Genomic DNA, 70790 nt, shown 5'->3' with positions numbered 1-70790 from the left:
ATCGAGTATAGCTGGATTTCAGATCTGAAGCCTTTTCTCGATTCAGCTTGGACAGGCGGAAGGGAGGGAGGTCTGGCAAGGAGGCAAAGGGCCTGACCCTGGATCACAGCCTGTCAAGGCCTGGCCCCGGGCACTGCTATGCTGTCATGCTTGTGAGGCCAACAAGGGAATAGATTACAGGGGCACGTATGCACTTAGGTCTCTGTTCTGCCATGCACCGTGTGATCTCAGACATTTTGAGTCAGGGGCTGGCATTGTGGCACAGTGGGTTAAGCTGCCATCTGCCAGCTCCAGTTTCTCCTGAGTGCCGGTTCATGACGCAGCTGTTCCACTTCCAATCCAGCTCCCTGTTATGTGCCTGGGAAAGCAGCAGCAGATGGCCCAAGTGCTTGAGCTTCTGCCACTCACGTGGGAGACCTGGATGCAATTCCAGGCTCCTGAGTTCAGCCTGGCCCAACCCTGACCGTGTTGGTCATTTAGGGAGTAAATCAGCAGATGGAAGATTTCTCTCTCTCCTCTCTGTAACTCTGCCTTTCAAATAAATACAATACATCTTTTAAACACACACACAAACACACACTGGGAAGTGAAACAGTGGATGGGATATCTGTCTCTCCCTCTGTAACTCTACCTCTCAAGCAAATAAAATCTTTAAACACACACACACAAACACACACACAGATATACATACACACATTTTGAGTCTTGCATGCCTCACCTCCGAAATTTTAGAGGTAAATATGGGAAAAGATTCTATGCAATGATTAAGACCCCGTTAGCGACTCCCACATCCCACACAGGAGTGCCAGGATTCAAGTTTTGGCTCCACTTCCAATTGTAGCTTTCCACTATTGCACACCCAGGGAGGCAGCAGGTGACAGCTCTACTAGCTGGGTCCCTACCACCCACTGTGGGAGACCTGGATGGATTCCAGCTCCTGGCTTCAGGGACCAGACTCACTACTGCAGGCCTCTGGGGACTGAACCAGAGGACAGACGACCTTTCTCTGTCTCTGCCTTTTTAATGAAATGCAGACAAATTTTAAAACACAGAATAAATGTAGCAAAGAAATAGGACAAATGTTAACCAATAAAATATATACAAAAATAAAAGTGACTTTGTATCTTAACTCTAAGGATTAGACAGAAAAACAGGGTTACATGTCAACTAAGGTGCCGTAGCCAGTGCCATTTAGTTTCCCATCCTACAGGAAGCCCTTGATCTTGAAGCAAAGGTTTGGTTTTCCCTTCAACAGGCACAGAGACAGCCACAAAGTCACCTGTCTCCTGGTACCCAACCTTGCATCCACAGTGCCAAAACTGCTTCCTTTTTTTTTTTCTTTCGGAGCAGTTTTAAGTCTCCTGGTACATCAACCCTTAAATGCAACTAGTGGGCTTTAGTGAAGCAGCCAGGCCTTGCTCAAAAGCATCTCAGTGAAAGGGGGGAAAAAAACGGAGACGGAGCATATAGACTGTTTTTCCTGCCTTTATTTATAAACACACGAGAGCACGTCTCCTCCTGATGCGGACATGAGTGTCCGCACCTTCCAAGGAGGAATCCATTAAAAACAGCAACAGGCGTGGGGAAAGTGGTGGGACCTTATCTCGCACCAGTCCGTGCACCCCGGACGCAGGGCACTGGCAGAGTTGGCTCAGGCGTGGCCTCTCACCACAGGGACGGCCAAGGAGCCGTCTGCTCCCAGGGCGGGAGGTGCCCTGTCAGTCTTCAGCATCGTCAAACTGTCCTGTTTCGAAGACCATCTTGGAGTAGTGGGGGATGAGCGGCGGCGGGTGGTGCCAGCTGGGGTCGTAGATCATGTCTCCCCGCGCGGCGCAGCACGCCCAGGGCTTCACCTCTTGACAAATGCTCCCCTGGACGTCGTCGGCATCTGCAGCAGACCACAGGGAAAGACGAGTGGGTCTGGGGGCAGACGCCTGCCCTTACTTTGTTTAAAACCGTATGGGGGCAGGCACTCAGCCTGTGTCTCACATCAGAGGCACTGGGTTCAATACCCAGCTCTGGCTCCACTCCACCTTCCTGCTAACGCACGTCCTACAAGGCAGCAGTGATGGCTCAAGTAAATGCGTTCCTGCCACCCACGTGGGAGACCTGGATTGAGCTCCCAGGATCCTGGCTTCAGCTCCGACCAAGGGGACCAATGGATCTAATGGATGGGAGCTACTCTCTACCTCAAATAAAGACACACACACACACACGGCCCTCCTTTGCCCAGCAACTGGGAACGTGTTCCTGCTGAACTTCCCAGACAGGGTTTCCCAGCAGTGGAGGGGTCGCAAGCAGACCCCAGGGCACTTCTGTCCACATCAGCTCACACCGGGCAACAATCTCTGGAAAAAGTGACAACTGTTCAAAGTGATGCTTCCTGGGTTCAATCCCACACTCCAAGATCAAGGAGATGCGCACACAGCAACTTCACCGCTGTGAGGGGTATCAGGCAGGGCTCGTAGCAGCTGACCCCACCTGCACACTGTCTGCCTCCATGGGTAGTCTGGTGGGAGGGCCCTGCCCCTGCCCCCCTCCCAAACTATCCCTGGGGACCCCAGAAACCCACCGTAGGGATTCCCTTGCTCCGCCTGCAACTCCAGGTCCCAGTCCTCGCTACAAAGCTCGGCACTGTGCTCCGTGGGCCAGCAGCGCCTGCCCTCCGGCACCTCCCAGGCAGTCGGCTCCCCGTCGGACTCCTCCTCGTCCCCAGCAAGGCCTTCCTCCTCAGAATGGCTGCCTTCGCCCTGGGCAGGAACCTCAGGAGCAACGCTCTGGGCTCCACTGGCTAAGAAACCGACAGAAGGCAGAAGAAGGTCGTGAAAGAACTAAAGAACTCCTCGAGCAGACAGGGCGGCACGGGTGCTCGGAAGCTCCCAGCGGCGGCCGCACTGAGCCAGCAGGAACCAAAGGCGCACAACTCTCTCACCCCATGGCCGGCTCCAGAAGGGCTGGCCGCTTCCGCCGTGAGACGTGGGGCACGTCGCCATTTATTTTCCATGCTTTGTCTTAAACAAGGCCACTGACGTCAGGCCTTGTGATGCACAAGGGAAGCCAGGCACGGAACACACTCTCAGGTAACTTACACGCCAAGTGGGCCCCTACACCCGGGGCAGACCTGGAAGAAGCTCCTGGCTCCTGGCTCCAACCTGGCCCGGCCCCAGCCATTTTGGCCATTTGGGGAGTAAACCAGCAGAAGGATGATCTCTGTGTGTCTCCCCTCCTTCTTCTTGTAACTGCCTTTCAAATAAATAAATCTTAAAAAAAAAAAAACAGTTCTACCAATTACTAAGTGTGTAAACCAAAGCCAAATATACTTACCTTGTTCCTGGTTAACATACACAAATAACCACATAACCTAGCAACTCCACTCCACAAGAACTGAAAACAGGGGTTCACACCAAACCACGGAAGCTGCCAGCAACACTATCTGCACAGCCTCCAAACTGTGGAAATGACACCAATGGCCATGGGAGGATGAACTCCACGTGATGGAGAGCCTCAGCTGTACAAAGCAAGACAGTGCTGATGCACACTGCAACACGGATGGACAGACCGAGAAAACCCCCTGCTGAGTGAAAGAAGCCAGATACAAGACACACACAGTTTGATTCCATGTATGGGCATCTCACATTTGCCCCTCCAGAACAGCAAAGCCACAGGGACAGAAAGCAGATTCGTGGTCTGCAGGGGCCGGGGCGGAGGGGTGACTACTTCAGGGTAGAGGGTTGCCTTCTGGAATGAGGAAAATGTTCTGGAACAAACTACATAGTGCTGACAGTTGGCCAACACTGTCAGTGTGCTAAATGCTACTGAGCTGTATGCTTTAAAATGGTTGGGGGGGGGGGAGGCGGCATTCGGCACAACAGTTAAGATGCCCCTAGGGATGCCTACAACCCATATTTAAGTGGCCTGGGTTCAAGTCCTGGCTCCACTTCTCATTCCAGCACCCTGGGAGGCGGCAGGTGATAGTTCAAGTACTTGGGATCCTGCCACTCACATGAGAGACCCAGAGTGAGTTCTGGGTTCCTGACTTTAGCCAGGCCCAGCCCTGAATGTGGCAAATATTTGAGGAGTAAACTAGCAGATGGAAGATCTCCCTTTGTCTCTCACTCTCTCTGCCTTTAAAATAAATTGTTTCCTAAAAATAATGGTTAAAAGGTAAATTTATGATATACATCTTTCACAATTTTTAAAGGTTTGTTTATTTATTTATTTGAAGGTCAGAGTCAGAGAGAGAGAGAGAGAACTTCCATCTGATGGTTCACTTCCCAGATGGCTGCAATGGCCAGAGCTGAGCTGATCCGAAGCCAGGAGCTTCTTCCGCGTCTCCTACACTAATGCAGGGGCCCAAGCACTTGGGCCATCTTCCACTGCTTTCCCAGGCCTTTAGCAGGGAGCCGGATCAGAAGTGGAGCAGCTGGGACTCGAAATGACGCCCATATGCGATGCTGGCACTGCAGGCGGCAGCTTTTCCCGCTCTGCCACGGCACCAGCCCTCCTAATTTTTTTTTTAATTCGGGGAAGGGACAGGCATTTGGCACAGCACTTAAGATGAAGCTGAGATGTCCACATCCCATATAGCAGTGCCAGGTTTGAGTCTCGGTTCCTCTACTTCTAATCCAGCTTCCTGCAAATACACGCCCTGGGAAGTGTACCTGGGTCAAGTACTTGGGTCCCTGCCACCCGTAAGATCCCCAAACTGAGTTTTCAGCTGCTGGCTTTGGCCTGGCTCAGCCCTGGGAGGCTTTTCAAGTGAATTAGAACATGAAAGATCTCTCTCTGCCCTGCTTCCCCCTTCCCCCACTGCTTTCAAATAAACAGAAGAAAAAGTTTTAAAAAAATTTTTGTATGGGGGCCAGCCCTGTGGCACAGGTTAAGCTGCCACCTGTAATACCAGCATCCCATATGGGTGCTGTTTCAAGTCCCTGCTGCTCCACATCTTATCCAGCTCCCTGCTGATGTCCCTGGGAAGACAGAGGAAGATGACCCTAGTGCTTGAGCCCCTGCCACCCCTGGGGGAGACCCCAGTGGAGTTACAGGCTCCTGGCTTCAGCCTGGGCCAGCCCCAGACAATGAGGCCATTTGGGGAGTAAACCAGAGGAAGATATCTCCCTCTTTCCCCACCCCCTCATTCTACTTTTCAAGTACATAAAATTTTAAAAAAACTTTTTTTTTGTATTAACTACGCTGTATCTGTTTCCTCATTTGTAAAATGGAGACAGGTTTGTTGTGAGATGTGGGGGGGGGGAAAGGAAACAATAGAAACAGACTACACCTGTCGACAGGAGCGCTCAAAGGTTTCCATTACTGGGACTGTTACACCTGCGACTGCGTGATCTAGACCAACACTTCCCATTCGAACTTCCTGCCGAGACGGAAATGTTCTAGCATCACTGCTGTCCAACAAGGCAGCACTACCCACACGTGGCTACTGAGCACGTGGAATGTGGCCTGAGAAGCTGAGTTTCCTGTGGTACTGCCTTAGAACTAACTTCAACTGCACCTGTGGCTAGCGGCTGCTGTAACAGACCCACACGATTCCTCGCTCTGTCCCCCAATCCTGAGAACAACCCTAGGGAGTAGGTCTTATTCGTCTCACTGTCAAGTCCATGATACTCCATTCCAGGGCTCTCAGAGTTGAAAATACAATTCTGCCTGCCTCCCAAGCCCCCACGTGTCACGGCTGCGAGCTGGCTCTCAGTTGAAGAGATGAGTTGGGATGTAAGCCAAGTCCAGGATTTCCCTTACGGTAGCCTGGGCAGGGCTTTCAACGGAAAGCATTGCTGAAACGCGACAGGGGAGGCACCTCGGCAGCAGAGGGCTGGTTAGAAGGAACAGGGAAACAAGACGTAGAGACCATCACGGCCGCTCCGACATCTACTTGCCTAGTCGATCCGTGGCCGTCTCAGCCTCTGTCTCTGGACCACTGGGGTCTGCTGTGGCGAAGGTGGCCTGCAGGAAGAACAACCGATTACCAGGAACTCAGGTGCCCCGGATCCTGGTACTAAGCCATTGCCTCTCAGGTCGAGTCCCAGTCCCACACTCTTGATGGGGATCCACATTTCTGTCTCCCCCTGTTAGATCCAGCTGGCCTTTCTAATTCTCCAGGCACCATCCCAACAACACGGCTGCACCCCTGGCTACAGCTGTGTGGACACCTGAGGTGGCCGTGTCATCACTGGGCCCTCTTGTCAGAGGTCTGGAGCCCAGGGTCCCTACTCTCCCAGCTCAGAGACCTCAGCACCAGCTGCAGCAGGTTGGATTTCAGCTCTGCAGAGCTGTCCTGGCTGTTTCCTGCCCACTGCTTCCTCCAGACATCTTTTTGACCTTTCTGGTTACTTAGTATTTAGTTCACAACTCTTTGCCTCTTCTCACTGGCACAGGATGGGAGTGGAACTCTCTGTCCTGAGTGGTGCTGGCTGAAATAAACAGCTCTAAACCAGCTGGAAATCACCCTCCCCTGCAGCCGGCCGGAAGCTTCTCTGCCTCCAGCACCCACAAGTCTCCCAAACGCTCTAATTGCCCCAGAAGCGCTCGCAGGAAGCCCCACCTTCAGCCCCAGCTCTGCCACTCAGGGTACTGTCTGGGCCACCTGGCTTCAGCCCCTGGGCTTTCTTCCCTGGAAACAGGGGAGAGTGGTTCCTACTACCTAACGTCTAAGAGCTCTCCCAGCGCACGGGCAGGAATGCGAGGCGTCTAGAATTTAGACTCACCTCCTCTGATCCTACATCTAAACTGCACCTGTTTCAATCCAATCATCACTCCTCGCCTAGCCATGCCTCCCTTAAGTGATTCCACTTCCAGTGGTCAGCAGCAATTGCTCAGGGCTGCCCACCAGCGGGATGAGGCTAAGCTAAGGAGGCCTTGACCTCCGAATTCCCCCACCCACAGGGTTAATCACCACTCTGGTCAACAGCTTCAACAGCCCTCCACCAGCAAACACAAAGGCACCCGCCCCCCACGACCTGTTCAGCATGCTTCTCCACGCCGCCGCCCCAGCTCTGAGCCACTTGCCCTGCGCTTCTTCCTGGCCAGCCTCCGCAGGCACCACCGGACTCCCACCTGCGAGAGCCAGCGCGCAGCCCTCCCTGCTCTCCCCGACTACAAGCGTTGCCGCCGCGTGCACGTCTCTGGTTAAGGCCCATCTCTGCTGTGTCCACCCAATTACTACGCCTGTCCCGCGTGCTAGGCGCTGGGCTCCCAGCCCTAAACGGAGGAGCTGTCGTCTAGGCAGACACTGTAGACAAGGACAGGCGAGCACTGCGACAGCGGTCTCGGAAACACGGGGGCTGCCTGGAGCGCACCTGAAAGCAAGTTTCTGCAAACCCTGCGTCAAACCTGGCCTTCGGGTCTCCGTAAACGGAGAGTGCATGGGACACCCACCCACCCCTCAGCGCTCGGGGGATAGTGAGCGTCCCCCCACCCTCAGTCAGTGAACAGGGCTCCTCCAGGCGAAGCCCTCCCCTTGCAGCCCTCACCTGGCCGGGGCCCAGGCCCCTAGTAGCGGGCCCCAGCTCTCCGTCCCCAACATCACCTCCCATTTAGTAAGTACGCAGAGGCGCCCTGTGGGCCAATAGCCTCAGTGGGACCGGCGCGCCCACCCACGCCCCTCGGAGCTCCCGGCCCGGCAGCCTCGAAGCCCCGCTGCTCCTCGGCCAGCCGTTTCCAGCTCCAGCGCGAGCCCAAACGGCGCTCAGGGCTTGTGGAGCGGCCCGTGGCGCTGTCCGCGCCCCGCACCGGGCACCGCCCCGCGAGCCCCCAACTTCCCGCACTGGCTGCAGGTGGTGGCGGCGCTCGGCCCGCGCGCGGCGCTCACCTCCAGGCTGCGGGGCGCCTCCCGCGTGCTCGGTAGCGGCGGGCCCCGAGGCGGTTCCGTGACGCCCCGTGCCCGGGCCCCGGCGGCCTGCGGGTCCATGCCGAGCTGCCCACGGCTGGGCGCCCTGGACGCGGCTCGGCCACGTGATGCGCCAGCCTGGCTGCCAGCCTGAGGATACGCCGCGCAGGGGCCAATCAGCCGGGGTGCTCCCGGCCGCGGGGGCGGGACACCGGGTCACGAGGACGCCGGGGGCGGGGCGCGTCGCCACCGCAGAGCCCCCTGCCTACCCGGTGAGAAACGGAGCCAGTCTGGAGTACTGGTTCTGGTGGCTCCCACGCGCAAACGCCCGGCCTGGAACGCGGGCTGGGCCGGCAGGGCCGAATCCCAGCTCCACTCTGCCACACCCGATGTGTTCAGCTGCAAAACCTCCATTCCCCATTAGAACACGAATACCGGAGCGGCCCTGACACCGTCTGAAGCCGAGCTGTCAAAACTCAGAATGCAGTTTGAGGCTCCAGCCACGTTTCACCCTCTTTCTGGGTCCACTGGAATTAGACCCTAACAACCTCAACGAACGAGACAACCTAGCAGCCAGCGACGCCCCACCTCGAGTTACAACAGTCTATTGGGAACCAGGGCAGCTGTTCAAACAGCTGCAATGTGTGGACACGGTTAAATATTCTGCACTAGTGGTGGAATCCGACCAGGGCTCCGACCTTCCCACGCTGAGATTTGGGTCTGCCACCAGTTATTCCCCATTTTGCCTCTAAGGACTAAGAGGGGTGCCTCCCATGCAGCAAGGGCCTTCATTGCCTTCCCTGCTGGCCACCGACCACGCGTGATAATCACGTTAACTTTTTCTTTTTTTCTTTTTTTTTTTGACAGATAGATAGAAAGGTCTTCTTTCCCTTGGTTCACTCCCAAAATGGCCGCTACGGCCGGAGCTGCTCCGATCTGAAGTCAGGAGCTAGGTGTTTCTTCCTGGTCTCCCACGTGGGTGCAGGGTCCAAGCACTTGGGCTATCCTCCACTGCCTTCCCGGGCCAAAGCAGAGAGCTGGACTGGAAGAGGAGCCACCAGGACTAGAACCCGGCGGCCACATGTGATGCCGGCGCTGCAAACGGAGGATTAAACCAGGGAGCCCTGGCCACTCACATGTTAACCTTTAAGGAGCAAAAAGCCAGAAGCTGGGACTCCTTGCTCACCAGGAAACCTTATGACCTCTTGGGACATTAGAGCGCCTCCCTAGAGGAATTTTGTTGTCTGTAAACCACTTTGTGGGGCCTGCGTTGTAGCACAGTGGGTTAACACCCTGGCCTGAAGCTCAGGCATCCCAGATGGGTGCCAGTTCGAGACCCGGCTGCTCCACTTCCTGTCCAGCTCTCTGCTATGGCCTGTGAAACAGAAGATGGCCCAAGTCCTTGGGCCCCTGCACCCACGTGGGAGACTAGGAAGAAGCTCCTGGCTCTTGATCAGCACAGCTCTGGCCGTTGGCGGCCATTTGGGGAGTGAACCAGCAGATGGAAGACCTCTCTCTCTCTCTCTCTGCCTCTCCTCTCTGTTTAACTCTTTCAAATAAATAAATCTTAAAAGCACACACACACTTTGCGGCATTTGGGGGAAGAAAGCCAACAGTGACATAATATTCAATGTTTGGGTGTCCCCGTCCCCCCTCCCCAACCCCACACAGGAAAGGAAATGTGAGGAAATGTGACTAATCTTTTTGATGGTTTTTTTTTTTTTTTGAAAGTCCAAGTCACCGAGAGAGGGAGGCAAAGAGAGAGATCTTCCATGCACTGGTTCACTTCCCAGATGGCCATAACCACAGGAGCTGGAAAGATCCGATGCCAGGAGCTTCTTCTGGGTCTCCCATGTGGGTGCAGGGGCCTAAGTATTTGGGCCATCCTTGGCTGCTTTCCCAGGCCCATTAGCAGGAAGCTGGATCGGAAACGGAGTAGCTGAGACTCTAACAGGCAGGCAGTAGCTTTATCCCCTATGCCACAGTGTTGGCCCGATTAATCTTTTTAGATTTATTTCTTTGAAAGATAGTGATAAGGGCCAGCACTGTGGCTAGCAGGTAAAGCCACCACCTGCAGTGCCAGCATCCCATATGGGTGCCAGTTCAGGTCCAAGCTGCTCCACTTCGATCCAGCTTTCCACTGTGGCCTTGGAAAGCAGATGGCCCAAGTCCTACACATGTGTGGAAGACCCAGAAGAAGCTCTTAGCTCCTGGCTTTGGTCTAGTTCAGCTACAGCCATCATGGCCATTTGGGGAGTGAACCAGCAGATGGAAGACCTCTCTTTCTCTCTCTGCCTCTACCTCTCTGTAACTCTACCTTTCAAATAAATAATAAATCTTTAGAAAGAAAGTGATGGGAGGAGAAAGGGGAAAGGGAGGGGTAGAGAGAAAAGGAGAAGGAAAGAGAACCAGATGCTGGTTCACTCCTCAGATGTCAACAGCAGCCTGGGTGGGAAACTGGAACTCCATCCAGGTCTCCCACTTGAGTGGCAGGGACTCGAGTACTGGAGTCATCATCTGCTGCTTCCCAGGCATAGTCAGGATTCAAACTAGCATTCCAGTATGGGATATGGCTGTCCCAGTGGGCATTTAACCCACTGGGCCACAGAGCTGGCCCTAGAAATGTGACTAATTAACGTGTGCTCTGTTCTGCTGACCCAAGAGTCAATTTCCCCAAATCTGATCGGCTCCAGGTCAGCACTGCCCCAGAAAGTCTTCTGCTACAGTGGAGAAGTTTTATAATCTGTGCTGTCCAGTATGGTAACCATGTGGCTCTTAAGCACTTGAAGTAGAGCCAGTGTGAATAAGAAACTAAATTATTTAATTTTAATAAGTTGAAGTTGTCACAGGACTACCATGTCTCACAGTATGACTATAAATGTGTTTCTATAACCTGTGGCAGTGAGAACTACATATAGGGATGTGATAACACCAGGGTGACCCAGGGACACAGCCTTCCTGGAAGGAACCTACCACCATTCTCTTCGCTCTCTACCCATGGGCAACACAAATAAGGATGTCACATAGGATTTGCAATGTTAAACTTCCCAGGACTTAAAAAGAAAATAAGTATTTCTTATTTTAAAACAAGTGACAGGGCTGGCACCGTGGCGTAGTGGGTAAAGCCACCACCTGCAGTGCCAGTATCCCATATGGACACCGGTTCAAGACTCAGCTGCTCCACTTCCAATCCAACTCTCTGTTATGGCCTGGGAAAGCAGTAGAAGATGGCCCAAGTCCTTGGGTCCCTGCGCCTGCATGGGAGACCTGGAAGAAGCTCCTGGCTCCTGGCTTCAGATTGGCACAGCTCCAGTCATTGTGGCCAACTGAGGAGTGAACCAGTGGATAGAAGACCTCTCTCTGTCTCTGTAATTCTTTCAAACAAACAAATATTTTTAAATGACATGCAAATAATACTTAGAATGCAAAAGTTAAAAATGTCCTTATACCTCTGGGTATCAAGAAACACCACACACACATACATAAAGCTAGAAGTAAAAATTATTTACAACAAATGAGATACAAAAGATTAACATTTTAATATATAAAAAATCTCATAAATTAGCAAGAAAAGTTTTAAAAAATCTAAAAATGTGTAAAGGTAAGAAGACACAAAAAAAACACTAATATCAAAGAATTGCATGTTAAATCAATGACATATCACTTTTCACCTATTAAAATGGGAAAAAGACAAAATGTTTTTCAATATCCAATAGACGCCAGGGTGTTGCCACTTTATTCATACGCTGCTTGAAAGAAGGAGCAAAGTGGCAATTCTTAACAATAGGCTCTAAAAGTTACATCCTCCAATCCAGTATTCCACTGGCAGCTGTCAATCTCGTAAGGAAATAACCAGGCATACAAAGACTGACAAAAATCGTCATCAAAAATGACAAGGGGATCAGCAAAGTTCAGTCCTGGCTCATTTTTCCAATACAGTGTTATGAACACATTGAATGTATTTAAAGCTATTTAATGACCTGGGGCTATAACACAGTATTAAGTGAAACAGAGAATGAGGTAAAACCTCACTGAATGCTTCTCTTGGTGATGTCAGATGTTAAGTTAAAAGGCAGTACCTCAAACAATCCCCTTCACCAAGCTGTCCTCCCATGCCTCCCTGCACAGGCCCTTCTCTGCCTCTCTGCCCTTGCCCTGGTTTTGTTGCTGTGCCTCCTCTGCTCCTCAGTTCAGAGATTTTAAACACTGTCTATCTCAACCTTCTTCAACAGCCACTTTCCCCAATACCCAGCACCTCCTTCTCTGCTGCTTCACCTAGCTCATAAGCACAGTCCTTTTCCAACCCCCACTCTCCACCCCCCAAATCCTCCCTTTCTTTACTGCACATGACGGGCATGCAAATATTTCTTGAACGAATAAATGAGTCAATGATGTGATTGTATATATCTGATTCTGATCAAATTCCTGAGTAATCTCTAGATGGGTTACAGGATGCTTTCATTTTCTTCATACTGTCCTTTTCCCTCCATATTTTCTAGAACAAACTCAAATCATGTATACTTTTAAAGTAAGATAAGAGTAAACAATAAACTAGCAAAACTGTACTTTCTCCTCCATTTTAACGGACTCCTAGATCTGAATTAGAGATATATACGCTGGACCTGAGATAATAAATTAAACTCAGTTGTAGGATTTCCATAAGGCAGAGAGAACATTGAGGGCCCATGGTGGGTCTGGGCTCAACAAATAGATATGAAATCAGTAGTTCTTTTTTCTGGAGTTAAACATTAACAAATTAATAAAAAATTGAAGTATGTCTCAAGATCAAGCAGACATCCTTTCTACCATTCTGAATAAGTTACGGACTGACTCATAATACAGTCTGCCCACAGAGCCTGCAATGCAACATCACAGCATTGGCTGTGTCCTTCCTTGTCACTGATGGCCAGCCTGGTGCATGGCGTGCTTAGCCACAAACACCTCTGCTGACTCTCCCTGCAGCATTTTCATGGCTCGCCAATAGATCTGTCCACAGTTCTCAGGTCTGCCAAGTGGGTGGTTCAGCTCCTCTTTGATGTAATCCATCCAAAGATCTTCAAAGAAACAAACAAAAAGAAAATGACTATAAATATACAGTCAGACAACTGAAAAGGTTTCCTTAACAAATATTTCCTTAAGTATATCAATACAAGATTTCTAAAGTTACTTTCTTGCCATTATTCCCTTTGAATCATGTGAAACAATACCCCTTCTGAAGCATCCCAACACTAAGGGCCAGCAATGAAAGGTTTGCCTCTTATTTTTTTTTTAGGAAGAAAATCCCTTCACAGTAACCACAATATCCTATGTTACTTAATGAACTCAAAAATCCTAAATTTTTGGAGAGAAGGTTTTGCTGAGTTTCTTTAAAGCTGAAATCAACACTCAAAGAGTTCACTGTAACCTTGTCACCGTGCTTATTAAAATTTGCTAAGGTTAGCAAAAATGGCACTTTTTAAAATTTATTTCATAAGGAAAGGTCTGCTGAAAAACTGGTAGGAGCTAATGTATCGTTCAACATGAATTTAATAACTATTCACGCCAGTGCTTAGTAGTTCATACATAAAGTCTCAGGTAGTACACAACACACACAGCCCCAGAAGTACATTGTACAAGTCCTACAAATGAGGGCAATCTGGTGACAACCAATGAAAATAAATGCCAGTTAGCATCCCACATTTACCTGGGCTGTAACACCTGCTCCTCTTTGTTCTGACCTACATTAACTCTTTCCTTACAAATACAGTTTATGAGAACCAGACCAAGCAAATCTTTCTCTGATCCAGAGTTCTTAATACAAGACCCATGGCTTATGACCTTGAAATTGTAAGCCAAACTACGTGTACATGTATTCATGCACAAAGCAAGAGTGGGGGCAGGGGGAAGTAAACAAAACATTGTTCTAACCACCATGCACATGCACTCAAAAGTTTACTTACCGGAATCTGTAGATCCAAACTCTCTCAAAGCCCTTTCATAAAACTCTCTTAAATTTGCCATCTTGCAGGATTCCTAAAACAAAAGCTCAAATTGTAATGTCACAAATTCATTTCAACCACATTGTTAAGCAGCTACCAAGTTAGGAATTTGACAGGGAAACGGGAAGGGGCTTAAGATGAACACAGCCTGGCTCTATTTACTCAGAATAAAGTCAAATACACCACCCAACAGAGTGATGTAAATGTCAAACATAAAAACACTTTGTTCTGATAACAGGGAGAAGTCTCATGAATTTTCAGTGGGAGAACATGAAGGGGAGGTTTCTGAAAGCCTCAAGGGACGAGTTGGGTTTAGATAAAGAAATAAATGATGAAGGTTCTGCTCCCTACGGTTAAAGATTTCTTCCTTCTGAGTACCCAGGCTCTGACATTTATTAGTTTACGTCCACCTTAAACTTCTTTATGACAAGGCAAAATATAAATAAGTACTAGTTACATGACCTCTAGCAAGCTTTGTAAACCCCCTGATCTGATCTTACACATTTCTTCACCTGAAAACAAGGATAATAATGTCTCTTAGCACAACTGCAAGTGTGCCTGCCTCATGTTTTTTTAAATGACAATTTCTGGTGGTTGTCCCATTCACAGGTTCTGTTTGAAAACATCAAAAATAGTTAGTGAGTACCTCCTCTCTCCCTCGTACCCACACAAGAGATAACCAGGGTGCTGAAGAGGCAAAGCAACAGCACCACACCCAGCGTGGCAGGCAAGGCTTCCTCTAAAAAGCAGCTTCTGGGTTTTCTATTCTCCAGATACGGATCTTCACCTCTTTGGTTACCACTCCTGAACCAGGTCTATGAAAAGCGTTGGACTAAGGGCCCCAAAATATATAGCTTTATGGGAGGCTTTTAAATCACACAACACAGCAGACTAATAACCACTACCCCACTTTCCCAGAAAAGAAATGTTTAGACACAACACTCACTTGCTCCTTTTCAAACTGGATCATTTTCCTGAAAAAATCGACTGAAAATGGACGGCTTTCCTGCAAACTGAAATAGAAAGGGAAAGGGCACGTCACTTTCCACGGTGCCAGAAAACACCAACCAGAACCTCAACAAATTGTAGTTTAATGAAGACCTGGCTGGGACTCGGTGAAAGCACTGGACTGATGGCCACCCTCTCCCCATGACTCAACCTCAATCTCCACAACTTCCACTCTCTGATGGCTGTCATCACCATTATGGAATAACTCTGTCCTACACGGTTTTCTTCTGTTCTCTGCTTTCACATTTTGAAATTTTTTTTTTTTGGGGGGGGGGGGGGTAAGATTTCTTTATTTATTTAAAAGGCCAAGAGACAGAGATCTTCCATCTGCTGATTTCATTCCCAAATAGACTCAATGGCCAGGGCTGAGCCAGGCCAAAACTAGCAGCAGGAGTTTCATCTGGGTCTCCCACCTGAGTGCAGGGGTCGTCCAAGTACTTGGGCCATCTGGCACTGCTTTTGCAGGCACATTAGAACAGGAAGTTGTATCAGAAGTGGAGCAGGGGCCAGCGTTGTGGTGCAGCAGGTTAAGGCCCCGGCCTGCAGCGCCAGCATGCCATATAGGTGCCAGTTCTGGCTGCTCCACTTCCCATCCAGCTCCCTGCTATGCCCTGGGAAAGCTGTAGAAGATAGCCCAAGTCCATGGCCTTGTTGTGGCCATCTGGGTTGGGAACCATTGGATGGAAGACCTCTCTCTGCCTCTGCCTCTCTGTAGCTCTGCCTTTCAAATAAACATAAATTAAAAAAAAAAAAAAAGACTATATTCTAAGGAATTAATTTCTAATATGAACATTTCCAGTAAAACATATAATTGCTGGGGCCGGCACTGTGGCACAGTGGATTAATGCCCTGGCCTGAAGCGCCAGCATCCCAGATGGATGCCGGTTCAATACCTGGCTGCTCCTCTTCCAATCCAGCTCTCTGCTATGGCCTGGGAAAGCAGTGGAAGATGGCCCAAGTCCCTGGGCCCCTGCACCCACGTGGGAGACCCAGAGGAAGCTCCTGGCTCCTAGCTTCGGATTGGCACAGCTCCAGCCATTGGGGCCAACTGGGAAGTGAACCACTGGATGGAAGACCTCTCTCTCTCTCTCTGCCTCTCCTCTCTCTGTTTAACTCTGCCTTTCAAATAAATAAATCTTTAATATATATATATATATATGTGTTTGTGTGTGTGTGTATATATATATACATAATTACCAACATTTGTGCAGAAATGTTCACAAAGCCAGAATGACTGTGGCCCAAATAAAGTATGACACATCCACAAGGCAACATATGATATGGCATAGCAGGTGTCTGGCCCGAGGTGAAGACGCCAGGTAACATATCCTGTCCCACAGTGTAGTGTGGAGGCTTGCTATCCAGCTCTAGCTCCAGACTTCAGCTTCCCTCTAACAAAGACCCAAGGAGACAACAGTGATGGTTCAAGTGACAGTTCCTGTAACCCACACCACCCACCTGGATAGAGTTCCTGAGTCGGGTGGGAGCTCACTGTCTGGCTCTCTCTCCCTCTGCCCATCCATTAAATATAAATTTAAAATACACATGTAATATATATCATATAGCTGGTTTTTTTTAAGATTTATTGATTTATTTGAAAGGCAGAGTTAGAGAGAGGGAGAGACTGAGAGATCTTTCTTGGGAAGTGACCAAATGAATGGAAGATCTCTCTTTCTCTCTGTAACTCTGCTTTTCAAATAAATAAATAAATCTTAAAAAAAAAGACAGAATTTTTGTTTTAAAGATTTATTTATTTTATTTGAAAGGCAGAGTTGCAGAGAGACAGGAATAGACAGAGATATTCCATCTGCTGGTTCATTCCCTAAACATTCACGACTACTGGAACTGGACCAGACAGAAGCCAGGAGCTTCTTCTGGGTTTCCCACGTGGGTGCAGGGGCCCAACCACTTGGGCCATCTTCTGCTTTCCCAGACACATTAGGCAGGGGCCAGATGGGAAGTGGAGCGTGGCTTAACTTGCTATGCCACAGCACTTTCCCAGAAAGTTTAAAAACGATATATTAACACTGTTTTCCTTTTAATAATGAAAGTACAATGAATCATAAGCTCCCCCCCAACACACACACACACACGATAGATACAAACTGTTGATACTCTTCAAGAAAAGATAAACACATTACTTTTTGAAAACATCTTCTGGATCTGCATTACTTGCTCAGATACTATTTGTGACCCATATAATCTGGGCACGAGGAGCTGAATATGGCGTGGACACACCAGCAACAGCCATAAACACCTGTGATTACCTTTTTTTTTTTTTTTTTTGAAAGGCAGAGTGGACAGTGAGAGAGAGACAGAGAGAAAGGTCTTCCTTTTCTTCCGCGGCCTGCGCACCATGCTGATCCGAAGGCAGAAGCCAGGTGCTTCTCCTGGTCTCCCACGCGGGTGCAGGGCCCAAGGACCTGGGCCATCCTCCACTGCACTCCTGGACCATAGCAGAGAGCTGGCCTGGAAGAGGGGCAACCGGGACAGAATCCGGTGCCCCAACCGGGACTAGAACCCGGTTGTGATTACCTTTTAAACACAGCTCTGGCCTTTTTGTATCCACCACTTCGATAAGCCCAATCCAGATACTTGTCCTTCAGAGTTACTGAGTCAGGACCCATGACAGCTAAGACAGCTTTCTACAATTTAAAAGAAAAAAAGAGGAAAATTATGGATATTAAGACAAATTACCCCCAGAATCAGCTCAAGCCACTCAACAGGGTTTCAGACCCGCTGATGATATAATCCTAAAGCCAGACAACAAGCAAACCTAGCTACCCAATCCCCACAGCAAAAGACTTGGAATACAAAGCCCAGACCTTAAAGACTGCTTCAGTGTCCTCTTGACTTTTGGCACCTTCAGTCCACTCTGCCCAAGATATCCACAATGGCACACAAGCCTGCTCAAAGAAATTTTTTATGTTTAACAAAAAAAAAAAAAAAAAGAAAAGAAAAGAAAAGAAAAAGGTCAGCTTAATACTAAACTCTAAACTCTGAAAACCAACCACTCTCAGAAGGCTCCTCTAAAATAATCAATCTGTAAAATATTGATTTGTTCCCAGTCTGTCCACATTGTGACAGCATGTCCACTGCCAGCAGGAATGGCATCCCAGAGCACACACAGCCTCCTAACCAAGTCAGTCACCCACCACAGCACTCTCCTTTCTGTTGAGGAACTCTGCCTACAATTACCACCAATCATCTTTTTGTTAAGTAAGCAGTTAAGAGTCCATAGCAGCTGTTCTCTTGTGCATGGGGATGCAGCCTGTCGAGTTTCCCTCACCCTGCAATAGACCTGGCTGTTCTACTTCCTGTACAGTTCCCTGTTGATGTGCCTGGGAAAATGGGCCCCTGCCACACAGCTGGGGGACCTGCATGGAGTTCCAGGCTCCAGGTTTTTGCCTGCACTAGCCCCGGCTGTTGCAGACATTTGAGGAGTGAACCTGTGGATGAAAGATTTCTCTCTCTCACTCTGTGTGTGTGTGTCTCTCCTTCTCTCTGTGCAACTCTCCCTTTCAAATAAATAAATAAAACAAAAAGGAGTCCATAGCTAGACAGACCACAGACCGGTCATGTTTCTCCTAAGATCCACAACACAAGAAATAACTAATCTAGGCTGAACTAGCTGTTACTCATGGGCCACAGGCATACAGAAGTAAGCAGATTTTTTTCACAATCCACCTTGTACAATACATTTTTTTCTACTAAAATATTCACTGCAAAGCTTTAAGATTTGGACCTTTAAATTTTTTAAGATTTATTTATTTGAAAGAGTTACAAAGAGAGAAGGAGAGGCAGAGAGAGAGAGGTCTTCCACCCACTGGTTTACTCTCCAATTGCCCACAACAGCCAGGAGTTTCTTCCCACGCGGGTGTCTCCCACGCGGGTGCAGGGGCCCAAGCACTTGGGCCATCTTCTACTGCTTTTCCAGGCCATAGCAGAGAGCTGGATGGGAAGTTGAGCAGCCGGGTCTCGAACCAGCACCCATGTGGGATGCTGGCACTGGAGGCAGCAGCTTTACCCGCTACACCACCGTACCAGCCCCTAGACCTTTCAACTTAAGAGGCTAGCAAACAGGCACAGCAGGTTAAGCCACTGCCTGCAATACTGGCATCCCCCCCTATGGGTACCAGTTTAATTCCTGGCTGCTCCTGTGGGGAGCAACTCGGACTATACTGTTACTGGAATTAAGATTTATTCTATGCATCTGCTCTCCCACAATATGGCGCTGGGAGAGAAGAAAACAGCTTCTACACAGCTACCTCCAGTTCAGCCAATAAACTGTAGGACTTGCTCCTGATTGGAGGAGAGCAGTGTGCTTGGCGTGTGGGCAGCCGAGTTGGGATTGGCGGAGGAGGACTATAAAGGAGGAGAGAGACGGCATGCACCAGGAACATCTAAGGGGAACACCTGTGCAGCCCCCGAGAGAGCCGGCCGGCGGTGTGCCGCTCCCCCGCGGAAGTGGGGAATGTGGCAGGGGGAACTGCCCTTCCACGGAGGTGGAAGGGACAGTAGCCAACCCGGGAAGAACCAGCAGCAAACCCGGGGAGGGCCGAGCAGACAAAAGAACAGCGCAGGGTCCTGTGTCGTTCCTCCACGAAGACAGGAAGCGACAGCTCCATTTCCAATCCAGCTCCCTCCTATTGTACCTGGGAAAGTAGCAAAAGATGGCCCAGTACTTGGGGCCCTGCCACCTATGTGGGAGACCCAGATGCAGTTCCAGGCTCCTGGCTTCAGCCTCGTCCAGCCCTGGCTCTCACAGCCATCTGGGAAGGAAACCAGCAGATGGAAGATCTCTGCCATCCCTCTGTCACTCTACCTTTAAAAAATGCAAACATATTGGCCGGCGCCACGGCTCACTAGGCTAATCCTCCGCCTGTGGCGCCGACACACCGGGTTCTAGTCCCAGTCGGGGCGCCGGAATCTGTCCCGGTTGCCCCTCTTCCAGGCCAGTTCTCTGCTGTGGCCCGGGAGTGCACTGGAGGACGGCCCAAGTACTTGGGCCCTGCACCCACATGGGAAACCAGGAGAAGCACCTGGCTCCTGCCTTCGGATCAGCACGGTGCACCGGCTGCAGCAGCCATAGGGGGGTGAACCAACGGAAAAGGAAGACCTTTCTCTCTATCTCTCTCTGTCACTGTCCACTCTGCCTGTCCGAAAAAATAAAAAATAAATTTAAAAATATATCATTTTTTAAAAAAATTTAAATATGTTTATAATTAAAAGTTGAATTTATGTTCAGCTTTAAATGCAAGTGAGAATATTCTATTAATTCTGGAAGATAGCTAACAGAATAGAAGTTTTGTATAATTTAGTCAACTTTCAAATAATTAGAAATAAGCTACTGAACGCAGGTAAATTCTTCTATTCTTCACCCCTGAACTATGACCACTTAAAAACAAATGTCGGGGCTGGCATTGTGGTGTAGTGGGTAAAGCCACCACCTTAGATGCCAGTATCCAATATGGGCACTGGTTTGTGTCCTGGCTATTCTACTTCCAATCCAGCTCCCTGCTAGCAGCCTGGGAAAAGCAGTAGCAGGTCGCCCAAGTGTTTAGGCCTCTGCCTCCCATGGGGGAGACCCAGATGGGGTTCCTGGCTCCTGGTCCAGCACCCGCTGTTGCAGGCATCTAGGGAGTTAACCAGCAGGTGAGAGATTTCTCTGTCACTCCCCTTCTCTCTGTACTTTTTCAAATAAATCAATCAATCTTAAAAAAATAAAAAAATAACAAATGCCACTCAAGAGCCAGCTCCCCTCAGACAAGTATACTCCAAACAAGCATTGGCTGAAGTCTTGAAAGGTGTCCCAGACAGAATGAACACGAAGTCCACACTCACAGACCTGGGGTTTCAGATGCAAAAAGGCTTCTTCAACAAGCTTGTCCACGCCAGGGCTCTGTGAGTCGATCAGCACCCGCAGCCTCATCTGCCACATTGTCCCAGAGTCCTTGAACAAGTCCGTCCCAGCTACTGCCACCTCCGACGCTTCCCTAAACAACTCCTGGTGCAGCAACAACTCAATCTAGGTAAGACAAAGGATTACCGGAAAATTAACTGCCAAAACTTAAATAACTTACATAAACGAGAACAAAGGCCACAACCAAGACAACCATTTCAACACCCTTTCCACTAAACCTTTTCGCACAGCTGCTAAACAGGCAAAAAGTGAATAATCTGGCTATGCACAAGGGCCATCAAACAACAAGGAAGGGGGACTACTGTTGCAGCACAGCAGGTTAGGCCGCCGCTTACAGCACCAGCTTCCCATATCAGAGCACTGGTTCAAGCCCCGGCTGCTCTGCTTTGGATCCGGCTCCTTGCTAATGCACCTGGGAACGCAGCAGAAGATGGCCCAAGTACTGGGCCCCTGCATCCACGTGGAGACCTGGAAGAAGCTCCTAGCTCCTAGTTTGGCCTAGCCCAGCCCTGATCAATAGATGGAAGATCTCTATCTGTGATGATGCATTTCAATTAAATAGTCTTCAAAAAAAAAAAAAAAAAAAAAAAAAAAAAAAAAAAACAGGGTAGAAGTGAGAAGCAGACAGTGTAAATAATTTAATAATTTAGACTAGAAGTTTTCAGTATAGTCTACCAAACTAGAACCCACACATACCACAGTATCAATCAAAAAACAGATAAAATTAGTATTTGTAGAGGAGTAAGGAAATATATTCATTCAAATGGAACTGGATACACCATAAATTGCCACAATTTTTCTGAAATGTAGTTTGATACTATTTAACATGAATTATAAAAGTGTTCATCTCTTAATATGTTTGAGAATTTTACTTTAACAAGTATGTCCCAACAAATAAACAAATGGAAATCCTGTCTGTTCAAAACACTTGTATCTACACTATTTTAACAGGAGGGAAAAAATGAAAACAAATCCAATTTTACAAAACTGTGAAAAACAAGTGAATGGTAGTAAATAATCAGTTCACTGAGCCAGCATTTGATTACACATGCCAGATTTAACAGAGCAAATCAGACACAGGCTATTTGATATGTGCTATGACAGATAAAGAACCATCTGCTCCAGGGGTACCAGTCAGAAGCAGCCACCGGGGTCCATGGCAGTGATGAAAAAGAACTCTCGAAAGGAAGCATTTGAAGGAAGACTGAGGAACAGGCACTGTCAGGGGAAAGCAGACACCCTCCTTCTCCCACCAGGAAAACAGAAAGCTCTCCCAACCAGCACATGTCAGAGGGTGAGCACAAAAGATATCTTGGATATGAAAGGCACTCTAAGTTCAGAATGCCTAACAGGTAGGATGCAAACTGGAGACTTGGATGATGAGACTGGAAATCCAGCTGGGGCCAAGTCAAGGAGCATGAGTAGCTTTATCCAAAGGACAAGGGGAAGCAACGCGATCACCTGACAATGTTAAAAGATCATTCTGTGGAGAATAATCTGGAAAAAGTATGGGTATAGAATCAGCACAGTGTTTAAATCAGTGGCAGCATTTAAAAGCCAGGTCAGCAAATGAGAGCTGAGGTGGAAGGAAGAAGAAAGGCTACACCAGACCTGAGTGTGGGATACCAAAGAAAGATGAAAATGGAAGGACGGGACTGCCAGGCCACACTCAGGGACTGCAATCTACAGGCAGTAACAAACTTGCCAGCTCAAAGGGACACACATGAAAATCATCCAGGCCTGTGATCTGTCCAGACAGATGCCAGAACAAGACAATGGTATCTCAGTCTTGGTATAATAATACCATTATGTGGCCATATATAGAAACGATGGAGTAAATGTTAATGTAAAAACAGAATACTATACAGAATAGGATGCAAAGTAACAAGGTATTCATTGCAATTATATTAACTAAAGAGGTAGGAGTTAATAAAAGGCACTCAACAAGCATAAGGGTGGATGTTGTGGCACAGCAAATTAAGCCGCTGCTTGGGATGCCTGCATTCCGCATCAGGGTGGTTGGTTCAAGTACCAGCTACTCTACAATTCCAATCCAGTTTATTGCTGATCAACGAGAGAAGCAGCAGATGATGGCGTAAGTACTTGATGGCCTAAGAACTTGAGTCCCTGCCACCCAATGGCTACAGGTATTTGGGGAATGCACCAGCACATTGAAGATCTCACTCTCCTGTCTCTCTCCCTCCCTTCGTTATTCTGCTTTTCAAATAAATAAGTAAACCTTTAAATATATATATATATACACAAGAAGCTTTTGTTCTTTCCTCAATGAAGGTATTTAAATACATTAAACACCTTCAGTATCTCATGAATGCCCTCAACAACTCTATGATTTAACAAGAACAAAGATCACTACCACTACTCTTTTTTATGTGTTTTAAAAGATTTATTTTAGGGGTCAGCGCCATGGTGTAATAGGTAATGCCACCACCTGTGGTGCTGGTATCCCATATGGATGCCAGTTAGATTCCCAGGTGCTCCACTTCCACTCCAGCTCTCTATTATGGTGTAAGAAGGCAGTAAAAGATGTCTTGAGTGCTTGGGCCCCTGAACCTATGTGAGAAACATGGAAGAAGCTTCAGTCTCCTAGCTTCAGATGAGCCCAACTCCAGGTTTTGTGGTCATTTGTAGAGTAAACCAGTGGATGGAAAACCTCTCTCTTTGCCTCTGCCTCTCTGAAACTCTGCCTTTCAAATAAATAAATAAAACACTTATTTTATTTATTTGAAAGGTAGGGTGGGGGGGGGGGGAGACAAAGATCTTCCATCTGTTGTTCACTCCCAAAATGTCCACAATGGCTATTGCTGGGCAGGCTGAAGCCAGGAGTCGGGAGCTTCTTCCAGGTCTCCCACGTGTGTGCAGGGGCCGAAGCACTTGGGCCATCCCCTGATGCTTTCCCAGGAACATTAGTAGGGAGTTGGAATTAGAAGTGGAGCCACCGGGAGTTGAACTGGAACCCATATGAGATGCCCGCGTCACAGGCAGCAGCATAACCCACTATGCCAAAAGGCTGGCACCACTATCACTATTTTAAAATCAAACAAACTCAGAGCCGGCGCCGTGGCTCAATAGGCTAATCCTCCACCTTGCGGCGCCGGCACACCGGGTTCTAGTCCCGGTTGGGGCGCCGGATTCTGTCCCGGTTGCCCCTCTTCCAGGCCAGCTCTCTGCTATGGCCAGGGAGTGCAGTGGAGGATGGCCCAGGTGCTTGGGCCCTGCACCCCATGGGAGACCAGGAAAAGCACCTGGATCCTGGCTCCTGCCAGGATCAGCGCGGTGCGCCGGCTGCAGCGGCGGCCATTGGAGGGTGAACCAGCGGCAAAAAGGAAGACCTTTCTCTCTCTGTCTCTCTCTCTCACTGTCCACTCTGCCTATCAAAAAAAAAAAAAAAAAAAAAAAAAAAAAAAAAAAATCAAACAAACTCAGAAAAGTGGTTTGCCCAAGTCACCAAATTATTAAGTAGCAAATTCTAACTGTGCATTGCTATTCTGGTCCCTAGCGAACTTTACCCATAAAACAAGATACAGATGGCTTACTGTGCCTCTTTCCAGAAAGTCAGTTTCTGAACACAGACACATGTCTCATCTGTCTTTACTCTACCAGTGGTTAATCTGGGCTGGGCCTGGCTCAGGAAAAGGATAGTCAAAACAGATGGATGGGGCCCAGCACTGTGACTCAGTGGGTTAAAGTCCCACACCGTGGTATAGAAGGTTAAGTGGCCATTTGCAATGCCATCATTCCATATGGGCCCTGGTTTGAGTCCCGGTTGCTCCACTTTTTTAAAAAAAAAAGATTTATTTATTCATTTGAAAGAGTTACACACAGAGAGAAGGAGAGGCAGAGAAAGAGGTCTTCCGTCCACTGGTTCACTCCCCAACTGGCTGCAATGGCTGGAGTTGCGCCGATCCAAAGCCAGGAGCCAGGAGCTTCTTCCAGGTCTCCCATGTGGGTTCAGGGACCCAAGGACTTGGGCCATCTTCTACTGCTTTCCCAGGCCACAGCTGAGAGCTGGATCGGAAGTGGAGCAGCCGGGACTTGAACTGGCACCCATATGGGATGCTGACACTGCAGGCTACAACTTTACCTGCTACGCCACAGCGCCAGCCCCTGGGAATGCAGCAAAGGATGGTTGAAGTGCTTGGGACCCTGCCCATGTGGGAAACCTAGAAGAAGTTCCTGACTCCTGACTTCAGTCTGGATCAATCCTGGCTACTGCAGCAATTTGAGGAGTGAACCGGCAGATGGAAGAACTCTCTAATTCTTTCAAATTGGTTGGGGGGAAGAATGGGAAGACAGAAAAAAACCCAACTCAGAGTCTCTGTTCCAGTGTTTTCCACATTATGATATTCCTTGCTATGGGGAAAAAGGCACACTAATCCACTGTTGGTGGGAATGCAAATTGGTAAAGCCACAATGAAAGACAGTTTGGAGAGTCCTCAGAAACCTAAATATAGCCCTACCACACAACCCAGCCATCCCACTCTTCGGAATCTACCCAAGGGAAATTAAATTGGCAAATAGAAGAGCTATCTGCACCTCAATGTTTATTGCACCTTAATTCACAATATCTAAGACATGGAATCAACCTAAATGCCCATCAACAGAAGACTGAATAAAGAAATTATGGGATATGTACTCTATAGAATACTACACAGCGGTAAAAAAAAAAAAAAAAAAAAAAAAAAAAAAAAAAAATCCTGATCTGTGACAACTGAGCACCTAAAGGAAACCTGTAGAAGTGCAACTGACACTATGATAAACAATGACTTGATCAGCCCTTGTCCTGACTGTTGACAGCTTACTATTTCATTCTTTTCAGTATTTTTTTTCCTACTTAATACCATTGGCTGAACTCTTTAATTAACACACAATTATTCTTAGGTGTTTAAATTTAACTGAAAATTGATCCCTGTTAAAAATAAGAGTGGGAATAAAACAGGAAGGAGATGTACAGTTTAGCACACGCTCACTCAGACTTACCTCTAATGGTAGAGTTAGAAATGTGCCATGGGACTCCAAATCCCATTAAGTTGGCATGTACCAATGACATCTTACTAGTTAAAGTGATCAGTTTAAGTTCATAATGGATCATAAAGACAGGATTAAATGTCAAAGGGATCACATAAATAAGACCAGTGTCTGCTAATAATAACTGATAGAATTAAAAAGGAGAGAATGACCCAACATGGGAAGCAGGATACACAGCAGACTCATAGAATGGCAAATCCCCTAAACAGTACTCTGGTCTCAGAATCAGCCCTTAGGCATTCAATCCGGCTAAAAAGCCCATGAAAGTTTCTCAGGCTTGGAAAGCCAAGACACTGTGGCAAATAATGACCTAAATAAAAGATCTCTGTGAGTGAGATGCCAGTGCAAAGAACAGGCCATCAAAGAAGATACCTTTCTCTGATGGGAAGAGAGAACTTCTACTTTGATTATGGCCTTGTCTAAATAAAGTCGGAGTTTGTGAACTTAAGAGGCTTCCATAGCCTTGGCAGCTCATGATAAGAGCCTCAGGTAATTACTGACATCATAAATAAGAGAGTGTCAATTGTTAAATCAACAACAGGAGTCACTGTGCACTTACTTCCCATATAGGATCTCTGTCCTTAATGTGTTGTACTATGCAAATTAATGGTATAACTAGTACTCAAACAGTACTTTATACTTTGTGTTTCTGTGTGGGTGCAGTCTGTTGAAATCTTTACTTAGTATATACTGACTTGATCTCCTGTATATAAAGATAATTGAAAATGAATCTTGAAGAATGGGATGGGTGAGGGAGTAGAAGATGGGATGGTTTGTGGGTGGGAGGGAGGTTATAGGGGGAAAAAACCACTATAATCAGAAAGTTGTACTTTTGAAATTTGTATTTATTAAATAAAAGTTTTTAAAAAAATTGATATTCCTCGCTTCACTAGTACAGATTTCAAGTTTAGCATATACTGAGTACTGACAGCCCAAAGTAAACACTCTTTACATACGGATCTTCTGAGTGGGCCTATTCATATAAGTATATATATTTCAAATGTGTAAGACTGTCAAAAAACAACTGGAATAAAGTGCTGTAACTGGCAGTGAATGTGCTCCCCACGTCCTTACCCACTGCTTGTACTGGGATTCTGACAGCAGCTTCAGTCCATGTGCCTTCCTGAACGCAATCATGGTTCTTTCCAGCCTCTGCAAACAGAAAAATCCTTCAGTCCATTTTAAGGATACCAACAGGAGTGACATGCCTCCGACACCAACAAAAGCAGTTCTGCATATTTCTGAGAATTTGGTGAAGAGACTGAGTTGCTGCCGTTTGTTGATTTCACTTTTGACTGCCCAAGCAGGTCAGGTGTATGGGGTACAGGCTGTAAGCAGACAGCTGCTTCCAACCTGGAGGGCCCTTAGGCATAAACTAAACCCAGACCTTCAGAACAGCAGTCACCCACAAGAGAAAGACGGGGGCTAGGCGGAAAGTTCTCAGGAGCTGTCCCAAACCCTTCCTTCAGAAAGAAAATCCTGGGACCGGCACTGTGGCATAACTGGTAAAGCCACCGCCTGCAGTGCCAGCATCCCATACGAGTGCCAGTTTAAGTCCTGGCTGCTCCTCTTCCAAACCAGCTCCCTGCTAATGTGCCTGGGAAAGCAGCAAAGGATGGCCCAAGTGCTTGGGCCCCTGCACCCATGTGGGAAACCCGGAAGAAGCTCCTGGCTCCAGGCTTCAGTCAGCACAGCTCCAGCTGTTGTGGCCGTCTGGGGAGAAAATCAGCAGATAGAAGACTGACTGACCTCTGTCTCTGTCTCTCTCTCTGCCTCTCTGTAACTCTACCTTTCAAATAAATAAATAAATATTAAAAAAAAAAAAAAGTCACTTGCTAGTGAGCCACTATAACCATGTAACTTAAGTCCTTACCTTCCCTCTGAGAAATTCACTGTTTGTCTTCTTAGAAAATCTTTCCAAGCAAAAGTTGATGTAACACTTCCACATGGGCCCTGGAATAGTGACAAAGATCACCGTAATCAGACCAATTCAATAAGCACCGTGCATCTTCACTTCAAAGAGAAAACCCTGATGAAGAAGTTTAAAGAAGCCTGGGAGCTGGCACTGTGGCACAGAAGGTTAAGCTGCCACCTGCAGCGCCATCATCCCATATGGGTCAGTTCAAGTCCTGGCTGCTCCACTTCCAATCCAGCTCCCTGATAATGTGCCTGGGAAAGCAGCAGAAGATGGCCCAAGTCCTTGGATCCCTGCAGCCATGTGGGAGACCTGGAGGAAGCTCCTGGCTCCTGGCTTTGGCCTGCCCAGCCCCAGCTTTTGTGGCCCTTTGAGGAGTGAACCAGTGGATGGAAGATATCCCTGTGTTGCTCGCTCTACCTCTGCCTTTCAAATAAATAAAATAAACCTTTAAAAAAAAAAAAAAAAAAAAAAAAGGCCGGCGCCGTGGCTCAATAGGCTAATCCTCCACCTGGCAGCGCCGGCACACCGGGTTCTAGTCACGGTCAGGGTGCCGGATTCTGTCCCGGTTGCCTCTCTTCCAGGCCAGCTCTCTGCTGTGGCCAGGAAGTGCAGTGGAGGATGGCCCAAGTGCTTGGGCCCTGTACCCCATGGGAGACCAGGAGAAGCACCTGGTTCCTGGCTTCGGATCAGCGCGGTGCGCTGGCCTCAGCACGCCAGCCATGGCGGCCATTGGAGGGTGAACCAACGGCAAAAGGAAGATCTTTCTGTCTCTCTCTCACTATCCACTCTGTCAAAAAAAAAAAAAAGGAAGAAGCCAGACAGCAAGAATAGTACTCTGATTACAGGAAAACATTTCAAATATTAGAGAAAAAATATTGAAAGATGGCATAAATAAAAATTCAAAAGCCTTACTCAGGCTCTCTATCCTGTTGTCTTTATTTACCAGTATTAGTAATTTTAAAAAATGAAATTCCTATCAAAGAATAATTAAGAGGGGCCGGCGCTGTGGCGCAGCGGGTTAACGCTCTGGCCTGAAGCACTGGCATCCCATAGTCCTGGCTGCTCCATTCCAATCCAGCTCTCTGCTATGGTCTGGGAAAGCAGTGGAAGATGGCCCAAGGACTTGGGCCCCTGCATCGTGTTGGAGACCTGGAAGAAGCTCCTGGCTTCAGATCGACACAGCTCCAGCTTTTGTAGCCAACTGGAGAGTGAACCATCAGATAGAAGACCTCTTTCTCTCTCTCTGCCTCTGCTCTGTGTATCTCTGACTTTAAAATAAATAGAAATCTGGCCAGCGCCACAGCTCAATAGGCTAATCCTCCCCCTTGCGGCGCCGGCACACCAGGTTCTAGTCCCAGTTGGGGCGCCAGATTCTGTGCCGGTTGCCCCTCTTCCAGGCCAGCTCTCTGCTATGGCACGGGAGGGCAGTGGAGGATGGCCCAAGTGCTTGGGCCCTGCACCCGCATGGGAGACCAGGAGAAGCACCTGGCTCCTGGCTTCGGATCAGCCCGATGCGCCAGCCGCAGTGCGCCGGCTGCGGCGGCCATTGGAGGGTGAACCAAAGGCAAAAGGAAGACCTTTCTCTCTCTCTCTCTCACTGTCCACTCCGCCTGTCTAAATAAATAAATAAATAAATAGAAAGAAAGAAATCTTTAAATAAAAATAAAATAAGCAGGCCGGCGCCGCGGCTCACTAGGCTAATCCTCCGCCTGCAGCGCCCGCACCCCAGGTTCTAGTCCCGGTTGGGGCGCCAGTTCTCTCCCGGTTGCCCCTCTTCCAGTCCAGCTCTCTGTTGTGGCCCCGGAGTGCAGTGGAGGATGGCCCAAGGGCTTGGGCCCTGCACCTGCACGGGAGTCCAGGAAGAAGCACCTGGCTCCTGGCTTCGGATCGGCGCAGTGCGCCGGAGGTAGCGGCCATATAGGGAGTGAACCAATGGAAAGGAAAACCTTTCTGTCTGTTCTCTCTCTCTCACTGTCTAACTCTGCCTGTCAAAAAGAAAACAAAATAAAGTAAAATAAAATAAAATAAGCAAAGCATGGGGTTGCTATCATGGCATAGTGGCCCTGTGGCTTTGGCCCCTGCAACCTGTCAAAAAAAAATAGTTAAGAAATAATAAAGGTCAGTGTTGTGCTGCAGCAGGTTAAACTGCCACCTGCAGCACCTGCATCCCATGCCAGAGCTAAGGGTGCTCTACTTCTGACCCAGCTTGCTGCTAATGTACCTGGAAAGGCTGCAGATTATAGCCCACGTACTTTGGTCCCTGTTGCCTAATGTGGCAGAACCAGATGGGAGCTCCTGGCTCCAGATCTGGCCTGGCCCAGCCCCGGCTGTTGTGGCCTTCTGGGGAATAAATCAATGGATAGAAGCTCTCTCTGTTCTCCCTTTATCTTTGCCGCTTTTTAAAATAAAATCTTTTGCCGGCAACACAGCTCACTAGGCTAATCCTCTGCCTGCGGCGCCAGTACCCTGGGTTCTAGTACCAGTTGGGGCACTGGATTCTGTCCTGGTTGCCCCTCTTCCAGGCCAGCTCTCTGCTGTGGCCCGGGAGTGCAGTAGAGGATGGCCCAAGTGCTTGGGCCCTGCACCCACATGGGAGACCAGAAGGAAGCACCTGGCTCCTAGCTTCAGATCAGCACAGCGCACCAGCCACAGCAGCCATTTGGGGGGTGAACCAATGGAAGGAAGACCTTTCTCTCTGTCTCTCTCACTGTCTAACTCTGCCTGTCAAAAAATAAATAAATAAATAAATCTTTTAAAAATAATAATAGCTTTCGGCATTATCATTTCCCAAAAATAAATACCATTATTATTGAGGAAGGTCATAAATGCTCCAATTTTCACCATCGTGGGAAGAACAAGCTGGAAAAGGCAGGCATGCTGAGAACTGTACTACACAAACATTTCTGATGCTGATTTGGGTAATAGGAAGGGGAGCTTCAGTTTCACATTCATGGAGGCCATTACCCTAACACTACACCATGGTTTGCAGCTCACCCGTAGGCAAAGTCTTCACGGCCTCCTCATACACTGCACTGCACCTGTCTTCCCGCCGGCACACCTCCAGCGCTTTGGCTGACTTCGTTGTAGGTTGCTCTTCTCCTGGTTTTGACGCGATCTCTAATTCTCGCCGTGCCACATAATCCCAAGTGAGAGGGTCATCTGTGTGTAGAGTCTGAAGGCTGAAAAATAGTTTATTTGCATCTATGACAAGAGACTTAACACACAATAATATCAACCACAGAAAGAGCTCCATATAGGACACCCTCATAATAACTGCATTTCTCAATATGCTCTCCAGAATCTCCTTACTCACTCCATAAATTTGGTTGGGGTGGGGGGAGGGGGAATGTATGGCAGAGCAGTTAGACACTGATTGAGAAGCCCACATCCCTATGCCAGTGCCTGGGTTCATGTCTGGGCTTCACTCCCAATTCCAGCTTTCTACTGATGCACACCCTGGAGGCATCAGGTTAACGGTTCAGTTGGGTTCCTGCTGCCCACATGGGAGAACTGGAATTCGGTTCCAGGCTCCTGGCTTCAGCCTGCCCCAGTCTCTGCCACTGCAGGCATTTGGGGGACAAACCAGCGGAGGGCAGCTCCCTCTGTCTCTCTCTAATAAACAGCTTTAAAAAATTGTAAAAAATAAACTGAATCTAGTCAATGGAACAAAGTCACCATTCACTTAAAGAATTCCAGAACATGTCAGGCATCACTCACAAATGTGAACTTTGAAGTCAGCTCTCAAAATCAAGTCAGCAGCTCACCATGACAACACAAGCCTCAATGAACTCCAGAGAAGCTTATGATGCTCAGACTAAATTTGCTGTAATAGAGACAGAGGAAAAAGCACAACCTAATCCCTACCAAAACCTTGAAGATATCCAAAATGATACAAGTCTATTTAATCTCTTTTGTGAGCGGAACTACCTAAGAATGAAGTTCCCACAAGGTACATTGCAAGTAATTCTTAAACAATATAATCAGACAGCAAAGATTAGAATTATCTACAGTATTCAAGTATTAACACCTATGAATACAACTCTCATTTTATTGGAGAAAGGCACACAAGCAAAGTACCATATTAATATTTATTTAAGCATTAGGATGTATTTATTATTGAATAAATACAAAGGAAATAAGCCAAAGAACATCGCCAGAAACATTAAATATACCATAAACACATGATCTTAAAGTTAGCTTTCCTATCAAGGACTTTGTGTGATATCTTCATTCCACCCCTCTAAATATACTTCTTTAAAACGTTATCACATTGGGCCAGCACTGTGGCACAGTGGCTAACGCTGCTGCCTGTAATACCAGCAGGCCATGTGGGCACCGGTTCAAGTCCCGTCTGCTCCACTTCTGATCCAGCTCTCTGCTACTAATGTGCCTAGGACAGGAGCAAAGAATGGCCCAAGTGCTTGGGCCCCTGCACCTACGTGGAAGACCTAGAGAAGTGCCTGGCTCCGGGTTCCTGGTTTTCGACCAGCCCAAATCTAGACATTGCAGTTATTTGGGGAATGAATCAGCAGATGGAAGATCTCCCTCTGACTCTTTCTCTCTCTGTCTCCCTCTCTAACTCTGCCTTTCAAATAAATCTAAAAATAAAAAAAAAAAAAAAGTACCTTATCACAGATCAGCAAGAGAAACAGTCACCTTTCCACTATTTTACTTACTCATCATAAATTTCTTTTTGTAGGTCTTTGGCAAAGTCAAATAGCTGTGCAATTGAAAGTAATGACACATGAAATTCTGCACCTAGAATTTAAAAAATAGGTGAGGAAAGGTTCATTATCAGTAAAAAAAACTGCTCTAAAAATACAAACTTCTTTTTCTTGTTTTTGAAAAATGCAGAAATAGAACAAAATACGAAAGAAAAGTTCCTCACAGTCCTACTCAACAAGCAAAGCCATATTTGAGTATTTGTAAGCACTTCTAATTTTCATTCTAGACTTATGAAAGGCACAAGGAAATGGAATAAATTATCTTTTTTTCTGACTCCCAATATGAGTAAAGTACTCAGTGAAAACTTACTGAAATGTCCAATAAAAATCTGGGACAAGGGGCTGGCATTGTGGCATAGTGGGTAAAGTTGCCACCTGCAGTGCCACCATCCCATTTGGGCGCCAGTTCAGATGCCGACTGCTCCAATTCCAATCCAGCTCCTTGTTAGTGAGCCTGGGGAAGCAGCAGAAGATGGTCCAAGCCTTTAGGCCTCTGCACCCACGTGGGAGACCCAGAAGAAGGTCTTGGTTCCTGGCTTCAGATTAGCCCAGCTCCAGATATTACAGTCATTTGGGGAGTGAATTAGTGGATGGAAGAACTCTCTCTCTCTCTGCCTCTGCCTCTCTGTAGCTTTGCCTTTCACATAAATAAATAAATCTTAAAAAAAAAAAAATCTAAGAGAAAAAAACCTTTTCTGAAAGAAACAGAACATTATGTGTACGATCAGTTTTATAATCATCCTACTGGAAAGTTTCAAAATTAGCAAAGGTTTTTTCATTGTAAAGAGAATATTAAACTTTCTTACCACAAATAAATGTCCAATAGACACCTACCTTTAATTATGCTTACAGAATTTTTGTAGATGATCCGTGCCAACTCGCCCTTAAGGATTTCTTGAGGATAATCAAGATTCCTCTAAAGAGAGTGATATAAAACGTAACCATAGCACTACTGAGTAGAGAAAGCACCATGATGAAAATTAACATTCCTTGATTACCTGTACCACATAAGCTCTATGTCTGGCCCAGCCCTCTTACTTGTAAACCATGCAGCTTAAACAAGATCACTCATCTTCCTGCTCTTTTCACTCAGGATGCTGGAGTGTTGGCAAGATCGCATGCCTTAAAGTCTCACTCCGTTTAGACCAGAATAGGTCAAGTGCTACATGCCTTGTTTAACCTTTTGTGTTAAGATTTTACTTGGATAAAAAAGGTCTGAGTTGGAAACCAAATTAACAAGAAGATAACAAAGTTCCTTTTTCAGCCTAATGTTCTAAACCTTTCTTTCAAATTATTCTGCCATGGAGCAAGCATTGTGGTACAAGTTAAGCTTCTACTTACAATGCTGGCATCCTATATGAATGCCAGTTCAAGTCCTAGCTGCTCCACTTCCAATCCAGCTCCCTACTAATGTTATTGGGAAAGCAGCAGAAGATGGCTCAACCCCTTGGGCCTCTGCCACACACACCGAAGAACTATATGTAGTTCTGAACTCCTGGGTTTGGCCTGACCCAGTCACAATCATTGCAGCCATTTAGAGAGTGAATGAGCAAACAGAAATCTTTCATTCTCTCTCTCTCTAACTCTGCCCTTTACACAAATAAATAAATCTTTTTTAAAAATTATTCTGGGGACCAGTATTGTGGTGTTGTAAGTAAAGCTCCCTCCTGAGACACCAGTACACCCTTATAAGGGGCCGGTTCATGTTCTGGCTGCTCCAATTTCAATCCAGCTCCCTGCTAATGGCTTAGGATAAGCAGAAGATAATAGCCCAAGTGCTTGGGCTTCTTGTACCCACATGGGAGACCTGCAAGATCCTGGTTAAGGCCTGGCTCAGCCTTAGCCACTGCAGCCACTTGGGGAGTGAACCAGAGGATGGAAGATCTCTCTCTGTCTCCTTCTCTGCATAATTCTGACTTTGAAATAAATAAATAAATCTTTGGAAGAAAAATTCTGCCATGTAAATAATTATATAAAAAGGAAAAGAAAGAAGTCTAGGAACTACACATTTCATCTTTCTGAAGCTCCTTGAACCCATATATAAAAGTGCTATTCCACAGTATTTGGTTATTTCCTCAATAATAATTTTGAGGACCACTTCAGGTAGTCCAAATACCTGTTGTTGTTTTTTTGTATTTTATTTATGCATTTGAAAGGCATAGTTACAGAGAGACAGACAGACACAGAAAACCTTCTATCTGCTGGTTCACTCCCCAAATGGCCGCAACAACTGGGGCTCAGCCAGGCGCAACACCGGAACATGGAACTCTACCTGGGATTCCCACGTGGGTGCAGGAGCCCAACCACGTGGGCCATCTTCCACTGCTTTCCTAAGCACATTGGCACAGAGCTGGCTAAGAAGTGGAGCAGTCGGGCCTCAAACTAGCGCCTATATGGGATGCCGGCATTGCAAGCAGCAGCTTTACCAGCTTATGCCACAATGCCAGCCCCCATCAAATACCTATTTTCAAATACAAAATGTTACTCTTATTACTAGGCCCATTAAACTAAATCAACTCTGGACTTACTTAAAATTTCAAAATGTGACATTAAAGTGAAAAGAAAAATAATATATTCCAAAGATTTTTCTCTTACTCCTGTACAGGCTTAAAAGACTACATAATATTAGCAACTGACAACACAGTAGGATCTTACCAGATCATCCATGTCAGCTTTTTCAAGTTCTTGCTTTTCTTTCCTCAGTTTCTCAGCATGCATTAACTCCATCCTAAAGTACTGCAGAAGGAAAACAATGACATGAAAATCCTTGAAACCTTTTTTTTTTAAAGATTTATGTATTATTTATTTCAAAGTCGAGTTACAATCAGAGGAACAGACAGAAAGAGATCTACCATCTGCTAGTTCACTCCCCAGATGGCCACAACTGCCAGAGCTGGGCCACACCGAAGCCAGGAGCCAGGAGCTTCTTCCAGGTCTCCCACGTGGGTTCAGGGGCCCAAGGACCTGGGCCATCTTCTACTGCTTTCCCAGGCCATAGCAGAGAGCTGGATCAGAAGAGAAGCTCCAGGACTAGAACCGGCACCCATATAGGATGCCAGCACTTCAGGCCAGGGCTTTAACCCACTGCGCCATAGTGCCAGCCCCTAAGATGCCACTTTTTATCCTTAAGTATCATATCTAGGAAAGTCTGGGGGGCAGAGAGTATTATATTTTGTTAAAAAAGTATGTGACACAAGGACCAGCATTGTGGTGCACCAGGTTAAGCCACTGCTTGCAATGCCAAAATCCCATATTCAAGTTCTAGTTTAAGTCCCAGCTATTCAGGGCCCAAATGACCACAACAGCTGGGGCTGGGCCAGGCCAAAGCTAGGAGCCAGAACTCCATCTGGATCTCCCCCATCAGCAGCAGAGGCCCAGGTACTTAGGTCATCTCCCATTGCCTTCTCTAACACATAAGCAGGAAGCTGAGTAGCCGGGACTTGAACCAGCACTCTCTCTCTCCCTCTCTTTAACTACCTTTCAAATACATTTTTAAAAAATTTTTAGCAGCATTAGATTTATTGAACATGCTTCAGGGGAGGAGCGAGCAATCAGGACAGCTAGGGTTTAGCTGCTACTGCTGCATGCTACAGGGGAGCAGCATGACAAGCAGGATAGCTACAAGCTGACAACTGTTAAAATAAATAGTAAAAATGGGGGAAGGGCAGCGTTGTGGCATAGCAGGTAAAGCCTCCTCCTGTGACACTGGCATCCATATGGGAACCGGTTCGAGTCCCAGCTGCTCCACTTCTATCTAGCCACCTGCTGATGCACCTGGGAAAACAGTGGAAGATGGCCCAGGTGTAGACCTCGAAGAAGGTCCTGGCTCCTCCGGCCACTGCAGCCATTTGGGAAGTGAAGCAGTGGACAGAAGATCTATTGGTGTCTCTGTGGTGTGTGTGTGTGTGCGTGTGCGTGTGTCTCTCTCTCTTTTTGTTCTCTTTGTAACTCTTTCAAACAAATAAATAAATCTTAAAAAAAAAAAAAAAAAAAAGAGGGGAGGAGGAATGAGTCCCTCAAGAGAGGAAGAAAGCCCTAAAAGTATATCCATCTTTTAAAAAAATTTATTTATTTATTTGAGAGGCAGAGTTACAGACAGAGAACAGGAGTGACAGAGGGATAGGTCTTCCATCCGCTGATTCACTCCTCAAATAGCCACAATGGTTGCAGCTGGGCCTATCTTAAGCCAGGAGCTTCTTCCGGGTCTCCCATGTGGGTGCAGTTGCCAAAACTTGAGCCATCTTCCTTCCACTGCTTTCCCAGGCCATTAGCAGGTAGCTGGATAGGAAATGGAGCAGCTGGGATTCAAACTTGTAACCACATGAGATGCTGGCGCCACAGGCGGAGGCTTAACCTACTACACCACAGTGCTGGCTCAAGTGTATCCATCTTAAGAAATAAAATATAGCCAGCATTATGGTGTAGTGGCCTAAGCCTCCAGCTGCAATGCCTGCATCCCATCCGTGTGCCGGTTCCAGTGTGTGGGCCCCTGTACACGCGTGGGAGACCCAAAAGAAGCTCCTGGCTCCTGGCTTCAGACAGGCCCACCTCCAGCCATTGCAGCCAACTGGGGAGTGAACCAGTGGATGGAAGATCTCTCTCTCTCTCTCTCCCTCCCTCCCTCCCTCCTTCCCTCCCTCCCTCCCTCCCTCCCTCCCTCCCTCTCTTTGCCTCTGCCTTTCAAATAAAATAATAAACCTAAAAAAAAAAAAAAAGAGCAATGTGGAGAAAAAGGAAATCCAGAAGAAGACAGAAAGGAGGGAGGGAAATCAATTTAAAAAATAAGAACAAAGGAAAAAGAGGCTGAAATGGACCACTCAACTAAAAGAAGTTATGGTCCAATCCCCATACCTCCAAACCACAGCAGGCAGGTGAGGGTTCCAACTTCTCATGAATCAAGAAGTTGCACAGTGTCAACAAAAAAAAGATGTTTCTCCTCACCCCTCCACCCCCACCACAATTATCCTTAGCCTGCATAATCTGAAGTCTTTAAGATTTAGTTAGTTAGTTATTTGAGAGGCAGAGACAGATCTTCCATCTGTTGGTTCACTCCCCAAAAGGTCATATGCTGAGCTGGGCCAGGCCAAAATCAGGAGTTGGAACTCCAACTAGGCCTCCGATGTGGATGGCAGGAGCTAAATGACTTGGGTCATCTTCCGCTACTTTCCCAAGCACATCAGCAGGGAGAGAGATTGGAAGCAGAGCATTCAGGACTCAAACTGGGACTCCAATATGGAATGCCAATATCCCAAGTGGGCAGCTTAACTTACTCTGCCACAACACTGGCCCCTGAAGTGTTTCCAGACTTAATGAAAAACATATGGGATGAGTGTCTAGCCGAGCAGTTAAAATGCCCACATCCCACATCGGACAGCCTGGGTTCAATTCCTGACTCCAGCTTCTTAGTAATGCAGACCCCGAGAGGCAGTGGTAATGACTTAAGTAACTGGGTTCCTGACATCCACGTGTTTTCACCTGGTTTGAATTCTGGTGCCTGGCTTCAGTACTGGTCATTGTAGGTATTTGGATGGGAGCACTCTCTCTCTCTGCCTCTCAAATTCAAGAAAGTACATCTCCAGGGGATCAAAGCAAGACATCGCTCTTTCACCTGGTGCGCACACACTCACTTCTTGATAAAGTTTCGGGCACTCTGGATGAAAACGTAGAGCCCGAAGAAATAGCTGTCTTGCACTTTCTGAAGATAAACGGTCTTCCATTTCCCACTTGGCTGCCATAATCCACAAAGCTATAAATGAAAAATCAGACTTTATATCAATAAATTAAACAAGAAAAGACAATGTCCCAAGTTCAAATACTCAAAAGAATTTTTAAATAATTTTACCAAAGGGAAAGGAAGAAAACAAAGTTTCCAATAACCAAGTTTTGCTGCTTTATCTAAAATTAGAATATTCTGGGGCCAGCATTGTGGCATAACAGGTAAAAACTGCCTCCTGCAACAACAGCATCCCATATAGGCACCAGTTTGAGACCCGCTGCTCTACTTCCAATCCAACTCCTCGCTAAGGAGCCTGGGAAAGTAACAGAGCATGGTCCAAATGCTTGGGCCCCTGCTACCCACTTGAGAGACCTGGAAGAAGCTCCTGGCTTCAGACTGGCCCAGCCCTAGCCATTACAGCCATCTGGATATTGAATCAAGAGGGTGGAAGATAGCTCTCACTCTTTCTCTCTCTCACCCCCCTCCCACCCACCCACTCTCTAACTCTGTCTTTCAAATAAAATCAATCCCAAATAAATAAATAAAATTAGAATATTCCAGGGTCAGTGTTGTGCTACAGCAGCTTAAGCTGCTACCTGCAACACAGGCATCCCATGTCAGAGTGCTGGTTTCAAGTCCCTGCTGCTCCACTTCCTATCTGCCTCCCTCCTACTATGCCTAGGAAAGCATCAGAAGATGGGCCCCACTGATTAGGCCCTTGTCACTATGGCCTGGGAAGTCAGTGGAAGATGGCCCAAGTACTTGAGCCCCTGCACCCACGTGGGAGACCCGGAAGAAGCTTCCGGCTTCGGAATAGCACAATTCTGGCCAGGCCACCTGGAGAGTGAACCAGAGGATGAACGACCCCGACCCCGTCTCTCTCTACCTCCGCCTCTCTGTAACTCTGCCTTTCAAATAAATAAATAAATCTTTAAAAAACAAAAACAAGAAAGAAAATTCTAAAAGAAACAGGTAAACACTAACACACAAGACCTGGATGTAGTACATGCTACTGCATTTCATCAACATCAGTGGTCATGTACAATTTTTTAAAAAAGATTTTAACTTTTTAAAAAGAAATAATAGGGGCTGGTGCTGTGGTGGAGCGGGTTAATGCCCTGGCCTGAGGCACCGGCATCCCATATAGGCACCAGTTCGAGACCTGGCTGCTCCACTTGCAATCCAGCTCTCTGCTATGGCCTGGAAAAGCAGTAAAGGATGGCCCAAGTCCTTGGGCCCCTGCATCCACATGGGAGATCCGGAAGAAGCTCCTGACTCCTGGCTTCAGATCGGTGCAGCTCTGGCCATTGCGGCCAACTAGAGTGAACCATCAGATGGAAGACCTCGCTCTGTCTCTGCTTCTCCTCTCTCTGTATAACTCTGACTTTCAAATAAATAAATAAATCTTTAAAAAATAAAAATTAAAAAAAAAAAGAAATAATAGTCCTTCTTGATCACAGATACAACACCTGGCATCGTAACTAGTACAGGTTGGCAAAGATGAAGAGGCAGCTGTTCACAAACAAAAACTGCTCGAGGCCAACTGCCTAAGTTCAAGTCCCCAAATAATTTCTCTTAGGTGCATCAAGCAAAGACATTTCAAAATGACTTGAGTCTAAATAAAACAGAGAAAAAGAGCTATCAAAGATTTCACCATACCTGGCTTGTTTGAATGAATGGCCAACATGGCAGAGAACACCTTGCTCAGTTGCTCTTTGGCAGCCTGTAAAAGAGGAAGGAAAATGTCTACTTCCTGCACAGAGCAGTCACTGATGTTTCTCTCTAAGTAGTATGTGCTACACCCTCGCACCTTTAAAACCCAACAGGACAAGAGTTGCTATTGCTAGGGACATAGGAACAGATGTAGACACACAAATATTTTCTTCTACCTAAACCACAAAACAAACATTTAGATTCTAAGACTCTAAAATAAAGAAATTAATGTCACTGAATATGTATAAAACTGAGTTTTTTCCAATTATTTACAAACTATGTTTGTAGTCATTCAGATATACAAATGTTATACTGAAGTTCAGCCTTCTTGGGTGTTTTTTTTTCCTAAGATGTATTTATGCATTTGTAAGTCAGAGTTAGAGAGGAGAGAGAAAAAGAGGTCTTCCATATGCTGTTGTTCACTCCCAAAATGGCCTCAATGATCAGGATGGAGCCAGGAGCCTCTTTGGGGTCTCCCACAGAGGTAGCAGGGGACCAAGCATTTAGGTCATCTGCTGCTGCTTTTCCAGGCTATTAGTAGAGAGCTGGATAGGAAGTACAGCAGGTGCCAGTGCTGTGGTATAACAGGTAAAGCTGCCATCTGCAGGACCAGCATCCCACGTGGGCAACAGTTGAATCCTGGCTACTCCACTTCCAATGCAGCTCCCTGCTAATGTGCCTGGGAAAACAGCAGAGGGTGGCCCAGGTGCCTGGGCCCTGTAACCACATGGGAGACCAAGAAGAAGCTCCTGGCTTCAGCCTGGCCCAGCCCTGGCTGTTGCAGCCATTTGGGGAGTGAAACAGCAGATGGAAGCGCTCTCTCTCTCTCTCTCTAACTCTGCCTTTCAAATAAATCAATAATTAATTTAAAAAAAAAAAAAAAAGGCAATGGAACAGCCAGGACTCTAACCAGTACCCACATGGGATTCTAGTGTTGTAAGCAGTGGCTTTACCCACTATGCCACAATGCTGGCCTCCCTTCTTGGTTTCTTCTCCACTCTTTTTTTTTTTTTTTCTTTAAAGAAGTTGGACACCTTCCAACTGAAGGTTCAATCCCCAAATACCTGCCACAATCAGGGCTGGGCCAGGCCTAAGCCGAGAGCTGGGAATTCAATTCAGGTCTGCCTCATGATTGGCAGGTACCCAAGTAGTTAAGCCATCACCTACTGCCTCCCAGGGTGTGCATCAGCAGGAAGCCAGAATCAAAAGCAGAGACAAGATTTGAACCTAGGCACTATACGATATGGAATACAGGTGCCCCAAGCGGCATCTTAACTGTGCTGCCAAACACCTACTCTTGAATTCTTGTTCCATTCATCAATCCTACAGCTCTGGAGTGAACAAGGAGTTGAGTAATGAAGCCCAAGCTCAAACGGCAGACCAGCAGGAAGAGGGGGATGGGGAAGACACGCTTTACTCACCCATTTTTTACAGAAAACGACATAGGACAGCCAAAGCTGGACATCATCCTGCAAGAAAGTAATGTGGTTAGCTGCTTGAATTTGATGCGTGCATACAAGGCACCTCTGATTGATTAATTCTGTTATGGACAGGCAGATTTCAAAGACCCAATGTGCTATCACACCCCTAGGCCTCTTAGGCTTTTCCTTATCAAGGCCTTGGACCTCACAACCATGACAACTCAAAGTCTGCCCAACTTCCACTCATGTTCCAAGATAAATGTGTCATCTATCCAATATGCTTGATACGGTTTTTAAATGGTCTCCAGCAGGTGAAGCAACCCAAAAATTGTCATTCCCAGGAATACACAGTATTTCCTATTTAACATGTCCAGTTCCAAAGCCAAACCTGAAGAAAATCAAATTACTGAGATACTGCCCTATCTAACTTTTCATTTTCCATCTCCAAGTCTTCTGTGTTTGTGACTTAGAGATAGATCAAAACAGTTCCAAAATAATTTTGGATCCCTAATAATTAAATATGTTATTTTCAGCACTACTTTTATAGAGTAACTATGAGGGAATGAAACTAACTCTCTTAACGGTTTGTTAAATGGCTCAAAAAATGTTTCTTTTTTTTAAACTTTTTTTAAAAGATTTATTTATTCATTTGAAAGTCAGAGTTACACAGAGAGAGAAGGAGAGGCAGAGAGATAGAGGTCTTCTATCCACTGGTTCACTCCCCAGTTGGCCGCAGTGGCCAGAGCTATGCCAATTCAATGCCAGGAGCCAAGAGCCAGGAGCTTCTTCCAGGTCTCCCATGCAGGTGCAGGGTCCAAGCATTTGGGCCATCTACTGCTTTCCCAAGACATAACAGAGAGCTGGATCGGAAGTGGAGCAGCCAGGACTTGAACCAGCGCCCATATGGGATGCCAGCACTGCAGGCAGCGGCTTTACCTGCTAAGCCACAGCACCAGCCCCTCAAAAAATGTTTTGAGCAATGATACTATCATTTAACTACGCAGGCACCCAAGATAACAGAGAACAATGCATCTTAGGGCGTATTGGATAGAGCGCTCCCATATGGGCAGCAGTTCAAGTCCCAGTTGCTCCACTTCCAACCCAGCTCTCTGCTGTGGCCTGGAAAAGCAGTGAAAGATGGCCTAAGCCCTTGGGCCCCTGCATCCACGTGGGAGACCCAGAAGAAGCTCCTGGCTCCTGGCTTCGGATCAGCACAGCGCCAGCCATTGCGTCCAAGTGGGGAGTTAATAATCCTCCGCCTGCGGCGCCGGCACACCAGGTTCTAGTCCCGGTTGGGGCGCCAGATTCTGTGCCGGTTGCCCCTCTTCCAGGCCAGCTCTCTGCTGTGGCCCAGGAGTGCAGTGGAGGATGGCCCAAGTGCTTGGGCCCTGCACCCCATGGGAGACCAGGAGAAGCACCTGGCTCCTGGCTTCGGATCAGCGCGGTGCGCTGGCCATAGGGGCCATTTGGAGGGTGAACCAAAGGAAGGGAAGACCTTTCTCTCTGTCTCTCTCTCTCTCTCACTGTCTAACTCTGCCTGTCAAAAGAAACAAAAAGCTACATTTAACATGTATAATACAGATCCTCACATCTCATAGAGTAAAGGATGCTCTGATCACTTACTTTCCACTTCGCTGAAGCGCGTCGGAAGACTCCTTGTACCCGGTGTACAATAGAATTCTCTATTTCATCCCTCTTAAATGAGTATTTAATGCGCTAATAGGGGACATCAAAAAGTCTTAGGTTATCCAAAGCAGCATTCTTACCTGATCATTTAACAGTACAGATAAAGAAAGCAAGTAACTATAACTACCCATTATGAACATTGTACCACACAGTTTATCCACAATAATTGCCTCCCAAGCAAAAGTTCAAGTTACATGCCACAATGCTTACTATGTACTTTTTCCCAACATCTAGAAAATCATCTACTTACTGTTCTTCTTCTCTGGATGAGCTCCAATAGATTTATTTCATACTATTGAAGAGAAACAAAAAGGAGAAAATTTATAGAATTTCATACAGAAAACAAATTTAGTTTAAAAAATTTTTTGAAGATTTATTTATTTTAAAGGCAATCACAAAGAGAAAGAGAGAGACAGAGTTATTTCCCTTCTGCTGGTCCATTGCCAAATGGCCACAATGGCTGGAGCTAGGCCAGGACTAAACAAGGATCCTGGAACTCCATCCAGGTTTCCCACAAGGGTCCAGGGGCCCAAGTACTTGGGCCATCCTCTGCTGCTTTCCCAGGCACATTAGCAGGGAGCTGAAATGAAGTGGAGCAGCCAGGACTTGAACTAGTGCCCATATGGTGCCCATATTGCAGGCGGCATCACAACACTTGCCCCCAATTTTTTCTTAAAAGATTTTATTTTATTTCAAAGTTAGAGACAGTTAGAATTAGAGAGTGACAGACAGAGAGACAGAGCGAGAGGTCCATCTGCTGGTTCACCCTTCAAATGGCCACAATGGCCAGGACTGGCTGAAGCCGAAGTCAGGAGCTTGACCCAGGTCTTCCACATGGGTGGCAGGGGACCAAGCGCTTGGGCAGTCTTTTGGTGCTTGCCCAAGAGCATTAACAGAGAGCTGCATCGGAAATGGAGCAGTCAGGACTTGAACTGGCACCTATATGGGATGCTGATGCTGCAGGTGGAGGCTTAGCCGAATTTGCTGTAACGCTGGTCCCAGATTTAGTTAAAATTATCAAGTAAAGGGGCCAGCACTGTGGCTTAGCCACATAGGAGCTGGTATGAGTCCCAGCTGCTCCACCTCAGATCAGCTCCCTGCTAATGTGCCTGGGAAAGGAGCAGATGATGGCCCAAGTACTTGGGCCCCTGCACCCACGTGGGAGACCCAAAAGAAACTCCTGGCTCCTGACTCAGGCCTGGCCTGGCCCTAACTATTATGGCCGCTTGCAGAGTAAACCAGTGGATGGAAGATCTCTCTTCTATCTGTAATTCTGCCTTTCAAATAAACAAATAAAATCTTTAAAAAATAAAATAACTTTAGATATATCTTTGTTGACACACTTCATTCACTCTCATTCATTTCAAATGCTTCGTAATTCATTTATAAATGTGTAGTTTACTGAAGCAGGCATTGTGGCACAGTGGGTTAAGGCATCCCTTGGGACCTACACATCCCATATGAGAATACCTGGGATGAAGTCTCAACTGCACTTGCTATGCAGCTTCTTGCTAATGTACACTGTGGGAGGCAACTGGGGTCCCGGCCATGCACATCGGAGACTCAGTTGAAACCCTGGCTCCTGGCCTCAGCCTCGCCCAGCTCCAGCTGTTGCAGGCACTTGGGGACTGAATCAATGGATAAAAGATATCTATGTCATTCTGACTTTCATGAGTAAAACTAAATTCTAAAAAAAAAATTGATCCATAGTTTCTACCCAGTCATACTGGAATCAGTGTTGCGGGTTAGAGATTTGTTTAAAAAGAAAGAATACACAATTTGCCTAGCTTTCCTCTCCCTCTCTATCTCTCTCTAACTGTGCCCTTCAAATAAATAAAACAAATCTTTAAAAAAAATTTTTTTTCTGGGGCTGGCACCAAGGCTCACTTGGTTAATCCTCCGCCTGCAGTGCCAGCATCCCATATGGGCGCCGGTGTCTAGTCCTGGTTGCTCCTCTTCCAGTCCAGCTCTCTGCTGTGGCCTGGGAAGGCAGTGGAGGATGGCCCAGGTGCTTGGGCATGGGAGACCAGGGGGAGGCACCTGGCTCCTAGCTTCGGCTCGGCACAGCACCATCCATGGTGGCCATTTGGGGGATGAACCAAAGGAAGGAAGACCTTTCTCTCTGTCTCTCTCACTGTCTATAACTCTGTCAAATAAATTAAAAAAAAATTTTTTTTTCCCATTCCCTATTAGGCTGCATCAGTGTCATGTGTATGGCAGACAGATAGTATCTAAAGGTGAATAAGTTAATGAAATTGCCGGGTCATAGGATACATGTATTTTCAACTTTATGGGATTTTACCAAATTGTTCTCCAAAGTGGTGGAACCCATTATGAACTGATGTCAGTCTTTAAAATGTTCACTAATACTGGGTAGATGTTTGGCCTGATGGTAAGACACCAGATAGGATGGATGCATCCTCTCCTGATTCCAGCTTCTTGCTAATGCACACTCCTGAGCAGATACAGGTAATGGTTCAAATAGTTGGGTCAGTACTACCTACGTAAGAGTACTGGATGGAGTTCCTAGTCCCAGGCTCCCGCCCAGCCCAGCCCAGCCCCAGCAGTGGCAGGCATTTGGGGAATGAATCAGCAGATGGAAAATCTTTGTCTCTCATTCTCTGTCACTCTGCCTTTCAAATAAATAAAATGCCACTTGTCCCTCAGAGCAAGTTTATATAGCTGTGTGCAGGCAGGCAGAATGTATATGTAAGTGTGGGTGTGCTTTTTTTCATCTACTTCGTTCTTTCAGTCATACTAAAATAAATCAACATAATCCACATATAGCTCATCAAATATTTAAAGAGTGAAATCATTTACCACTTCTTAAGTCTCCTCCAGTTAAAATGCCTAGAGTCCCCTCAGGGCTTCCTCTCACATAAAGGTTTACATTGCAGTGGCCTTCATCCTTCTTAAAATGTGGCTTTGGGACAGGTGTGGTACTACAGGTTAAGCCACCGCTTCTGCTGCCCACATCCTGTATTAGAGCTACTTCACTTCAGACCCAGCTACCTGCTAGTGCATCTGGGAATGCAGTGGATGATGACTTCAGTGCTTGGGCCCCTGCCACACATGGAGTTCTGGATTCCTGGCTTTGGCTTGGCCCAGTCCTGGCTGTTGCAGGCATGTGTGGAGTGAACCAGCAGATGGCAGATCTCTCTCTCTCTTTCTCTCTCTCACTCACTCACTCTGCCTTTCAAGTAGATGAAAATAAACTTTAAACTTTTTTAAATAAGTAGGGGCTGGTGTTGTGGCATAGCAGTTTAAGCTGTCTCCTGAAACATCAGCACCTATATGGGCACCAGTTTGAATCCCAGCTGCTCCACTTCTGACCCAGTTCCCTGCTAATGAGCCAGGGAAAGCAACGGAAGATGGCCCACATGGGAGAACCGGATGAAGCTCCTGGCTCTTTGGCTTCAGCCTGGCCTAGCCTTGGCCATTGTAACTAACTGAGGAGTGAAACAGTGGGTAGAATCAATCTCTCTCTAACTGTGGCTTTCAAATAAATAAAGCTTTAAAAATTTTTTTCTAAAAAAATAACAATGAAGTAAAGCAGGTTTTTTTTAAATGTTTATTTATTTACTTGAATAGACAGTTACAGAGAGGCAGAGGCAGAGAGAGGTGTCTCCGCTGGTTCACTCCCCAGATGGCCGCAACAGCCAGAGCTCCGCCGATCTGAAGCCAGGAGCCAGGAGCCTCCTCCGGGTCTCCCACGTGGGTGCAGGGGCCCAAGGACTTGGGCCATCTTCTACTGCTTTCCCAGGCCATAACGGAGAACTGGATTGGAAATGGAGCAGCCAGGACTCGAATCTGCCCCTATATGGGATGCTGATACTGCAGATGGCGGCTTTCCTGCTACACCACAGTGGCAGCCCCGTAATGAAGTCTTAAACCTAACACAATGCCCTAAATGTGGACTGACAAGTGCAAAACATGTTTTCTCAAGTCAACATTTTATAAGTGCCTACTATTTCCAATGTCCTCTGCAATTTATCACTCTACTTTGGTTGATATAGTTAAAGTGTATTTTTAACATGATCTGTTGTTGGCTTACTTTGATTAGAAATCTATAATGAGGCTTAAGACCTCTCCCAAAAACAATATTCTTCATCAGTCTCATGGAGAGTTCATTACTTTTCTTAATCTAAGCTCAAAACTTTGTCTTACGGTGCCAGCGCCGCGGCTCACTAGGCTAATCCTCCGCCTAGCGGCGCCAGCACACCAGGTTCTAGTCCCGGTTGGGGCGCCGGATTCTGTCCCGGTTGCCCCTCTTCCAGGCCAGCTCTCTGCTGTGGCCAGGGAGTGCAGTGGAGGATGGCCCAGGTGCTTGGGCCCTGCACCCCATGGGAGACCAGGAAAAGCACCTGGCTCCTGGCTCCTGCCATCGGATCAGCACGGTGCGCCAGCCGCAGCGCGCGGGCCGCGGCAGCCACTGGAGGGTGAACCAACGGCAAAGGAAGACCTTTCTCTCTGTCTCTCTCTCTCTCACTGTCCACTCTGCCTGTCAAAAAAAAAAAAAAAAAAAATTTAAAAAAAAAAAGAAAGAAAAAACTTTGTCTTACAAATATCTCATCTTGTTATTGGCTCTTTTTGAATCCTGGTCTGTCACCCAACACATTACCTATTCTCTCCCACCTGAAAACTGATCCAACTTACACATTTATCTTCAAACTTTCCATCCATTTACAAAATACAAGAATCAGGGCCAGCACTGTGGCACAGCAGGTTAAACTGCTGTCTACAACCCTGGCATCCCATATGCACACTGTTTCGAGTCCCGGCTATTCCACTTCTGATCCAGCTCCCTGCTAGTGGCCTGCGAAAGCAGTAGAAGATGGCCCAAGTGCTTGGGCCCCTGCACCCACATGAGAGACCTGGAAGAAGTTCCTTGCTCCTGGCTTCAGCCTGGGCCAGCTCCGGCAATTGCAGCCTCTTGGAAAGTGAACCACTGGTTGGAAGATCTTTCTCCCCTCCCCTCTACCATCTCTTCCTTTCTCTCTGTAATTCTGACTTATAAATTAAGTAAATCCTCAAAATGCAAGTTGACAGATTTACAGACACACAAATATTAACTTTCCAAACCATCTGCTATCATCAAATTAAAACACCTTTATCTTGCTCCTTAAGTGGCAAAATTCTTGATAACATTCTGATACATACTGTATCTCTAGCAGTCTCTGACCTACTAACCCCATAAGAATATAAAGGGAGTGGGGAGAACAAGACAGAGACAAAAATGTAGTTTGTCAAGGTCTAAAGCCTTAATGGGCAAGACAATTCCCAATGACCCTTTAGTCTGGTTCAAAACTGTCTCATCAATAATTCTGAAATTCTGTAGAAAGCTGATACTAAGCTCACCATTCTACAACTGATTTCAAATTTAAAAGCATAAAATTTTTAAAGTAAAAAGCAATGAAATTATTCACTTACTTGAACATAATTGATAAAGTCCTCCTTGAAAAGGGTTCTTCGCTGTATTTTATATTCCAGATCAGAAGCCTTCTTAATGATAGCCCTGAGGAGAAAGTCATTTAAACTCTTAACACTTGGAGAGCTTAAAAAGCTCTCTCCCAGCCGGCGCCGTGGCTCAATAGGCTAATCCTCCACCTTGCGGCGCCGGCACACCGGGTTCTAGTCCCGGTCGGGGCGCCGGATTCTGTCCCGGTTGCCCCTCTTCCAGGCCAGCTCTCTGCTGTGGCCAGGGAGTGCAGTGGAGGATGGCCCAGGTGCTTGGGCCCTGCACCCCATGGGAGACCAGGAAAAGCACCTGGCTCCTGGCTCCTGCCATCGGATCAGTGCGGTGCGCCGGCTGCAGCGGCGGCCATTGGAGGGTGAACCAACGGCAAAGGAAGACCTTTCTCTCTCTGTCTCTCTCTCTCACTGTCCACTCTGCCTATCAAAAATTAAAAAAAAAAAAAAAAAAAAAAAAAAAGCTCTCTCCCAAATACGATTATCAGGGCCGTGCTACGGCATAGCGGGTGAAGCCACCACCTACAACAACAGCATCTGCTATGGCCATCAGTGCAAGCTCTGGCTGCTTCACTCCTGATCCCTCTCCCTGCTAACGCACCTGGGAAAGCAGGCCAAGTGCTTGGGCCTCTGCCACCCATGTGGGAGACCTAGATGAAGCTCCTGGCTTCGGCTTGGCCTAGACCCTGGCCTTTGTGGCCATGTGGAAAATGAACAGGAGGACAGATCTCTCTCTCCCACCTTCTCTCCAACTCTGCCTTTCAAATAGATTAATAAAATCTTTTTTAAAAATACAATTATGTTTTTTTACAGAAAGCTTTTATTTCATAAATATACATTTCATAAGTACAACTTTTGGATTATAGCGGTTCTTCCCCTCATACCCACCCTCCCACCCCAAACAGCCCACCTCCCACTCCCTCCCCCATACCATTCTTCATTCATTTTGAATCATCTTTATAAAACACAATTCTTTCACAAGCAGATATGCTTGCACATGATAACTTCTGTGAGTTCTTTTAAGATTTTTAATTAAAAAATTAAAACATTTTTAATAAAATTTTTAAGATTTTATTTATGGGGCCAGCACCATGGCATAGTGGGTAAAGCCACTGCCTGTGGTGCCAGCATCCCATATGGGCGCCGGTTCAAGTGCTGGCTGCTCTACTTCCGATTCAGCTCTCTGCCACGACCTGGGAAAGTGGTGGAGGATAGCCCAAGTGGTTGCACCCATGTGGGAGACCCAGAAGAGGCTCCTGGTTCCTGCCTTTGGATTAGTGCAGCTACAGCCATTGCAGCCATGTGGGGAGTGAACCAAAAGATGGAGGAACACTCTCACTATCTGCCTCTGTTTCTCTGTAACTGCCTTTCAAATAAATAAATCTTTAAAAAAAAAAAAAAAAAAAAGATTTATTTGAGAGGCAGAGTCACAGAGAGGGAGAAACAGAGAGAAAGGTCTTCCATCTGCTGGTTCACTCCCCAGACAGCCGAAAATAGAGCTGGACCAATCCGAAGCCAGGAACTTCCTCAGGGTCTCCCATGTAGGTGCAGGGGCCCAAGCACTTGAGCTATCTTCTATTGTTTTCCTAGGCCATAAGCAGAGAGCCGGATTGGAAGAGGAGCATCCAAAACACAAACCAGTGCCCATATGGGATGCTGGCATAACAGGTGGAGGATCAGCCCACTACAACACAGCACTAGCCCCTTCTGTGAGGTTTTTTAAAAGATTTATTTATTTATTTGAAAAGCAGAGTTAGACAACACAGAGAGACCTTCCAACTTCTGGTTCACTCCCCCAAATGGCCACAGACACTGGACCAGACCGAAGCCAGGAGCCAGTAACTCCATCCCAGTGTTCCACATGAGCGGCTGGTGTCCAAGCACCTGGTCCACCTTCTGTTGCCTTCTCAGGTGCATTAGCGGGGAGCTGGGATTCTAACTAGCACTCTGATATGGAATGCTGGCTCACAAGCAGCAGCTTAACCCCTGTGGCACCACCTTAGCCCCTACTTAAGGGCATCAGGATGTATTTTCAAACTTTCAGGATAACCATCTTAACTGCCAGGACCACTGAGATTCCTACCAGCAAGTAAATGTCAAATAGTTAACATATTTCTATATCACATTCATAAGGATTCATTTCCTTCCAAATTCATGTTACTTGAATTTTAATTATCAAGTCTCTTTGGAAAAATCTGAGATCTTAATTCATGAATTCTTAAAAATAAAAATCTACATCTGTCCTTACCTAAGAAAGCTTATTACTACAAAGGCTTTAGAGAAGAGTAACCTCTCTCTAGCCGGCGCCGCGGCTCACGAGGCTAATCCTCCGCCTTGCAGCGCCGGCACACCGGGTTCTAGTCCCGGTCGGGGCGCCGGATTCTGTCCCCGCTGCCCCTCTTCCAGGCCAGCTCTCTGCTGTGGCCAGGGAGTGCAGTGGAGGATGGCCCAAGTGCTTGGGCCCTGTACCCCATGGGAGACCAGGAGAAGCACCTGGCTCCTGGCTTCGGATCAGCAAGGTGCGCCGGCCGCGGCGGCCATTGGAGGGTGAACCAATGGCAAAGGAAGACCTTTCTCTCTCTCTCTCTCTGTCCACTCTGCCTGTCCAAAAAAAAAAAAAGAGTAACCTCTCTAAGCTAAGAGTTAACACACAATGTGTATACTGGAATTTAATGCAAGGTGAGGGTGTAGTGGCACAGGTTAACCTGCTGCTTGGGATGCCAGGGTCCCATAAGCAGCCCCGGCACCCCCACTTCCAGCTTCCTGCTAATGTGCACCATGGCAGACGGCACTTGATGGGTCAAGTGCTTAGGCCCCTGCCGTGCACATGGGAGAGCTGGAGGGAGTCTGGGGCTCCCGGCTTCAGCCTGGGCCAGCACGGGCTGTTGCACACATTTGGAGAGTGACCCAGCATATGGAAGCTCTGTCTACTCTCCCTCTCTCTGTTGTTCTCTCAAGTAAATAAATCTTTTTAAAAAAGAAACTTAATGGAAAGAATCCAAGTCCATTATCTTCAGCGATGATAACATCTATGTTGCTCCTTAACCAATGTTTACTTTGAGGCTCCCACAGCCACACCGCACGTTCACAGTCATCACAGACCACAGTCCCAGAAGACATACTAAAAACTATTGAATGCAACTAACTGGCACGAACTGCCGACTGCCAACCACGCACCAGGAGCGGCGGCTAGGCGCCGGGGCAGCACGTGAAATGAATTAAGCGGTGCCCATCCGCAGCGCCTCTCCAGGCATCACCTCACCCTGCAATCGGAATGCTGAACTTGTCTCGCCGACCACGCACCACAGGTGCCCCGTCAGCTCTGGACGGGCACCCTCACAGCCCCAACGCCGGGCTCCACCCAGGGCTGTCAGTACGCCTGGTGGATGCCAGGACGGACACCACCTTGCAGCAGATGCGACGCTAACGGTGGGCACCTGGCTTCTGCGCTTCAGCAAAACAAACGACTCGTGTCCCCAGCCCAGCCCCCGCCACACACGCGTCCCAACCGCCTCCCGGCCTGCCACCGCTCTTCCTCCTCCCGAGCCCGCTCTCACTTTATCTCCGCGTGACTGAACAGCCCAACGCGTTCCAGCTGCTCCAACTCGGGAATACGATCTTCTATGCGTTCCTGAATTATCTCCGCCATGGAGCCAGCACTTCACCACGCCGCAGGGACGCTCTACACCTCCAACGCGCCTGCAGCTGGGCTCCGGCTTCACGTCGCGAGAGCCGGCCTTGACGCCAGCACGTACGGACGTAGCGTGCTGCCCGCGTCCCGCCTCTTCCGCTTCCGCCCCTCCGCCGCCGGAGAGGCCGCCTCGGCTCCTGTGGCCGCTGTCACCTCCTTGTGGCTGACTGTGGGACTGCAGGAGGAACCCGGCTGGCCTGCGGGCGGGGCTGGAGGCGCGCGCCGCCGGGCGCAGAGCGGTTCCCTGACAGGGACGTTAAATGCATTTTCTGCAGGATTTTATTTTTGTCATGCCCCCGTACCACATCCTCACTTCCCAACACCAAAAGCAAACGCAAATAGGGAAGACATGCTGTCACTACAGCCTTTAAACATTTTCCGAAGTCGTGAAAAATCGTAGGGGCGCTAAGACTGAACTGGCTACACAGACTCACCCTTCCTCTGGATTTAGCAAACCGTTGTGACAACACTGGATGTTCACGTGCCAACTGGAATCTCTCATTGGGTGATTGATTTTAAAATGGAGAGAGCCGTTGTTGTTTAAATAATTCTCCTACCTATGTGGGCCAGGTCAAACACAAACACTGGGGAATTTTGGTACAGAAAAGTTTGAGACCCCTTAAACCATCGCCCAAGTGTCTCAGCCGTTCTGAGACGATCTTCAGGCCACCTAACTTGGAAGCAATGTTGCTGGTGCAGTTACTAAATCTAACTACCTGGCTCAGCTCTTTTTAACTTCTGGAAGATTATGTAGAGCCAAAGCAGGAGTTCTTGCTCGACCTGTTTATTTCGACATTCCCATTAGCACCTTGATCCTCTGCAGGATTTAGGAAGGGGGAATAGAACGAACAGTTAACCATGACCCGCCCCCGCACCGTCCTCTCGTTTTCCTTTCACATTGTACCGGCACTGGTCTCAGAACTGAGACAAAGGTTTGCTTGGTTTCCTGACTTCTTGAATGGATCAGCTGTTAAGACGTGAAGGAAGTGGAAGAAAATCGTGGACATATAACAAAGATGGAAAGTTTTTGAAATGGTGAAACCTCTGAGCTGGGGACTGGTGGTGTGGCATAACAGGTTAAGCCACCACCTGTAGTGCCAGGATCCCATGTGGGCGCCAGTTGGAGTTCCAGCTGCTCCACTTTTGATGCAACTCTCTGCTAATGGCCTGAAAAAGCAGCAGAGGATGGCCCAAGTGCTTGGGCCCCTGCTCCCACCTGGGAGACCGAGATGAGGCTCCTGGCTCTGACCTGGCCCAGACCCAGCCATTGTGGCCACTTGGGGGAGTGTACCAGCTGATGGAAGATATCTCTCTCTCTCTCTCTCTCTCTCTCTCTCTCTCGGTAACTCTTTCAAATAAATAAAATAACTTTTAAAAAACACCTCTGAGCCCTGTGTTAACAGTAAGAATGGGGATGTGACTAAACAGTAAGCTCTATTTGGGTGTGAATGTTTTGCTGTTTTGTTCACTGAGAGCTTACAGTAATGCCTAGCATATAATAAGCACTCAAAAAATAAATGCATGAGAATTAAAGCCACTTGCTAAATGTCTTCAGGTTTAAGGAAGTCAGCAAGCTCTGACAGATTATAATCTTTCATTCCAAGGCAAATTTGATAGAGAACTTAACAAGTTAACTATGATTTTTAAATCTAAATATAGGCCGGCGCAGCAGCTCACTAGGCTAATCCTCCGCCTCGCGGCGCCGGCACACCGGGTTCCAGTCCCGGTCGGGGCACCGGATTCTGTCCCGGTTGCCCCTCTTCCAGGCCAGCTCTCTGCTGTGGTCAGGGAGTGCAGTGGAGGATGGCCCAGGTGCTTGGGCCCTGCACCCCATGGGAGACCAGGATAAGTACCTGGCTCCTGCCATCGGATCAGTGAGGTGCACTGGCCGCAGCACGCCGGCTGCGGCGGCCATTGGAGGGTGAACCAACGGCAAAAAGGAAGACCTTTCTCTCTGTCTCTCTCTCTCACTGTCCACTCTGTCTGTCAAAAAAAAAAAAAAATCTAACTATAGGAGCTAGCATCGTGGTGCAGTAGGTGAAGCCGCAGCTTGTGATGCCAACATCCCATATCAGAGCACTTGCTCGTGTTCAGGGTGCTCTGCTTACTGTCCAGCTCCCTGCTATTGCACCTGGGAAGGCATCAGAAAACGATCCAAGTACTTTAGGACCCCTGCTACCCACATGGGAGACCAGGATGGAGTTCCTGGCTCCTGGCTTCAGCCTGGCCCAGCCCCAACCATTCCAACCACTTGAGGAGTAAACCAGAGGATGAAAGATTGCCACTCTGTCAAATAATTTTTTAAGATTTATTTATTTATTTGAAAGACAGAGGCAGAAAGAGAGAGAGAGAGGTCTTCCGTCCACCGGTTCACTCCCCAGATGGAGCTGCGCTGATCTGAAGCCAGGAGCCAGGAGCTTCTTCCAGGTCTCCCACGTGGGTGCCAGGGCCCAAAGACTTAGGCCATCTACCACTTTCCCAGACCACAGCAGAGAGCTGGATCGTAAGTGGAGCAGCCGGGACTCAAACCAGCACCCTTATAGGATGCCAGCACTGCAGGCAGTGGCTTTACCCGCTACACCACAGCGCTGGCCCCAAAATAATTTTTTTAATAAATCCATAAATAGAGCCGGCGCCGTGGCTCAATAGGCTAATCCTCCACCTTGCGGCGCCGGCACACCGGGTTCTAGTCCCGGTCGGGGCGCCGGATTCTGTCCCAGTTGCCCCTCTTCCAGGCCAGCTCTCTGCTATGGCCAGGGAGTGCAGTGGAGGATGGCCCAGGTGCTTGGGCCCTGCACCCCATGGGAGACCAGGAAAAGCACCTGGATCCTGGTTCCTGCCATCGGATCAGCGCGGTGCGCCGGCTGCAGCGGCGGCCATTGGAGGGTGAACCAACGGCAAAGGAAGACCTTTCTCTCTCTGTCTCTCTCTCTCACTGTCCACTCTGCCTGTCAAAAATAAAAAAAAAAAAATAAAAAAAAAAAAAATAAAAATAAAAAAATAAATCCATAAATACTCTTCTCCTGATTTTGAAAATTGGCTTTTATATTTATCTTGCTCTAAAAGTAACTAGAACGGAAGTGTCAAGGCCTTCTCTTCACTTCTGCACCTTATAACAAAGCTATGGCTGACCTAGGGTTCACTCTGTGCCCAGCTACCATGTGTAATGTTCTGTCTTTTATCTACTAACTCACCCATTCACATCCCATAAATATTTCAAAACATCAATCTAAGAAGGAGCCCCTGAACAGATGGGAAAGAAAAAAAAAAAAAAAAAGCCCAAGACAGCAAAACAAACTATATCTGCATAATGCCCCCTAGGACTCCCAATGTGTTGCGCGCCCACCATCCTGGTTAAGGAACCCTAAGGGAATAGTGCTCTTGAGTCTGGAACTCCAGGTCACCTACGGGAAAGCCTGACTTGCTTGTTTTTTGTTTTTTGTTTTTAAGTCTTGTACTTTATCTTTAAAATTCCCCATAGAACTGGGGACTCAAGGGAGGCTTCTGGGTGCTGAAATGTTCTATGCGTGACCCGAGTGATCATCACGTGTGTGTATTCATGTGTAAAAATCCATCTCCCGAGGTAGGCCCTTAAGACTGGTACACTTTATGACAGTTCATACTTTAATTAAAAAGAAAAAAAACTAATTACCAGACTCTCTCTTTGAGAATATCATTCTCTCCCAAGAGCCTCAATTATTATCTTTAAGTGTGTGACAGCATCAGAATTTGTTTTAATTTATTTATTTATTTCAATGACAGAGCAACAAAGACAAGGAGAGACAGAGAGATCTTCCATCTGCTGGTTCTCTCCCCAAATGGCTGCAATAGCAGGGGCTGAGGCAGGCTGAAGCCAGGTTCCAGGAACTCCATCCAGGTCTTCCAAGCAGGTGACAAAAACCGAAGTATTTGAGCCATCATCTGCTGCTTCCCAGATGTGTTAGCAAGGAGCTGGATCAGAAGCAGAGGAGCTGGGACTTGAAATTCCACTCCCAAATGGGATGTGGGCATCCCACACAGCAGCTTAACCCCCTGGGCCACAGCACTGGCCCCAGGTCAGAAATACTGAAACACATATGATCAGAGTCTCTTCCTACTCCAAAAGAGTTCACATGAGTTTTGCATCCCAGTCCATAATATATTGGGATTTAAATAACACTTAGCTTTAAAATATATGTAATATATTTAATATACTAGTTTAAAAATAAATTGTAATGATTTTTTTCAGGTTGTCTAGTGAGATTGATCCCAGAAAGATACATCCTGAACACTCATGGCTTGGAGAATTACCTGGCCCCCATTAGAGTGTTTTGTTTTTGTTTTTGTTTTGACAGGCAGAGTGGATAGTGAGAGAGAGAGAGACAGAGAGAAAGGTCTTCCTTTTTGCCGTTGGTTCACCCTCCAATGGCCGCCATGGCTGGTGCGCTGCGGCCGGTGCACCGCGCTGATCTGAAAGCAGGAGCCAGGTGCTTCTCCTGGTCTCCCATGGGGTGCAGGGCCCAAGCACTTGGGCCATCCTCCACTGCCTTCCCGGGCCACAGCAGAGAGCTGGCCTGGAAGAGGGGCAACCGGGACAGAATCCGGCACCCTGACCGGGACTAGAACCCGGTGTGCCGGTGCCGCTAGATGGAGGATTAGCCTAGTGAGCCGCGGCGCCGGCCAAGAGTATTTATGAGCCAACTTCGAACACAGCAGAAAGGGGTTTCAGGGTACTGGAACAATCCCTCTTAAAGAGTCTGACAGATGAACACTAAACAGATGTTTGCAAACCAAGTTAAAACTTCTATTGTTGCCCTCAGAGCACTTAAATGTAAACTTCAAAGTAAACGTGAACTTTTCCCTGGAATAGTCACGCTGACACTTGTGTATATTTAAGGTCACAGGCAGCTCGGTGGTCAAGAACAGCAGACAGAAATGCTCATCCTTTCTTTTTCGGTGCTATTATTTCATAAAGGGAAATAGCTTGTTTCAGTGAGAATGGGAGGCAAGGCACCTGGAATCCCATCCCCCACCTGTTTCCACATCCCCTGCGTGCTTCTCCCACACAGAGAGCCCCCATGGACTTCAAAGTCCGAGCAGTGGGGACAGACACTGGCTGGGCTTTGAAGCCTGAGAGCGCCAGAGCCCTCACTCTGCTGCAAGCGCGAGGCATCTGTGCTCTCCTTTCATGTTATCTCGCATTGCCAACCACAAAAGCTGAAAAGTTGGAGGTGACACATTACGCACATTAAAATATTTGGAACCAGTAACTTTTCATTTCTTTTTCTATTATTTATAGCTTCTTTTACTTTGCAAACCGCACTGGATAGTAAATTACTTCTGGCACGCAGCCTTGTCAGCTTGCCAAATTTCAACTGGAGCAAGTTTTTACAGCCAGGCTAATAAGCCCTGAAAATTAGGAGGTGAGTATAATGGAAATAATGACACGGTCTTTAACTGCAGGAACAGAGAATGACAACATGAGATTCTAATAGATTCTGCTTTTAAAAGTGTTTTTATTCTAATGAAATCTTTAAATTTTTGAGGTTATTTTAGTTTAAAATTCATATTAATGGAAAAGGTTTCTTTTAATTGGTGAAAAGTACTTTTGTGTTTTTTCCTGTAGCTTGAGTTACTGCTTTTTGCAAACTTGAGGAAAAAAAAAAGAAAAGAAAACCAAGATTCTGGTAGTTTGGATATAACAACCCACTATTAAAACAAACTGACATCTTGAAAAAACATGTCCTGAAATGATTGGCTTCCAGGATGGGCCTGGCAATTGTGTGTGTGTGAATACGTTTCATCAAAGCCATAGCTGATTAGCTAAATCAACTTGTTTTCAGTTTCCCCCAACCCTGATGGAAATTCACTTCCAACTTAAGTAACTTTCTGGTTCTTTTTTAAACAAAATGATAAAATTGAACATGAAGATCACATTTGATTTTATCACTGAGAGAAACACGTTGTAAGGTAGCATTGGTTTCTCTGAACTTCATTTTTACTCCTGTTCCCATACACTTTGCAAGTGACAAGGAACTTTCTCTCCTCGTTTTGCCTTCCAATTAGACCTGGAGTGATTAGCTGTAGCACTACATGCTTGGTCCCAAATTGTTGAAGCAAAGAAGAGGTTGGTTCAGGGTGTGTTTTTAACTACGCTAAAATAATATGGCCTTGCTCCAGAAATGCCAGCTTTTGCATAGCTCCCTAACCATACCATGCTATTTTATGCCGCTCTGGACACATACTGTTCCCTGCGCCTGCAATGTCTTTGCTCCCTTATCCACTTGGCAAGCTTAGTTCATAAAACAATAAAAAATGAGAAAGGAAACAAACCCTTAACAACCCCAGTATTCCACCAATCCCACCACACATTTATATAAAGCGCTGCCCGCGAATCTCTTTCTCCACACACTGGCCCTCACTGATTCTGTAGGTGATCTTGTCCCGGCCCATGCTTTCAAATATCATCGACATCGCTGCTGCCCGAGGGAACTTCCCCTTTCTGTGATGATGGCAGTCTGCTCTTTGCCTGTCCAGTGTGGTAACCACCAGTCACAGGTACTTGGAAGGTGTCTAGAGAAGCTGGGGAACTGCATCTTTAATTGAATTGAATTAATTTTAAGTTAAAGTGCCACATGTAGCTGGCGGCTGCCACAATGAACAGCACTGATCTATATTAACTTCCAAATTTAAAGCACCAATCCATTACTGCCTTCTGAACTCCAGATTTATCAGTGTATCCAGCTGCCTGTTCATCATCTTCTCTTGGAGATCTTACAAGCAGTCTCAGAATGAGTGTTTCTAAAATCAAGCTCCTGATGCTCTCCCCCACAACTGACTCTTGCTATCATGTTAATGACAACTCCAGTTCTTCCAGTTCCTCAGGACAAAAGCTTTGGAATGTTCTCTGACTCAACATCAGCAATCCTCTCTGCTCTACAAAACGTGGTCAAAATATGACCACTCCATCTCCACTACTGCTGTCTCCCTAGTCTAAGCCACCACACTCTCCCCTGGATTAACACTATCGTCTCCAACTGAGCTCATTGCTTTCACTCTGGCCCCTTTAATTTAGTCTTTTTTTTTTTTTTTTTTCATTTTATTGGAAAGGCACAGAGACACAAAGAGATTTCCTTATCCACCAGTTTATTCCCTAAATGCCTGTCATAGCCAGGGCTGGACCAGGCCAAAGTCAGGAGCTCAGAACTCACCCCAGGTCTCCCACCTCGGTGGCAGGAACGCACTACTTGAGCCATCACCTGCTGCTTCCCACGGTGTCCATCAGCAGGAAGCTGGCTTCATAAATGGAGCTGGAACACAAACTCAGACCTTCAGATATGGGATGTGAGCTTCCCAAGCAGTGTCAACTGCTGTGCCAAATGCCGGCCCCTCCCCTTGAGTCTTTAACAAGACAGCCGAAGTTATTACATTAAAATCTGAGTCAAACCGTATCACTCTCCAGCCTGAAGCCCTGCAGTTTTTTGACTCATTCAGTGAAAGTGAAGTCCTGTCACTTGCATACACATGCCCATTTGATGCCCTGCCCCTCTCTTCTCTGCCCTTATTCCCCATTCTAATCCCTAGTTTCCTCTACTGTACGTGTACTACCCTTGTTGATATTCCTTCAACATGGTAATTCGGGGCCTTTACACTGGCTCTTACGAGTGGAATACTCAAGATAAATCCATGGGGTTGGCGTTATGGCATAGCAGGTAAAGCCACCGCCTGTGATGTCAGCAACCTACACGGGTGCCGGTTCGTGTCCCAACTGCTCCAATTCCGATCCCACTCCCTGCTTACGGCCGACCTTTTTCAGACCTTCCTCAAATATCACTCATTCAGAGAGGCCTTTCTCATTTAAAATTGCAGGCCCAGGGCAGGCGTTTGGCCTAGTGGTCAAGATACCAGTTAACCTGTGTCCCACATCAGAATAACTGGTTCTATAGTTGGCTCCACTCTTGACTCCAGCTTCATGCTAATTCAGACTGTGGGAAGCAGCAGTTGGGTTTCTGCTACTCCCATGAGAGACCTGGACTGAGTTCCCAACTTTCAATTTGGCCCCCAAATTGTGGCCATCTGAGAAGTGTTGTGAACATCTGAGAAGTGAACCAATGGATGAGAGCTCTCCCTCTCTCTCTCTGCCTCATAAATACATTTTAGAAATAAGATAAAATTGTAGCCTCTTCTCTCAATAATCCATAGTCTACATTCTCATGTTGCTGCCCTCTGTAGGACTGACAACCTCTAACGTACTATATTATGTGTTTGTGATTTGTCTCTCTTCACATATATACAAACTCCATGGTGCTAATATTGGTTGCTGCTCAATCTTTAGAGCTAGGTACATGGTAAGTGCTCATTACGTATTTGCTGAATGAATATTTATATAGTTTGGTTTCCATTTAACTTATTTCCTTAATCTGTGCACCTACCCTCCATGCCACCATGACTTCCATGAGAGACAGAATTGGTATTTTATTTATCTTTGAATTACCCAGCACCTAGCACTGGAAAGCATTAGATGAGTACCCTATAAACATTTTCTGAAGAAAGCTATGCTGTATTATGTATACTACCAATTATATGACTCAGTCACAGTGTCCAGAGGTAAGTGTTGTGGTACAGCAGATTTAGCTGCAGTTTGGAACACCAACATCCCATATCCCGTGCCTAGGATGGAGTGCCACCTCTGCTTCTGATTCAGCTTCCCGCCAATGTGCCTGGGAGGCAGCTGATGATAGCCCAAGTACTTGGAATCCTGCCAACCATGGAGGAGACCCAGATGGAGTTCCTGTTGCTGGAATTTAGGGAGTCAATCAGCAGATGAAAGATCTCTCTCTCTCTCTCTCTCTCTCTCTCTCTCTGCCTCTCCTTCTCTATGTAACACTGACTTTCAAGTAAAATAAATAAATCTTTTAAAAAAAAAAAAAAAAAAAGAAGCCGGCGCTGTGGCTCAATAGGCTAATCCTCCGCCTGCGGCACTGGCACACTGGGTTCTAGTTCCGGTTGGGGCGCCGGATTCTGTCCCGGTTGCCCCTCTTCCAGGCCAGCTCTCTGCTATGGCCTGGGAAGGCAGTGGAGGATGGCCCAAGTGCTTGGGCCCTGCATCTGCATGGGAAACCAGGGGAAGCACCTGGCTCCTGGCTTCGGATCAGCGCGATGCACCGGCCACAGTGCGCCGGCTGTGGCAGCCATTGGAGGGTGAACCAACGGCAAAAAGAAGACCTTTCTCTCTGTCTCTCTCTCTCACTGTCCACTCTGACTGTCAAAAAATTTTAAAAAATAATAAAAAAATTAAAAAAGAAAAAGAAATTGATCTACCCATGGTTTTTTTTTTTTTTTTAAAGATTTATTTTATTTATTTGAAAGACAGAGTTACAGAGAGAGGTATGGACAAAGAAAGAGAGGTCTTTCATCCGCTGGTTACTCCCCAGAGGGCTACAAATGGCCGGAGCTGCACCAATCCAAAGCCAGGAGCTTCTTCCAGGTCTCCCACGTGAGCACAGGGGCCCAATGACTTGGGTCATCTTCTACTGCTTTCCCAGGCCATAGCAGAGAGCTGGATCAGAAGAGGAGCAGCCGGGAGTAGAACTGGCGCCCATATGGGATGCCGGCACTTCAGGCCAGGGCGTTAAGCCACTGCGCCACAGCGCTGGGTCCCTATTTTTTTTTTTTTTTAAGATTTATTTATTGGGGCTGGCGCTGTGGCACAGTGGGTTAACGCCCTGGCCTGAAGCACTGGCATCCCATATGGGCGCCGGTTCAAGACCCAGCTGCTCCACTTCCAATTCAGCTCTCTGCTGTAGCCTGGGAAAGGAATAGAGGATGGCCCAAGTCCTTGGGCCCCTGCAACCATGCAAGAGACCCGGAGGAAGCTCCTGGCTCCTGGCTCCTGGCTCCTGGCCAACTGGGGAGTAAATCATCAGATGGAAGACCTCCCCCCACCCCCGCGCCTCTCATTAAAAAAAAAAAAAATTATTTATTTATTTGAAAGGCAGAGTTATAGAGAGGCAGAGGGAAAGAGAGGTCTTCCATCTGCTGGTTCACTTCCCCAGAAGACTGCAATAGCCAGAATTGCACTGATCCGAAGCTAGGAGCCAGGAGCTCCTTCTGGGTCTCCCGCATGGGTACAGGGGCCATCTTCCATTGCTTTCCCAGGCCACAGCAGAGAGCTGGATCGGAAGTGGAGCAGCCGGGACTTGAAATGGCGCCCATATGGGATGCCAGTATTGAAGGCAGCACAAGCCCCTCATGGTTACTTCTTTATTCCACTTGACCAAGGGAATTTGTCACTACCGATTACGACAAAAGTAAGCTCTTGATTCAAGGGCAACCAATCCACTGGTTGACCAAAAGTATATTGGCATTGAAAATATGAACTGAACTAAGATAACTCTCCCTTTCTTGAGCTCTAAATTGAGAAGTAAAAAAAAATTATTATATGACAGGGATATATAACTTAACACCAAACAAAATCCATGACATAGAGATAGGAGCCTGAGCAGCTTGACAAAGCAAAGTTGTAAAATATGAGTACGTAGAAACTACAAAGTTTGGAAACGACATACAAGTAAAGGGGGGAGGAAAGCATTTTGTATATCCTCATTCCAGGGGGCTTTTATTAATGGGGTTCAGTACTCTCCAATTTTTCTAAGGTACTGTGTTCCTTGAGGCCTCATTTTGAACTATTTTGAATCCAATTCTCTCTTTGAATTCTTATTTTATTTTATTATTTATTTGCAAGAGAGACAGATACATGTAGAGGAGAGAGACAGACAGGGAGAGCTGCTGTCTTCTGGTTCACTCCTCAAATATCCACAACAGCCAGGGAAGGGCCAGGCCAAAGCTAGGAGTCAGGAACCCCATCCAGGTCTCCCACATGAACAACCCCCAAAGTGCCCATTATGAGGACACTGTAATCAGGAGCGGAGCCAGAGCTCACAGCTGGGCATTCCACTATGGGATGCAGCCATCCCAAGCATCTAAGCCAAATGCCCACTGCCATCTAATTCTCTTAAAGCTCTGTGCCCTTTCATTCTCTTTGTTGATTTATAATAATGCTAAATTGCTTGAGGTGCCTTAAGGGAGTGTCTCAATTCTTTTTTTAAAAACATTTTATTTATTTATTTATTTATTTATTTATTTATTGGAAAGGCAGAGTTACAGGGAGAGAGAGAGAGATAGCTTCCATCCGCTGGTTCACTCCCCAGATGGCCACAATGGCCAGAGCTGGGCCAGTCCAAAGCCAGGAGCTTCTTCTGGGTCTCCTATGTGGGTGCTGGGGCCTAAGGACTCATTTTCTGCTGCTTTCCCAAGAGAATTAGCAGGGAGCTGGATCAAAAGTAGAGCAGCTGGGACTCGCACTGACACCTATATGGGATGCTGGAGTTGCAGGTGGCAGCTTTAACCACTATGCCACAGCACCGGCCCCTATCTCTGTTCTTTACAATTCTCAAACCCCAACTAAATACCAATCTTAGTTTACATAGTTGATGTCATGAGTAGAAGAGTGAGGATATTTCATTTTCATATTTCCTGCCAAATGATACATTTGAGATGTTCTTCAGAGCCTATGGCAATTCACCCTAGGCGCTTTGAACATTTATTAAGAAGCAGAAGAGAGGAATGCTGTCTTCAGAATCATTTGGTTTCTCTTTAAGGACATACTCCAAAGCAAGCTGGAATTACTATATGAAGGTACTTTGCTTTAAACAAATTTAAAACACTGAATTTATGGCCACAGATTATTATTTAGTCATTTTTAACAATCAATTATTTGTATTTTCTACAAAAGTGATGCACTGTTAGAAATTCAAATACCATTTTTTTTAATTAGTGAGAATTTATGAATCACAATAGAGTCACAAACCTCGCATTCCTCTAAGTTTCAGTAAGCACCACTGGCTTAGGTAAATAGAAAGCTCCTAAGAAGAGGATTTTTTGCTTCAGAGACTTGATCACCTTTCTCTTTCTCTGTCTCCGTTAGTACCCACGCTTACTGCTACGGTCACCACTGCAGAGGAAGCCAGCTATTTTAAAATGCCCTCCTACTTTACTTGAGGGGCAATGGAACAAAATAGTTAAGACCACCAGCTTTATTTCTGAGTACAGTTGGACAGTATCTACCGACATTTTAAGCTTTCATGCCTTAAGGTCCAGTAATTCTGACATCTCCAAATCTATCCAACAGAAATGCTAACAAAGTACACAAATCTGTTACTGAAGCAATGTAATGTTTGTTATAGCAAAAATTGGAAAGTTCCATAATTGTCCATTTGGAAAGCGGTTAAATAAATTATAGTTCAGCCATACAATGGTATACTATGCAACTATTAAAGAGAGCAAGGATTGTACATCTAAAATAAGATGAAAAAAGGCCCATTATATATTGTTAACTTTAAAAAGAAAGTTGCATAGGTTGATAAGCTATTTGTGTCTGAGCAAAGAGAAAAAAACTTGGAGACTTGCCCACTAAACCATTCATATTGGTACCTCTGTAAGCAGAATGGGGACTTTATACCCTACTATATTGTTGAGTAATACAACAAAGCCATATTATTTTTGTAGGTTCTAGTAAAGAAAATATTTTAATAAGAGACAAAAGAAAAATGAAAGAGGCTTCAGAATTGAACTCTGATTCAAAGCCCAGTCCCATTATCTTTTTAGGGTTAGTTGGGATGTAAGATGAAACTCTGCTTTACCTTAACTTTTGTGATAGACACTCCATGGTAAGTGCTTGAAATACCTCAGCTTTTATTTTCTTTACGTTGTCGGGTTTCAAACACCAAAGAAGATTTTGCCTTAAGGGACTTGTGATCCATCTTTGAAGTGAGGAATGCTTTTTTTGGGTCAATAATTTCCCTAGCATATCTTATTTACTAATAAGATACCCATAATAAATCTGGCATGGAAATCTCCTTTGGAAACTTCCCCCTCTTCTTCCCCAGTCTCACCCCAAGTTTCCACAACCTGGGAACTGTCCAGGTACAAATTAACATTTAAAAAGACCTCAAGTTATTCACACAAGCAGCTCTATTATTGCTCTCTCCTTAACAGCCTTGGTCTGCTCAAAAACGTACATTCAAATTGGATCCCATCCACTCCAGCCCTTCAGCACACAGGTATTGTGGGCGAGGGGCCGCTTTTGGCCACAAACCTCTTTCTCCATTTAAAATAACTGCATTCATAAGGTTCACGGGACAGCTAGTTTGTGCCCATCACAGGCCCTAACAAAGCACTCTGCCTACCTTGTCACGAACCCTCATGGCAACTCTGCCGCCGGTGTTACTGGCTGGCATCACTCAACAGAGAAGCAAGCCAAGATTCCCAAGGATGAAGTGACTTCCCCAAGACCACACAGCTAGTAAGGGGGGAACCCCAGCTTTGGAGTAACTAAAGATCACTAACGGTTCTATTTTGAAGAAATGTTAATTAACTGGTTTTAAAAGCCAGATCCTAGTACTCTAAGACTTGTAAAGAAAAAACAGCACTCCCCCATCCACCCCTCCCCTCTCCCACTGGAACTTTCCTACCGAACCGTGTGGAACTTTTTCAATTGTTTCTGCTGGTTTAACGCCAGAGATACAGATAACCCGTACACGCGCGGGACTGCACGGAGCGCACACGATGAGCCGCCCAGCGCCCGCCACTCTCCCGTTAGCGCCCTCTCTTCCTTTAGCGTTCATTCCGGACTCAGCCTTCCGCCCAGGCTGAACACTGTCGGGTCCCCTACTCTTGGGTGCAGAAGAGGCCTCGGCTCACTCACTCCCGGTCCACGCGTGCCCCTTTAGCCGTCACCAGCCTGGCCAGGGAGGGCTTCGTGTCCACCAAGATCCGAGCCCCCTCTCGGGCCGAGCGCTCCCTCGCTCTCGCCGACGACGTCACGTGGCCCCAGGCCCTTTGTGGGCTGGGGTCGGAATCCTAGAGTGAGGGCCGACTGGAGTGGGGGCCACGGTTGTAGGCGACGGTTAGGATGAAAGGGTCAAGGTGGTGGAGCGAGATCCCAGAGTCTGAGATGAGGGACGCCGTTGGGGCGAGGGCCAGCAGGGTCGAAGGCCGAGGGTCGAGGGCCGGAGGTCAGCGGCAAAGGTCGGAGTCAGGTGTGGGGGTGGGGGCGGGGAGGCAGCGAGAGCCAGGGTAGAGGCTGGTGCGAGGGCCGCGGGCAGAAAGTGAGGGTCCAGAGGCGAGGGCCGGCGTCCGAGGTGACGGTCGCCTGCGGGGCGAGGACTGGGGTCGGGGCGGGGAGCGCCAGGTCGGTCCTCATTCAGCCGCGCGCCGGGTCGCGGGAGGTTGGAAGCCGCCGCACCCCTTGCCGGGGTGGGGGCAGCGGCCGTGTGGAGGTCCCTACCGCCCTGTACAAGGTAGCCGCAGCTCCGCCAAGTGGACGCCGGCCTCCCCTCCAGCATGGTGCCCGCGCCGCTGCCCTGCCCTGCCCAGCTCAGCCCGCCGGCCACCCTCGCTGTGGCGTCCCCAGGCGCAGGGTAGGTCCCCGGCGGCCACGCATTCCCTGGGGAGGCAGGCCCAGGTCGCAGCCGGCCTTTGGAGCACCAGGGCTTCGGGGGTCTCTCCCACACCGTCCCGGATCGCGCAGTAGGGTTCCAAGGCCCCTCTCCAGCCCCGAGTTGGGGGCAGCACCCCCTCGGCCACTTCCTCCACAAGAGGTGAGGGGATCAAAATATGGCAACTTTGCTCCAAAGAAACCGCCCCACCTAGCCCTTCCACTCCTTCCCGGCGCGGTTATCGTGTCCCTGCTCCGGGAGTTCTAGACAAGCAGTTTCTGACGGAAATTTCCTCTGCCTGAGGAGTGGGGTCGGTGTGGAACCCGTTTCCCAGTAAGTGTGTTGTCCTTAGTGCCAGCCAGTCCCTTCCCTTCCACACACACACACCCTCAAACTATCATCACAACCTTGAGTTTAATCAATTTTTAATTTATAGTAGTGTGAGTTGAAAAATACTTTTCACAGTCGATTTGTGTAACATGTCCTGTCTCAGACTTTTGGCTTATCCCTGGGGCTAACTCTTGTCAAAAAAAATTTGTTTTTGGATTGTTAAGCTTTCTATGTAACCGTTAGTTTTTCCCCAAGTATTCTGGATATCTCCACTGAAACTCCTCAGGTAATACAGCTATTTGTTTATTCTTGGAAATATCCGTCTTGTTCTCATCTTCACTGTTGTTCACCAGGCCAACTGTACAGCTGTTGTTCTAGGAATTCCCTTCATTATTATCCTGGGAGTTTTCCTTATTTTTCTTTGTATGATCCTGTGTTCTGATTATGTGTTTGCTTTTCTCTCTCATTTTTGGTAGAGAAAATGCTCCAGGAGCTTTCTGGGAGGAAGAAAGTATGTTAAGGAGGCAAACAATTTTTGGTGATCTTGCACTTGAGAAATATCTTTATTCAATCTCCTAACTTGATCACTGACATCATTTAGGTGCTATGGTTTGAATAGGACTGGGCCCCTAAACTCATAAAATATTACGTTAATGGAAGTAAGAAGGAGGAAATCTAATCCAATTATGGTGTTTATAGGTAAGGCTTTATAAGGAGACATAGACAGACATGCAAGTGTCCAGTCTCTTGCCATGTGATGCTGTGTGCCAGTTTGGAACTCTGCCAACAAAAAAGCCACCATTAGAGGTGGAACAAATAGTCTGCCCCTGACCCTGGACTGTCAACTTCCAAAACTGTGAGTCCAAATAAGTTGCTTTCAGGGCTGGTGTTGTGGCATAGCGGGATAAGCTGATGCCTGCAATGCCAACATCCCATACAGGCGCTGGTTCAGGTCTTAACTGCTCCACTTCCAGTCCAGACCCTGATAATGTGCCTGGGAAGGCTGTGGAAGATGGCCCAGGTGCTTGGGCCCCTTGCCATCCATGTGGGTGATGCAAAAGAAGCTGCTGGCTCCTGGCTTCAGCCTGGTCCCGCCCTGGCTGTTGCGGCTATTTGGAGAGTGAAGATCTCTTGCTCTCCCTCTGTATCTCCCTCTCTCTCTGCCTTTCAAATAAATGAATCTAAAAAAAAAAAAAAAAAAAAAAAAAAAAAAAAAAAAAAAAAAAAAAAAAAACAACACTTCTTTCCTTTATAAAGTTAGGCTGCCATGGGAAAACCAACTAATAAACTGTGTATATAATTCTTGGTTAGAATTAATTTTTTCTTATACCTATGAATTGTACTCTGGCTTCCAGGTTATTGCTGAGCCATCTAATGAAATTCTTTTGAATATGATCATATACCTTTATGTATGTCTCTATTATTATTATTTCTGAAAATTCTGAGGCTATTCCATCTTTGAGAGATTGAAAATGCACAATGATATGCCTTGATGTGCACCTTTTCATTCGTTGGGCAGAGGGCACTTTTATTTTTAGAAACTCTGCTGCCTGCAGTGCTGTCTTCCCGTATATGGATCCCTGCACCCCCGTGGGAGACCCGGAAGAAGCTCCTGGCTCCTTCCATCCGCTGGTTCACTCCCCAATTGGCTGCAATGGCCAGAGCTGCACCGATCCGAAGCCAGGAGCCAGGAGCATCTTCCGGGTCTCCCACACAGGTGCAGGGGCCCAAGGACTTGGGTCATCTTCTACTGCTTTCCCAGGCTATAGCAGAGAGCTAGATTGGAAGTGGAACAGCTGGGACTCAAACCAACACCCGTTTGGGATGCCGGCACTGCAGGCGGTGGCTTTACCCACTACACCACAGCGCTGGCCAAATAAATCTTTCAAAAAAAAAAAAAAAAAAAAAAAAAGTGGAGCAGCCAAGATTGGAAACAATGTGTGTATGGGATGCTGGCGCCACTGGCAACCTACTACACCACAGCGCTGGCCCCGTCTCTTCTTTTTCCTACTGTCTACAAATTTCCTCAACTCTACTCTCCAAACTTTTGTCAATTTTGATTTCTTTTTTCTTTTTTAAAGTTTGTTTGTAGGACAGCTGGCCAGTTAAGCCATCACTTGCAATGTAGGCACCCCATATTTGGAATGTCGGTTTGAGTCCTGGCTGCTCTATTTCCAATCCAGTTCCCTACTAATGTGCTTGGGAAGACAGTGGATGATGAGCTGAGTGCTTGGGTCTCTGCCACCTATGCTCTTGGCTCCTGGTTTCTACCTAGCCCAGCCCTCGTTGTTCTGCAGCACTTTGGGGAGTAAGCAGGTAGATGAGAGGATATCTTCTCTCTCTTTCTCTCTTTCTCTCTTTTTGTCACTCTGCCTTTCAAATATGTGTGTGTATATATATACAAATATTTTAAAAGATTTATGGTATTTACTTTTAGTATTCTTAAAATGTATTCTATTTGGGAGAGAGAAAGAGTGAGAGCATTCTAATCTACCGGTTCACTCCTCAAATGCCTGCAATGGCCAGGGCAGTGAGACCAAAGCCAGAAGCCAGATCTCACACATGTGTGACAGGAACTCAATTACTTGAGCCATCACCTATTGGCTCTCAGAACACACATTAACTGGAAGCTGGAATCAAAAGCGGAGGCAGAATTCAAATCCAGGTAGTTGAATATGGTACACGAATGTCCCAACTGGAGATTTAACCACTAGGTCAAATGCCCACTGCACATTTTGAGCATTTATTACCTTTATTTTTAGCATATTTGACTTAATTATAACTGTATAGAATCTTTGTTAATAATGACAGTGTTTTAACATCTGGCTTGTAAAATTCATGAAGATTCAACAGTTGTCTCTTACAACCTGGTGTGAGCCAGCTCCTGCAAACTATTGCTTGAAAACAATCATGGTGTCTAAAATAATAAAATTAAATCAGTGTAATCTTTCAAATGCAGCTCTGATCATTTCACTCCCCTGAGTGAAGCTCTTCATTACTTCTCTGTCTCCTGAAGCTCTCAGCAGTCAAGGCTCAATTCACATTCCACCTTTCTCATTTGTTCATCAAACAAATATTGATTAGGTATGTGCTATGGGCGAGGTCTTAAGCAAAATGCTGAGATGAGGTTACAGGATGAATAATACACATTTTCTTTCTTTGAGGCACTCACAGGGTAGTAAAAGAAACCAAAACTTAAATACATAAGGCACTATCGAATGTGATAAGCACATAAAAAAGATATGCACAGCGTACGTATGTACTCGAGGAATGCCTAGCAAATGACTAATTCAGCCTGGGGGAGTCTGCCAAGGAAAACTTAGCATGCCTTTCTTTGTCTTTTCGGTCTACTAAAGGATTTTTTTTTTGAATTTCATTAAGCATTACACTTTTCTCATCACAAACCATGAAGGTCAAGTGTAACATTCATTCTGAAGACTGCTACAGCCAATTTTTCTTTTAATCTACAAGAAATATCCTCAGAATAAGCTGCTGTTTGTTCAGTTAAGTACTAACATTTTTGGACTGGATGAACAAAGGATTTCTTTAAGCTATCAGTGTATAAAGGAAGAAATATTCACGTGTATGCTGCTGTATTTCTGGAATGTTTTTGTAAGTATGAATATATGAAATGACATGGAAATAATATGAAGCATAAATAGAAGTAATAGAATATATAGTAGTGGATAAAACATACTTAAAATTCATAGGTGAGCTGTACCCTTCCCATGAAGTATATATTTGTAGAATTTCATGAAATTAGAAAGCATTTTGCCAGATGATCAGGAAGATTTTTCTGACCCCAAATAGGTGAGTCTGTGATTGATCCCATTCCACACGGAGAATATTG

At 46.9% G+C, this 70790-nt stretch overlaps 2 protein-coding genes across 5 annotated transcripts; both read right to left on the bottom strand.

Annotated features, from left to right (window-relative positions):
• Positions 1–1469: 1469 nt before the first annotated feature.
• On the bottom strand, positions 1470–8013 carry COPRS (coordinator of PRMT5 and differentiation stimulator). 3 transcript variants are annotated; one of them, XM_008271055.4, is made up of 4 exons: positions 7823–8013; positions 5892–5958; positions 2573–2791; positions 1470–1888 (listed from the first exon to the last, which is right to left on the bottom strand). In XM_008271055.4, exons 1-4 carry the CDS (start codon positions 7919–7921, stop codon positions 1719–1721), a joined length of 555 nt encoding a protein of 184 aa, XP_008269277.4. In that variant the 5' UTR covers positions 7922–8013; the 3' UTR covers positions 1470–1718. The 3 variants fall into 3 exon arrangements, with proteins under 3 accessions (XP_008269277.4, XP_051681410.2, XP_051681411.2); XM_051825450.2 differs by lacking the exon at positions 7823–8013 and adding an exon at positions 7485–7732; XM_051825451.2 differs by lacking the exons at positions 5892–5958; positions 7823–8013 and adding an exon at positions 3090–3260.
• A 3342-nt stretch (positions 8014–11355) lies between these two features.
• Positions 11356–52213, bottom strand: UTP6 (UTP6 small subunit processome component). 2 transcript variants are annotated; one of them, XM_051825453.2, is made up of 19 exons: positions 52000–52213; positions 48404–48488; positions 43224–43265; positions 42911–43003; positions 41288–41335; positions 39813–39876; positions 38065–38183; positions 35093–35173; positions 33272–33353; positions 32390–32471; positions 30708–30892; positions 27669–27748; positions 26870–26947; positions 20675–20854; positions 17652–17732; positions 17362–17471; positions 14765–14831; positions 13780–13852; positions 11356–12894 (listed from the first exon to the last, which is right to left on the bottom strand). In XM_051825453.2, exons 1-19 carry the CDS (start codon positions 52089–52091, stop codon positions 12737–12739), a joined length of 1800 nt encoding a protein of 599 aa, XP_051681413.1. In that variant the 5' UTR covers positions 52092–52213; the 3' UTR covers positions 11356–12736. The 2 variants fall into 2 exon arrangements, with proteins under 2 accessions (XP_051681413.1, XP_051681414.1); XM_051825454.2 differs by lacking the exon at positions 20675–20854.
• Positions 52214–70790: the final 18577 nt, after the last annotated feature.

The sequence above is a fragment of the Oryctolagus cuniculus genome, chromosome 17 (assembly GCF_964237555.1).
Source record: "Oryctolagus cuniculus chromosome 17, mOryCun1.1, whole genome shotgun sequence".
Classification (NCBI taxonomy): domain Eukaryota; kingdom Metazoa; phylum Chordata; class Mammalia; order Lagomorpha; family Leporidae; genus Oryctolagus; species Oryctolagus cuniculus.
This window is presented reverse-complemented; position numbering and strand designations above follow the sequence as displayed.

Bases quoted from the DNA above. Each gene is read 5' to 3' on its own strand.
- UTP6 (XM_051825453.2), bottom strand. From the start codon at position 52,091: ATGGCGGAGATAATTCAGGAACGCATAGAAGATCGTATTCCCGAGTTG. The intron at 43,004-43,223 runs GTAAGTAGATGA...GTCCCCTATTAG, and splicing joins TCATCCAGAGAAGAAGAACA to CGCATTAAATACTCATTTAA. The intron at 26,948-27,668 runs GTAAGGACTTAA...TTCTGTTTGCAG, and splicing joins GTGAATTTCTCAGAGGGAAG to AGGCTGGAAAGAACCATGAT.
- COPRS (XM_008271055.4), bottom strand. From the start codon at position 7,921: ATGGACCCGCAGGCCGCCGGGGCCCGGGCACGGGGCGTCACGGAACCG. The intron at 5,959-7,822 runs GTGAGCGCCGCG...TTCTTCCTGCAG, and splicing joins AGGCGCCCCGCAGCCTGGAG to GCCACCTTCGCCACAGCAGA. The intron at 2,792-5,891 runs GCAAGTAGATGT...TCGGTTTCTTAG, and splicing joins GACGGCCACGGATCGACTAG to CCAGTGGAGCCCAGAGCGTT.